Source organism: Dreissena polymorpha, chromosome 1, assembly GCF_020536995.1.
Source record: "Dreissena polymorpha isolate Duluth1 chromosome 1, UMN_Dpol_1.0, whole genome shotgun sequence".
Lineage (NCBI taxonomy): Eukaryota > Metazoa > Mollusca > Bivalvia > Myida > Dreissenidae > Dreissena > Dreissena polymorpha.
In genome coordinates, this window is record NC_068355.1 from 131,507,134 (window position 1) to 131,568,699 (window position 61,566).

The 61,566-nt window shown below is 35.1% G+C and overlaps 2 protein-coding genes across 2 annotated transcripts; both read right to left on the reverse strand.

The window, feature by feature from the left end:
- Positions 1 to 4,733: 4,733 nt before the first annotated feature.
- On the reverse strand, positions 4,734 to 29,330 carry LOC127851916 (solute carrier family 12 member 2-like). The gene is given in 12 exon segments (XM_052385934.1): positions 4,734 to 4,824; positions 4,951 to 5,065; positions 6,136 to 6,234; positions 7,412 to 7,549; positions 7,775 to 7,914; positions 8,713 to 8,819; positions 9,237 to 9,373; positions 9,598 to 9,807; positions 10,250 to 10,377; positions 10,983 to 11,112; positions 11,867 to 11,990; positions 29,289 to 29,330. Coding segments are annotated over 12 exon segments (1,461 nt in total).
- Positions 29,331 to 33,844: 4,514 nt separating this feature from the next.
- On the reverse strand, positions 33,845 to 39,048 carry LOC127850274 (neuronal acetylcholine receptor subunit alpha-7-like). Its single transcript, XM_052383173.1, has 2 exons — positions 38,982 to 39,048; positions 33,845 to 38,213 (listed from the first exon to the last, which is right to left on the reverse strand). The coding sequence occupies exons 1-2, from the start codon at positions 39,011 to 39,013 to the stop codon at positions 37,043 to 37,045; spliced, it is 1,203 nt and encodes a 400-aa protein (XP_052239133.1). The 5' UTR covers positions 39,014 to 39,048; the 3' UTR covers positions 33,845 to 37,042.
- Positions 39,049 to 61,566: the final 22,518 nt, after the last annotated feature.

Below are 61,566 nucleotides of genomic sequence, written 5' to 3' on the forward strand. Positions count from 1 at the left end.
GTTAAAAATCTTAACAAGATATGGTGCTAAAATGTCAAAAGTATATTTATAATATTCTGATGGGATGCCGTCTATACCACAGCTTTTGCCATTTTTCAGTTTTCTAATGGCATCTTCGACTTCTGATAAAATGATTGGTGAATTAAGGGATATTGTATTAGGTGCAGGATCTACAGCTATATCGTCCAATAAAACGGGTGGTGCGTTATTATCATATAGTAAATTAGAGAAATAATTTCGCCAATCATTTGGACTTATACTTATGTCAGTGCATATTTTTTGTTTTGCTTGTTAAATTTTTGTCCACAAATAATTTGGGTTATTGCGGTTATTAATAAGTTCCCTTCTGATTTCTGTTTGGAATTCCCGAATTTTGTTATTGCAGTAATTTTTAAATGTGTTTCTGCGATTTTTGTATTCCCTTAGATCTATTAATGAGTTGGAAAGCCGAAATTTCCGTAAATACTTATATTTCTGCATTTTAAGAAAGTAACAATTTTCGTCCCACCATTTCGGTTGTTCGTCTTTCTTCCTCGGAGACTGTGACATGACTTCGCCAGCTTCGTGATAAAATGACGTAATTTTATCAATAGCTCCGTTAATGTTTTCATTTATAATGTTAATCAATGCTTGGCTGTTTTTATCAAACAAACTTTTTAAGCGATCTAGAAAGACATGTTCAAATTTACTCCTCCATTTATACTTTTTAAAAAAACGATAATTTACCTTTGTTATTACTGACATTATTTATGTCACCAATATACGTCATATACATATGACATGTAATCGGAAAATGATCGGATTCGCCACGGTTAAGCACTTGAAAATCGTTAATATGATCGAACAATTCAGATGATACAATCATATAATCAACCACACTAGCTCCATCGTTAGAGATACACGTAAATTGACCATCTTTATCTCCTGGGAATCGTCCGTTTAAAATATGAGTATCAAAAACACAGCACATATTTACTAGAGATCTGCCAAAATTGTTTATCCGAAATTTATCTTTGTTTGCTCGTGGTATGTCGAATAAACTACCTTCGTAATCGACTTCTCCAAAAATGTAATCTAAATTGTCATATTTTATATAATCTATAAAATCTCTCGTTCTTGCATTAAAATCACTTGCTAAAAATATCGATGCGTTTGGGTATAGAAGTTTTAACTCTTCTAAATTAGAGAATACAATCGATATACCATTTTTATCATTTTGTGAGTCATATATAGGGGACGCTTCTGGTGAAACGTATGCAAAATACATGATAATATCATTTGATTTAAATAAAGATGAACATTTGAGATATAATACAATACAGTCAGAAAACGAGTTCATAATACGGGTCACAATATTAAGTTTCATTAAATGGCTTCTGACAAAAACACACACCCCGCCACTATTTCGAATACTATTTAAAGTTAAATTTCTCACATGATCGAAACAAATATACGAGTCCAAAATTGTATTAAATTCCCCGATGCTTTTACCCCATGTTTCACATAAATGAACAAAATCAAATGACCTTAAAAATGATTTAAATTTTGCATTATCTACATGTTTACTTAAACAAGCAATATTCCAACTAACAAAACTAAAATTAAACTGGTTTTCATAGCTATTTATAACATGTGCATGACCTCGGCCGTTTCCTAGTCCATGACAGATTCGTCAGAAAATATGTCATCTTCGCCTAGGTCCGTGTTGTGAGCGATTGGTCGGTTTTTGTTCGGTGTTACGCGTCGTGCTTCTACGTCATCAGTCACGTGGTTGGTATCCAATCCCTGCTCTGAGTTAATGTTATTGGTGGGTTCGTCATTTGGCAGATCACGTGGAAATGCACGTGGACGAAACCCTGATCTCCGTTTACCGACAGTTATAATTGATTGTGTTGAGGCGCTGTATTTGTATACCGTGTCATTGATTATCAATTTGTCGTAACTAATGACTGCGTAGTTACCCTTCGACCGTTCGGACATCATGCGTTCTCCAAGGTGTTTTCTTTGTTGACGGATTATTTCACTGTAATCCTGTTGAACAGAGAATGTACGATTTTTCTGAAGTAGTGTATTGGCCCGGTTTAAGATTTGTCCACAGTCCTCGTATTTCACGAATTTTACTAGTATTGTACATTTATTTGGGTCACGTGATTTAATTCGATGAGCTCTTTCAATTTCAAAAACGTCAGCTTGTTCCCCAAAATTAAGCGTTTCCTTTAAAAACGATCGTATTTTAGATTCTGAAATGTCCCATTGTTCCTACGTGACTGGTTTTCAATGCGGTCTAATTTTTGTTACATAAAGTGCATTTCTTCCCGAAGATGTTCGTTATCTTGCCGTAATCGTTCATTATCATGTTTTAAATTGTTGACAGAAGTAAATAGCTGATCAATCTTTGAGTTTATTCCTTCGATATTGTTTATTAAACGTTCATTTTGATTACCTATGTCAATTTTCATGTTTCTTAGGAATGCAAACATATCAGATTCATTATTCGACTTACTTTGATCTGGCTTTCGTTGATTTTGTTGTAAATTATCGTTATTTGTTTGTGTGGAACTACCGGGCGATTGCTGTGGTGTACATGTAGCGTGAGAAGATAGTGTCCGCTGTCTTGTAGCAACACCTTCTTGCATCGTGCGTCGTGGTGTTGGCCCCTCCCCATTTTGACCGCCTAGATCTTGGGTCCCTGCAGCCCTTTTGTATTGGCTTTTGTTGCGTGTTCCATCTTGTTTAGGGGGTCCTGGGTTTGTCTCTACATCGCCGCACAAAAGGATCAAAACCGCCATGCACGTGATCACCATCAAAATCAAGAACATTGATTTTCTTGTATGATTGTTCAAAGTTATGACTTTAAAATGTTTAATACGTTTGCTTCTACATATGAAACATCCAATTCGCGCACGCCACACTGTAATATCCACACCCATGATGTTTAAAATCCAAAATTTTTTTGAAAAATTACACGTGCAAATTTTCCGCCATGCTATCCATGGGAGGCAACTTGATCAATGCATGTTATCCGTTCCAAAGAAGACTGCATTTGCCTTACCTCCAATTTATCCTAATGCCATTCAACCTGCACATAAATAATTATACCTAACAATTACCGATTGGACAAAAGACAATTTAAATCACTGCTGAATGTAAAGTCGCGATTAATTTTGAATGAATTAAATAATGCTTTTTAATATAATAATCATAAATAGAATCATGTAACGGAATACGTTGCTAATCAGTCGCCGTGTTCATACGAAAATACCTTGAAGAGTGAATTTGTAATTAAAACACAACCAATCATCGTGAAATTATGCATTCTTTAATACTATAGAAACATGGACAATACGCCTGACAGTGCTTTAGGTTTTATAAGTTGCTATAATCTGTCAGACTGAAACAATAGCTATGATTTAAAAGCTGTTATTGTTTCTTTGTTTCTGTTTTCGCTATGGTTGTATTGTCTTGTAAGGTAACTTTAACTATGGTTACTTTCTGTTTGTACTCTACGAGGTCGGCGTCGGATATCTTTCACGGATATTCCTCACTTAACTCGTCCGACTTCAGCCGCCATTTTTGGATCAACGTCTTAAACTGTCTGTAACTGGAAATTACGTAACGTACCGATGACGTCGGGCGTAAGCCGTAATGTAACGTCATTGGATGAGACGATGTTTAGAGTAATTTCATAAAAAATATTATGTAAGCGCATATAAAAAGGATCTTTATCAAAGTAATATTTTGCAGTTCAGGTTCTTTATTTTAACTTTAATTTAACTTAATTCATACCCAGTATGTATCTATTTAAGTATTTGATTAAAAATATCAACGCAAGAAAAAACTTTGAAAATAAGGTTTTGCCGATGAAAAACTGTTAAATTACTCTAAATGATAAGTTTATGATTGCAATTTATTTGGGTCGTGCTCTGTGGAAAGGGGGTTTAATGCATATGAGTTAACGGTCGTCCCGGATTAGGCTGTGCAGTCCGGGACGACACTGTCCGCATAAACTTAATTTTTGCTATGAAGAGACTTTCTTGAAACGAAAAATACAATAAAAGCGGATAGTATCGTCCCTGATTAGCCTGTGCGGACTTCACACGCTGATCTGAGGACGACACTTTCCTAATATTAATTTAACCTACTTTTCACAGAGCACGGCTCATTTGTATATATCAAGAGGGGCTAATCATGTGATTGTGAAGATGGTGACGAGGCAGGTATTTTTCGTCGTTGTATAGCCTTTATTTCTTGTAATACTTTTTAAAATGACGCTCGCTTTCCAGACATATGAGCAAGAAAGTTACTGGCGTTAATATCGTATTAATATTCGCTCTAAATCTCGACTTAAATCGCTGTCACATTTCTCTTTGAGATGACGTTATTACAGCTTAACTTAGAAAATGTGTGGGGAGTAAATTCGAGAAATAGAAGAGATTTTAATACGAAATAAACGCTGATCACCCTTTCTCTGATATGGCTGAAAAGTGAGAGTCATTTACAAATTGAACATAAAGGCTATAACACGGCGAAAGATAACGTACCTGCATGGACATCGCCATCTTGACTATCACGTAATTACCCCCTCTGATACCATACGTTAAGACAATCCACTTCACTTAAACATATATATTCTATGTTCTTTTTTATATGTTTATAATAACAATTGAATACAACGCGATACGCGTCACGGACACCGTGAATCAATGTCATTCGATTTATTTATGGCTCTGTGCTCACGATGTTTGCTGTGGTTTTGTGTTCATCTCCGTGAGAATTGTCAGTTCCGAGAAGTTGATGCGGAACTTTGCCAGCAGCAATTCCATTCTGAAATATGACTTTGTGGTTTATTTTAAATTAACAGTTTCTCATCGTTTTCATGTTATTTTATTAAAATGCCGGTTTAACGTTTAAACATCTGCTTAAACGGGAGGTATCTCTAATAGCACATACCTCTTCTTGTCCTCGGTTACTTCCTTGTTGTTGGTTCCAAGGCAGAACACCCTAAGCTTGGCGTTTTTCCACTGTTTGCGTCTATTGAGAATGTAGGGAACCAGTAACGTCATACCTTGATAAGATTGCACATTTGTAATAAGTATTATATTTTATTTATCACATCTTGGATATTCAGTTTTTATACACACACACACACACACACACACACACACACACACACACACACACACACACACACACACACACACACACACACACACCACACACACACACACACACACACACACACACACACACACACACACACACACACACACACACACACACACACACACACACACACACACACACACACACACACACACACACACACACACACACACACACACCACACACACACACACACACACACACACACACACACACACACACACACACACACCACACACACACACACACACACACACACACACACACACACACACACACACACACACACACACACACACACACACACACACCACACACACACACACACACACACACACACACACACACACACACACACACACACACACACACACACACACACACACACACAAACAAACAAATATATAGAGCAACATTATGAAATCTTAGATTTACTTAATATTAACAGAACAGCAATACAAACACAGCTGCTACTCCCCAACCCAAACAATAAACGTTTTCTTGTTGTTGCGACTTTTCTCGATCAAGCAATCCTCTTTTAAGATGTCAGAAAGCACCACAATATGCACGTTGTAGGTACTAGACAATCTTCATATACGACGTTATCTTTCCGCTTATATTACCAGATTTCAAATACTATGTCACATTTCCCGATTACGCAACCAGACGCCAAATACGAAGTCATGTTTATGTTATCTGACGTTTGATACGATGCCACCTGTTCCGTTTACGTTTTCAGACGTAATATACTTTGCCATCCGTAACGTTTACGTATCCACCTGTCACTATATAATATTTAAAGACGTCAAATGCAACGCTTTTTTGTTGCGCTAACGTTTCCAGACTTCAAGTACGAGGCCAAAGTCCCGCCGATGTTACTTAACGTCAAGTACGACCATTGGTCTCGGAGCCGTTACGAATAAATCATGGATACGACGTCCCCTGCCTTCACCTCGTAAGCAAACCTCTTACCTCCATCATCATAGAGCCACCAGACGTCAACCGTGCCGGACTGGCTCTCCCGGAATACAGGCGCCGTCCGCTCAACTCGGTCAGGCTTTGCATCGTCACCTATGTGGAAATATAAAAAGCTCATAAAGGGTTATTATAATACTCGAGAGTTTGTTTGCTGTTGGTAAAATAACAGACATATGGTATGTTTATGTACAAACTTGTTGTACAGCATTGCTTATCGCGGACAGCGTGGCGAAATTTCTTATTTTATATATTTTTTATATACACACATATAATTGACTTTCCCAAACTCAGCTGACTCATTTGATATCTGGTAAACAAGCTCCCAATTCCTTAATAACTGTTTCTATAGATAAGAATCAAGCAGAGGTCAGTGGTAATTTATAAGAGCAACATCAAACACAAAACATAATTCCTAAAAACACTAAATCATATTTTGATATAATTAACTTGAGTTTTATATTTCATTACAATAACATGTGAATAACTTTCATTGTAAATCATCTCAAGCTTTAAATGATATTACATGTTTACTGCAAAAATAAATGAGCCGCGCTCTTTGAAAATGTTGTCCGCACAGGCTAATCAGGGACTACAATTTCCGCCTAAACTTAATTTTTGAAAGAAGAGACTTTATTGAAACAAAAAAATATCATAAAAGCGAAAAGTGTCGTCCCTTATTAACCTTTGCGACTGCACAGGATAATATGGGACGACACTTAACGCACATTCATTAAACCCCTTTTTCATAGAAAACGGCCCAAATACATGTTGGTTTTACTTTTCAATCATCATTCAATGAAATAAGAGACTTAAGCCTGAACCATTTTTTAAAACATACTCAGACATTTTGGTAAACTTGCGGCTTTCAGCTTAGGCTGAGGTTTTAAATCATTAAAGATGAAACTTCTTGAAATATTTGAACTTGTATTTGCACTGGTCAAATGCTTTACTGCTTGAACATTTGCTGTGGTCGTAAGGTAGGGCCCGTATTCACAAAGATACGTACGAAAATGCCTTAGATGCACTCGCAGTTCAGTGGAAATTTCTGATCCCGTGATCAATGTTAAATCCAGCACTTGGATGGTACGAAGCAATTACAACTGAACCATCTTATATTTTGTTGTTTGCTACAGTTTAACGTTTAACTAACTTTATAACAAACACTTAAAGACTTCTCAAATGCCAATAGTTTCAGGAATTTCTGTGCTTGCTATTTGGGAATTTTGCAAATACGAACCAAGATAGTAACTTTGCACATTCTGTGTGTTACCTTCAAAGGCCGCGTTTTCGATTCCCTCGTCCAGCGTGTTGAGCCGAATAAGGACTATTTGAGGCTTTCCGTTCATATGAATGTTCGTCTTAATGTCGACTGGTTTCGCAATGACGTTTTTATTTTGTGGCTCGTCATCTACAATTTTTTTTTTAAGTTTTGTTTATACTATACTCATTTGTTTTTAGGGAGGCGATCATAATCAATTTGTCTGGGAACATGGAGCTTACTGGCAGTTTCTCTATTCAAGATGCAGCTCTACAGAATGCAAGATGCAGCTCTACAGAATGCATCCATACATTGGAAATAACAATACGAAACTAAAACGATTAAAATAAAGATATATTCAAATGTAGTGCATACCGTCCTCCTCCTCCACGCTATCGTCCGACTCGTACACACTCGTGTTATCGAGATTGATGACGTAATCGGACCCCTTGTTCCGGTCGAAGCCGCCCGCCACGCGAAGGACTCCCACACTGTATCGCAGGTCAAACGCGTCCATGGAAACAAATCATGTATAGCAACACTAATGGCTCCAGGCGCACAACAAATCATGTATTACAACACTAATGGCTCCAGGCGCACAACAAATCATGTATAACAACACTTATGGCTCCAGGCGCACAAACAAATTAGGTATAACAACACTAATGGCTCAAGGCGCACAAACAAATCATGTATAACAACACTAATGGCTCCAGGCGTACAACAAATCATGTATAACAACACTAATGGCTCCAGGCGCACAAAAACTTTTTCCCCTGACCAGACTGACAATACTTTTACGTTGGTATTCAATATTTTTTTATTATGTTTAATATATGAAAAGTTTATGATCCTTTACTCTAAACTGGATCACATCTTTTAATAATTTCAATTATAGAACTATTCAAACACTTTTAAATGTAACTTTGGAAGAGTCTGTTTGTTATTTTCTTACTAAATTGGGAACCGTAAAAAAAGAAGGTGAAAAACCTAACCTACCTTACCTATTTGTTACCGATCTTAGTTGAACTATATGATTATTTGTTTGAATTATTCGATTTTATTTATCAGAAATTGGAAGATAATTGACAGTTAAAACAAAGTTTGTATTAGCCAAATCTACTTACAATCCTTCAATTTCGTCGTTAGCATTTTTAATGAGAACAAGATGATATCCCTTAAACAGCAACACATTATATATGTTAATGGCAAATTATCAGGCATCAACGTAACGATATTACACCCTTTTTGATATTTTGTTGTATTAAGAAACGAATCAATATTCCGTAAGCAACATGGTGTCTGCCACTGACTGTATGGCGTTGAAGTAGTCGAGGACTTCGCGTGGGTCCGCGTTCTGCCAATCATTCTTATATCCTAGCAACAGTGTGTTTGGGCGGAGCCTTCCAACTCCAAGCGCCTGTCAAAGGATACATTCATCAATACACAATTCTTGCGCGAGCAAAACTTGTACTTGGTTAATGCTGATCGTACCAATTTGAAGTCATGACCAATAAATAATAATTGTTGTTTTCTTAACGTTAAAACATATATGTGTAAAGCTGCAACATGTTTACCCTACGTGTCATACTTCACTTGACGAAACAAACAAACAAATTATGTTTTTGTCAAAGGCTTATAAATAGTAGTTACTTTCCGATCTTTAGTGACAACATTTGCACAGTAACTGGATATTAAGTAAAATGTATGTATCATCAGACATTACTATGGTAGTTCAGTCCGGAATTAGTCAAACAGTTAATGCTATAAAAACCCATGTATGTTCTGTACATATTTTTGCAAAACGGATGTATTTGTAGGTTATATGAACGCTCACCTGCAGAAAAACGTGTACTCCAATGCGGAAGGTCGGTGCACACACACTGATGTAGAAGGTCTTGACCTTGCGAGCACCAAACCATCGGTACGCGGACATTGACCTCGTTCTGGTCAGATGCTCCTCCCGATCACCTTATGTGTCAATTAAGAGTGCAATACTAAGTGCAATAGAATTAAATAATATAAGTATGTTATTATTACAGGGGTGTCAAGTATTGTTGAATCCTTATATGAAATTAAGAACCATATTTTGGAATTTTGCAATTGTTGAGATACCACAAAGTGAATTAAGTATTTATCAACATTTTACATGAAAATGCAAAAGTGGCATTTGATAAATATAATTGAATCATCCACCTTGAAAACATGGCCGGAAATTAGAAGAGCTTGCTTCTTAGTGATGGTCGCTGCGAAGTCGAGCAGGTTTGGTCTGTGTCGAGGATATCCGGTGAGCACGAGGATCTGGGACCGGAAGTTCTTGACGTGGTCATCGACGTCGATTAACTTTAACGTCGTCGTCAATGATCTGTGATAAGCATGTGCTTGGGTGGAGGAACCCCAGTTTACATCTGAAAGGAAGGGAGAGCATGAATGTTATAAAAAAGAGAAAACATAACAAAACGGAAAGAAATAACAAACAAAAAAGCCAGAAGGGAGAGGGAGCAGCCGCCTGAAAACAGAACAAAAAACAGGACAAACAATAAGTTCAAAAAACATGAACTAGAACAAGATGGAAACACAAATCACTAAAATACAGAACTGGATAAATAAGGATAGCATAATCAAGTGGAAACAAATTTGATAAATAACATGGCGGCAATTGCACACATTACTTAGTTACAAATGAAGATAAATTATTCTCAAATAATATAAATACTACTAGGAGCATTAGTTCCGTCGTTGTTGCTGTTTGTTGTTAAGATAACAATTGTAACTACAATTCTGGCATTCGATTATTTAATATGTAATACATAAGATGTATCGTGATGGCGCGTCTCGCACCTGCCGTACCTGGTTTCGATCTATTTACGAAGAAGTAAAGGCCGGCTACGTTGACGAATGTGACAAGCGCCGCCCACCAGTTGATGAGGAACATGGCAGCAACGCAGTGCCCCGACCCCAGCAGACAATGCCACTTGCTGTCCATGAAGACAATGGTCACGTGACTATTACAGTTTGCATATACATGTACCATTAGATGTAAGTGATAATATTATATACTATAAGATTCCTCCCAATAATTTAGAGTCAATGGAGGGAAAATGAATAACCTTTGTAATTGAGTTGTGACCCATTATCAGGTAATAACGAGTAATAATCGAAAGTAATATGAACATCACCAGCGACATTAAAGAATAGTTATTCAAAATCTTTGACTTTGCATTGTTACATTGACATATCATGGAAGAGCATGGAAATATCACGCTGCACATTGTCTGTAATGGGGAATACAATTCCGAAATCATATAACTTGATATTTTTTATCATATTATCATATCACCAACCCCACATTCAGTTTTTATCGTGTTATACTAAGAATCGTCTGTCTTTTTTATGGTTGGTAAATTTTACTTAATATGATAATAAATATGTACTGATCACTTTATAATGTTTTTGTTCCCAAACATTTGACAATAAAATCAATTATGATTTAAAACGTTTAAGACTTACATTTGATTGTAACAGTGTTCAATTCTTAACGCCCATCGGATCGCAAATGACGATAGACCGTGCCGCGACTTACTTGTAGTACTTGAAGCCGGGCCGGAAGCTAGGGGTTTTCGCAATGGTTCCTTAGAAGCAGGAAAAGTTGACATTAGCGTACCCCATGAGGTAAAAGTTGGAGATAATGGGAGAGATTATGTCCAGGGAGCCTGTGGTGGAAACGAGACCCCGTTAGTTTAATTGAAATTTATTTGTTGAAGCTCGACCGCTCTAAAAGCCTAATGAATATTGAGACACTTTATGTGTCTGTATTCAAGAAAGAAGCAGACATTGGTGTGTTTGTGCTGATTTCGAACACGTTCTTCGAGTTATCATTGTACCCGGGAAGTCGAGTAATTGCCAGCTATTGACAATAGACATCCATGAATATATTTTAAAATGTTGAACGCCTGGTTTGAGTAAAATGTTAGCAGCAAAACTATTTGGTGTCGAGCACAACGTAGATCTAACATTATATCACTTACAGAAAAGCATCACTGCGTCACTTACTTACACCAACTGTGAAGCCATTATCTGCAGCAGAACATAATGCCACAAACTGACTCATGTTATCATTATTGACGAAGACAATAAAGCCGCGTTCCAATCTACTAAGGCTACTTACTTTCGAGCAGAAAATGTCCCTGACTAGACTGACCTGTAAACCAATGCAATCACATACAAACACAGAATCTTCGCTCATGTTGTCACATACCGTCAAGAATTATGACGTCAATTTCTACCATGATGCCACATTCTGACAGCTACAACGACCTCTCATACAGAACCCAAGCTTGAAGAAACGTATACGTCACTAACAGAAGCAAAGAATGCAGTAACCTTCATATATATAATGTATATTATCGTCATTTTCTTACACAATTCATAATGTCATTTACCGACTTAGAAACTGACATCACTTACCGACGCAGACCATTACGACAGCGATTAAGAAACATAGAATATAGGCGCACCTTGGCTCACCGCTTGCTCCGTATTCCTTTTCAAACACGTGGATGAAAGGGAACAGTCGGTCCTTGCACTGAGCCTGGAATGGGAAAAAGATGGTGGAGGCGTTGGTTGTGGTGATGGTGGTGGTTATGATGTTGTTGAAGAGCTGGTGATTTTGTTGTTGACGCAGATGATGTTGACAATTATGTTGTTGACGCCGTTGATGTTGACAATTTTGTTGTTGGCGTTTGTATTGTTTTGTGATGATCATGGTATTTTTCAATGAAGTTTTTCGGCGTAGCTGTATTAAGCCAGCTTTTCACCTAAACTGACCTTTGTGTCCTATAAAATTCAAATAAAATTTCCCGCGGCTAGGTACGAATGAATACACTTCATTTATTCCATTGGCTGATTTGAGTATACAACCAGAACATTAGGAACATATCCGCGTCTTTGTAACACTGTTTTACTGCATGAAACAATTTTATCTCTAATGAAAAGGCTTAATAGATAGAACAGTTTGGCACGAGAAAGTCTATCTGGTGGTACTAGCAGTGTGAGAGAAGAGAGAGAAACTCCTATGGAGATTAATCATAATCGAGGTCTCCGGTGTTACAAATGCAAACGGATCGGACACAAGTCTTCCGAATGCAAAAATGTTAATGTTGCCTCCGGCGAAAGGGAGTCCAAGAGAATTATGTGTTAGGGTTGTGGTATGGAAGAGCACGTGTTGCGTGATTGCTCTTATTTAAAACATGGATCGAGAGATAATAAAACATATATCGAGATATAGAAAAAACTAAAACATTCTCAATATGTCGAGATCGATGTTGAGAAATATAATAATAAGTCAGAAATTAATCAACCATTTCAAGTTAATATTTCTGGACACCCGAATTCTACTTTATTACATATTGGTAAGCAAAAATTTTGACAGATACAGGTGCTGAGATTTCTTTGATGCATAGACGAGTCTATGATAGTTTGATTGAAAAGCCAAAATTACAAAAGAAGGTGGTTAGTGTACAATAAGCAAACGGTAGTCCGTTGATGATTGATGGGCTCAGCAGTATTAAAATCTGCGTTGGGAAATCAGAAATGATTCAAACTTTGTATGTTGTCAGAAATTTAAATAGAAATTTAATTTTGGGTTTAGATTGGTTAAAGAATAATCACGTTAGACTCTATTTTGATTTGAAATGTATGAGAATAAATGGAAAACATTATGTCAGCTTAAAAGAAGATATTCATATTGCATCAACGATCAGATTGAAAAATACATGCATTTTAAAACCACAAACAGCGAAGATATGTTATGGTAAAATTAGAGACAATCCAAATATACCAACTGGTTACAGTTATTCTGTTTCGGAATTTGACATAGGTTTTATAACAGATCAAACAGGTCTTCGAATTGTTAACTCAGTTACTTATTTGGCTAAAGATAGATGTCTGCCAATTTTAACTGTTAATAATTCGAACAAAACATACAAACTTAAAAGACATTGTCTGGTTGCAAGATTGAACAGAATTGATGAGGAAAACATAAATAATGTGAATTCAGTTTTCACTGGAAACCATACATATGAGGAAATACAATTAAGTGATATCAATGTGCCAGAATGCCATAAAAAAGTAGAAAATTTAAAAAGGCGAAACATTGATTTGTTTGCAGACAAAGACTCTCAATTGGGTCACACTGAACAGTTAAGATGAGTATAGACACTGGTAAACATTCACCTATTAAATTAAGGCCATACAGAACTCCTTTAAATAACAGAGAAATAATTGATAAAGCAATTGATGAAATGTTAGATGCTGATGTCATTAGGAGATCTCGATCTCGATCGCCTTGGTCATTTCCTGTTGTAATAGTTGATAAGAAAGATGGCACTAAGAGATTCTGTGTAGATTTTAGACAGTTGAACAAAATAACTGTAAAAAATGCTTTTCCGTTACCAGTAATTGATGATATTTTAGCATTGTTGAATCATGCTAAATTCGTCACATCCTTAGATTTAAACAGTGGCTATTGGCAAGTTTTAATGGACGAAAATGATAAAGAGAAAACTGCTTTTTGTACACACAGAGGCTTGTTTGAGTTTAACAAAATGCCTTTTGGACTCTCAAATGCTCCTGCTATATTTCAAGAACTCACGTCTATCTTTTTAAAAGATTGTCAAAGATTTGCTATTGCATAATTAAATGATATCCTTATTTTCAGTCCAGATAAGGAATCCCACCTAAGAGACATTGAAACTGTTTATTCACGACTTCGTGAACATGGGTTAAAATTGAAATTGAAGAAATGTAGTTTTCTAAAATCTGAGACTAATTATTTAGGATTTATCGTTAGTTCTGAAGGTGTAAAACCTGATCCTCAGAAAATAAGTGCAATTAGATCATTTCCAGTTGCAACACGTGTTCGAGAAGTAAGGTCTTTCATGGGATTGTCATCTTACTATTGAAGATTTATTCCAAATTTTTCAGAAATCGCTGAATCGATAATAAATCTGACAAGGAAATATGCCCATTTTAAATGGACTGAAACATGTCAAAATTATTTTGATTTGATCAAAGAAAGTCTGATGGTTGTTCCTTTACTGACATACCCTGATTTGAATAAGCCATATATACTGTATACTGATGCTAGTGACACTGTTTAGGAGCCTGCCTTACACAAGAAAGTGAGGGTGATGAGAAACCAATTTATTATCTGTCTCACAAATTGTCTAGAACACAAAGAAAATGGTCAACCGTTGAAAAAGAAGCATATGCTATTTATTTTGCTCTTAAAATTAGATCATTTTTTGCATAATGCTCAATTTACAATTAAAACAGATCACTAACCCTTAAAATATCTTTTTGAATCTCCAATGCTAAATAAGACAATTCAGAGATTTGCTTTAAGTATGGCTGGTTATAATTTTAAAGTAGAATATATCCCAGGTACAGTTAATACATGTGCTGATTTATTCTCACGACACCCTGATAAGGTGCAAATGAGTTGTGATAAGGATAAATAAGAGTGTTCGGGAAATGAATCTGAGCCTGATATTGATGTGAATGACAATTTATATGAGGTCAATGTTTTGAATTCAAGCCAGTTTAATCCAAAAGAGTTTTTTACTTATAGGTTGTCCGATAACGTTGATTCGTTTGAATTGCCAGATTATTTGAAATTGAATGTAGATAATGTTTATATGAAGAATGAACAATCAAAAGATAAAGAATTGATGAAGATAAAGAACTTAATTACCAATGGTAATGCCACAGACAATATTCAAAATCAGCATTTAATTCTATTCTTGATAACGTATTGTATTACTTATCGGATATTGATGGTGACCCGAAATTAAGATTGTTTGTGCCACAGCAATTTAAATCATTGGTATTGCAACAATGGCGTGATTTAAATGGTCACATGGGTGTTCAGAAAACATTTGACTCCATAAAGTCAAAATATTACTGGATGAACCTGTTCAAAGATGTTCTAGAATATGTTACTAAATGTGTAATATGTCAAACCAGATCTTTACGTCAAATAAAGCAACCTTTGAAAGAAACAGATATGCCCCATATGCCATGGCAAAATTAAGTGTAGATCTTAGTGGTCCATATCCTACTTCGATATCTGGAAATAAGTACATTATTGGTTTTGTGGATTGGTTTAGTGGTTGGCCCGAAGCATTTGCTGTTTCTGATAAGACAGCTGACACAATGGCTTATTTGATATTGGCAAAGCTTTTTCCTAGGTTTGGTTGTCCTTTTCAGATTGTAACAGATCGAGGATCTGAAAATGTAAATAAAACAGTGTAAGAAACATTGAAAATATTTAAAATAGATCATATTCTCACAAGCGTTAGTCATCCACAGAGTAATGCAAAAGTGGAAAGATTTCATAGAACATTGCATGACATATTATCAAAGAAAGTCCAGGAAAATGTTAGAACATGGGATCAATTTTTGAATCAGACACTAGCTGCTATAAGATTTAGTGTTTCTGAGTCTACCAAATTCAGTCCATTCTATCTGCTGTATACAAGAGAACCTGTATTACAAGTTGATCATTTACTTAAGCCAGGACAAACCTATTTTGGAGAAGAAATGCATAAAATAGCATTGCAAGAGCAACACAGATCCTTTCTTTTGGTTAAGAATAATCTAAAGCAATCAAAACAGAGACAAGCAAAATATGCAAATGAAGGAACACAGCAAATTGAATTTGAGATAGGAGATCCTGTATATTATAAATATTCAAGAAGGGTAGGAAAATTAGACTTAAAATGGAAACCTTATTACAGAATCATTGAAAGAACAGGTCCCGTATCATACATCATTTAAAATCAATTAACAGGTGATACAGTTAAGGTTCATGCTGAAGTTTTAAGATTAGCCAACATTGATTGGAATGTCACTGACCAGAACAATGAAAGAGTAATGAGAAAATCTACTTACGTGGTTACTCCGGCATCGAGTGATAGTGAGGGTTCCAGTAAAAATACTGTTTCTGATTCAGACGATAATGTACCTTTGGCAGAATTAGCAAATAGATATCGTCATGAAAGGGAACATGCAGATAATGAGGATAATATTCCTTTATGGGAAATGTATAAACGATTAAAGTTAGGAGAAATGAATCAAACATATAGTACTAATGACAATTCTGATGTTTCAAATCCCTCAAAAGAAGTAAACAGTAGTACTGATGGCTATATGTCAGTTGATGAAATTTCCGTCCCAAAGTGTCTCCGATCAAAAGGTTAAACGGAGACGTACAGAAAAGTCACAAAAATCAAATAATGTCAAGAAATTATTAAAGTTAATTTCTGATATGTAGAGAATACTAGGTTAGCGTTGAATACAGAGAAGTTTATGTTGTGAGGCTTAGAACGCCGGGAGCGCGAATCTTGGCGAGCGCTTTCGGTGTTCGAGCCGAGCAACATAAACTTCTCAGTATTCAACGATAATCCTAGTATTCTATTTATCCCATTTGATTTTTTTCAACGTGACATTTAACATAATTAGATATAATTACCTTAACAATAATTTTAATTCAGTCTTAAAAGCGCTTAAAATCTAACGAATGTAACCATGCGTAGTGATATAAATGTATTTGTTCTGGTACGCAAAATAATCTTTAAAAAATTCACACACAAACTGTAAAACAAGTAAAAATATCACTATATGCCTCGATTCAATTTTACGCAGTATCCGAATTGTAACACATTACGACCGCAAAAAGAAGATTTTAATTTACTATGGTTCATTTTATTTTCGAAAGAAAATGATCAAAATCCAATATGGCGGCGATTGCTTCCTGACAAAATGATGTTGATGTCAATATACATGTACACCGTCGACGACCTTGACAATTTCGACGAGTAAACAGACAATTGCAGCGACTGACACTTTATTTGACCTAATATACAGGGCAATACGTTTTCCTATTTCGGACGACGAATTTAAGTACGCGCAGAACGTGTTTTTATATAATGTTATGGGTATGCCGTGTGTGATCAGATGCATCAATGGCGTCAATGTTAAAATCATTTTCCCGAGAACAGGGAACGACAAAAGTACAAAAAAAGCAAAACACGTTCGAACTAGTATCTTACCTTAAATTATCCTTTAAAATCCATCTAATAATCCATTTAACTCAATAATTGACGATTTTGCATCTAGGGTCTTTAATAATTATTTTAGCATAGTTAAATAAAGACCCTTATGCCATCCTATCACTTCAAATGAGTTTACGAACTCAATAAACTTTCTTCTTCGTTACACGCTTCGTCATGTACTCTACATTACTGCTGTTAAAATGAACCGGAGCAGTTTATCAAATAATAGCCGTTGGTAAACTCGGTTGCATTTGCAGATTTCTGCATACAAACATAATTATGTTTAAAACTTGCACACTTTTTTATTTGTCTATGGTAAATGCGTTTATTGTACAAGAAAATAATTTAATATATAAATACACAAAGAATGAAAACATTCCATTACACAACAAATAAATGAGTAGATAATACCCGTGTACAAAATGGGACGTTCCGAATTGCAGTGTGGTGCTATTTTTACCATCTTATACTTCACACAGCTCTATGCCTAACGTGAATTAAATCGGAAAGCAAATATTGCAGATTATTTATGAATTGTGCGATATTTGTATGGCTTGTTGTACATTCTTTAATCTCAAAAGTATATGCATGGGTTATAAACAATGCACATTACACGAAATAAGGAAAATGTGATAAATTGACAATTCAAATATGTCGATATACAGTACATGTACATGTGAAATAAGTTGCGTTTATAATAAATCGTCAATTTTTTTTTTGGGGGGGGGGAAATGATGCAATAAGTGTCATTCTTAGCTGATTCCTCATTATACGGATGGCGAAAAATTATGTCATATGACTAGATTTAAAGGTTGAAGGTTGTATAATTTTGAAGCTAAAGTTTTCTCGACTTTATTTCTTATGAAAAATCATTCAGTGGTAAAGTAAAAAATAGTCCGTGCACGCGACAGGTATATCCCACAGTGTTGAATACAGGCTAGTATATTTCATAAGGTGTTATACCGTCAATGTCGCGTTGAAAATAGGATAAATTGTAAATAGACCTCATCGTTTATTGTACATATTTATATGCTGATGTTTTGAACGTGGTCTTATGCTGATCATTATTTTGTTCCAGTAAAACGGGGATTTTACAGAGAACAGAAAACACTTGCAGAGAAAGAGTTTAAAACAATATGGCGAATTGTGTGGTAGCGTTGTGTTGTGTTTTTTCCCTCATGTTCATTAGTAGTTCTAATGGATTATTGATAAGAGAAAATGTTGTGTATGATAAGACTAATGAGGTTTATGTGAATAATGGACGCTGGCTTGTTGTTTTTGTGCATGACGTAAAGCCTTATCTATCATTTATTGATAAAGTGAAACAGGATAATACTTTCATAAACGGTATTATGCAAGGTGAACTTTCATTTTATCAACGGTCTAATTTAACAGGATATTGGGAAACAATGAAAAGCTTACAAATAGAATTCAACATGGTCAATGACACATTCAAGAGCATACATGATAACTTAATCGACTATCGTTCGGTTAAAATATTGAGAGAATCTAGACATAGGCGTTCCTTAATTCCTATTATAGGGCAAGCTATGAGTTTTCTTTTTGGAACCGTATCTGAAGGTGATATAGAAAATATAAATCGTAATGTTGAAATAATAGCTAGAAATCAGCAGAAAATGGTGCATAACTTAGAAATTGGATTGTCCATTTTAAATCTAACTAGAACTGAAGTTGCACAGAATAGGAAAAGTATAATGGATTTGGTCAAATATATCATGGAGCTAGATAAGAAAATAGGTGAATTGTCATAGCAATCAGAACAACGATATATCGATTAGAACAGTTTTTACATTCATTTTTACAATTTCAAATAATTGTTAATGAAATTAAAATGATGTGTACTGATGCTTCAATTTATTTAGAAAATTTAAAAATCGAGCTTAATAGTTTGTCAAAGCATCATCTGTCCATGAATACTATTTCTCCACAAAACTTACGTGCTATGTTAATGGATGTGAAGTCAAAATTCAGTTACTTGAAGATCCCCAGTGGAATATCTGGTACTATTATCGATCTTTGGATTGTATTACTTATTTTCAAAATAATAGAATAGAGATAGTGTTAGATAAACCTCTTTTAAATACAAAGGAAAGTTTTGACATTTCCAGAGTATATTCTTTTCCTCTTCCTTTATTTCCCATATTTGAAAGCAAAACTAAAGGTTCACAGTTTACCGCTTATTTTCGATTAGAGTCAGAAGCAATTATGATAAGCCAAGATAGGACACAATATTCGTTGTTATCAGAGCATGAATATAAAGTGTGTGCTAATCAGGAAATTAAACAGTGTTTAATAACAAGTGCCCGTTACAAAAGAATTTGGAATAAACATTGGGTTGTGGCTATGTTTGTTAATGAGCAAGATAGAATGAAAGAAAGTTGTACGAAAGTTGTTTCTCAAAATCAAGGGTTAACGTTAGTTCAGTACATTTCTTCAGTATGGGTCATAGTGACAAATGAGAGATTGAAATTAGTTATTGTGTGTAGAGAACGAGAGTCTTAGAATAGAATTGAGATAACACCACCAGTCGGAATTGTGCGCTTGAATAATTCTTGTAGAGCAAGCTCCAAATACTTTGATTTACCTTTATGAAAAAACCACTTCATACAGAAATAGAGACATATATTCTGGTTTACTTAAGTTTACCAATGTGTCCCAATTCCATATTTGGGATGAGTTTCATAATGAATTTCCAAACATAACGTTCAGGGATTACTGTATAATTTAACGTCTTTAAACGAAATACCAATGAGCTATTTCATACACCAGATCCAGAAATTAAGGTCAAATTCGAACATATCTGGTACACAACATTCAAGCCGAATTACATAGATTATTTTAATGTCTGGTCTGATTATCGGATTTATGGTAATACTTTCTCTGTTGTTAAAGAAATTGTGCGCATACATTATGTCAGACAGAACTACAAATGAGCATGGAGGTAGGGAAATAACAATAGAGCTTCCTAACATATTGACTGGTAATGAATCCATTCCGTTGACAAGAAATGAAAAACGGCCAAGAACAGCTTCAAATGTTCGAAACAAAAATGATGTGGTGTCGCCCCAAGAGGCGGATGACAATGTTGTCATTGAAGAAGGTCGCTCTCCTTCAACGCCCAGAGTATAATGGTTTAGGAAATGAAGAACAGTTGTATATGTTCGTATACAAGAATTTAGATATAGTTCATTGACTATTGATATTTGAAGTCCTGTTTATCATCCTAAAGATGTTAGATAGGTGAAGATTAGTATTGTTTGTTTTACAACATTGTACAAAAGTCCATATGTCTATTCTCAAAGTAGCAGTTGGTGAAGATGTACAAATAGATTTTGAAATTTAAGTCCAGCTATCTATTCTCAAAATAATAGTTGGTGAAGATGTTTTATCAATAAAGAAGTTCATTTGCTTCCAGATGTTACATTAATGTGTATGCATGTAAAACAATATACATGTAACAGTCAACAAGATATCGGATTGCACCAGGCTTCCAAATGTTACATTCATGGTATAACCGATAACGATTCGTCGGATTACACCGGGGAGGATGACAGACGACACACGATGGTGGACACTCAAGTTCCAATATGACATCGATGAACTGTCATGGTGACTCGATGTTTGGGATCATCCGTGTTCACTTGTTACATTAAAAAAATACATGTTTTACATTTTCTTATATTGACTTTATTACAATATATTTGGTTCTGTTTAGCAACTAAAGTAGCAATGCTGTGTATTTTCGTATTTCTTATGATGTGTTTTGTTTTGAAACTATTTGGTAAATATATGTTTGCAGTGTGTTTGTTTAATAATTATATGTTTACAGTAATTTTCTTTAAAGTGAAATCGTTGATTTTTTTGTAAATTAGTTGATTTACAAGAAATGCTGTCAGTAAGCAATTATATTAATTTATTAAAATACCATATTTAAATTAATTATCTTGTTAGGGGAGGTATATAACATAGTACACCCTATTGAAATACGTTTGCTTGTTTAAAGTGTACATTTCCTACATGTTGAAAAAGACCAATATTCAGAAATTAATTGCGTATTGATAAAAACTGATTTCCTTAACAGTTTATAAGTAGTTCTTTATCAACTCAATTAATGAAAGTTGATAGTGACAAATGTTTTGTATAAATACAAGATTTTGTATTAGAGAGAGTCGAGTTTGGTTAGCCGTCACGACTGGACGGAGGTGCTCGGCTCATAGATATTTTACAATGCGAACTATACGATCACTATAATAAAGAATGTTTTAACCATGAATTGGGTTGTCATTCTTTCGACTATGTGATATTAGTGTTTTGGTTGTGTGGAAGATGTTTTGTCTCTTATTTCGTTTCGAGCAATACTGATCTGTTGGATACTACCTCATAGTACAATAAGTGAAATATACATTTTTTAACTTTCGTGCTGTTTATTCATATCACATTCGTACATTATTATAATATAAAGCAGACGGCCCTTTATAAACATTTTTGTAGCGTGATTTTCTTTCCAATACATTTATTTAAAAATAGCAAATGAACTGAATTTCGATAGTTATCCAATAACAGTTTGAATTGCAACGGACATCATTTGCGTTTGGCCCGATCTAAAAGAATTGGAGATTTGTTTTTATGAAACTAGAAACAGTTTTCGAAAAAACATTTACTAATATGAATAATTTATATGAAAATGTCATCGAATAGATGCATTTATTTGTCCCTTAATGGATTAGCCATATATTTACGCATACATGTACACGCTAAAATAATTACATGAAATTGTGACCTTGACGTGGTACCTATGTGCATGTTTATAGGCGCTCGACATTTCGTCCAATTATTATAATAATAACTGACAACATGTTCCATAAAAGCATCATTGATAACAAAATCATCCGTGTTAGGGGTTGCATTTCTTATATTTTACTTTAAACATTGATCTAGGAACCTGGTTCACGGGACACACCGTTTCATCTTTTTTATATATTACTTTCGACATGTTATTTAAAATCTAATCATGCCTGAGAAAGAAATGACCCTTTACAGGACTCAGAGGCACATATAACGTAACACTTATATAATTATAGTTATACAAAACTTGATATATCGCCTTGAAATTCTGAACATTGTTGTTTAAGAAAATATTCTTCAAAGTTGCTTTGAAATCATTTATCGATCATGCTGTCACGATTCTAGCCCTTGTGGGGGTCATATGTATCGTCATATGGACGTATTCGAAAAATTAAGATTGTCTTTGTATATTATCTTTTCTTAGGACAAAAGGCATGATTAGAGAAAAAAATGCTTCCAATATTTGCTGTACAAAAAAGTTTATTGAACACATGCCGTTCGTAACAGAAGCTATTTAGGTGAAAATTACCTCTTAACGCAAAAGCAACTCACTTTTACACAAGCAGCAAATCTAACATAACGAACGTTTTCTCTGTCCTCAAGCATATCCCTACCTAAATGTGTAAAACATTGTGTGACGAATTGAACATGGGTGTAAAGACACGACCTTTAATACTTCGCAGCTTACGGGAACTTTAATCGACACGTATTCTGGAAAAGATATCATTATATCGCAATTCAGCTGTGTGAAAACTGTATTGGACTCTTCCTTAAATATGTGTCTTTATCATCCTGATCCATACCGTCTACATATTATCAGCTAGTAGCATTAACAATTTTGAAAAAAAACATTGTCAGGATTATAAATCGCAGATATATGAAAACATTCTCGAAAATATATAAAAACAATCGTATTGCAAATTTGCAGACTTTTCTTAAACGCTAGATTGGTTCGAATTTTACTAAAACGTTTTGCATACCATTTAATCCAAACATATTTTTTAATTAATCATGTTTTCACTGCAAATGTCAAGAAACATGACCTGACCAGTAGGCGACCGAAACGCACACACAGCTGTTGCTAAGACTAACATTTCTGACACAACATTACATATAGACTTATATGAGACAGGTTGGCAGACATGCAGGCGGGAGTAAGGGAAAGTATCGTTCGAACGCCAAAGGTTGACCAGACGCCAACCAAGATAGATAGATTTTGCATAGAAGAGTTAAATCGTTGATTTATCTTGAGTGTGCCAGATGCCATCAACTCAATCGGGTAAAAACAAAAATTGCACCCACACAAAACTTCCAAAACCAGCAACCTGGCATGACACAAACGAGCAAGTACTACATAAGATGGAGTTTATACTGGAATTCAAAAGTTAAGGTCTAGCATCAACAAGAAGAACACAATACGTTTCGGCAGTGGCAATGCATAATCAATAAACATCGCACAATATTTGACTTGGAGAAACGAAAAAATCCAGATATAGCAGAGGCATTTCATGAACAATTGAAGAATGTTGAGGTTGGGAGGCACTGATCGGCGGAAGAAGTTCATTGGATAGACAACAGGACGAACAAGCCATTGGTGCCGACCGAGATCATGAACCTGTGCAACAAGAGAAGAGAGCTGAGATATGAGAAGTGCACCAGCCAGAACTTAGGACAGAATACCAGAAAGTTAACAGGTCAGTGAGGAAGAAGATTAATTTGCAACGTTAAAGTGGAGGGAGGAGCCGTGTATCAACATTGACAAAAAGATTACCTTGGGTACCAGTAAATAAGAATACATTACCCTCAATACCCTTACGAACCCCAATAAGTCCAAAACGAATATTATGGCAGATAATTACGGTCACCTATATCAAAGACCACAATGGAAATAAGTTAACATCATTTTTCTCATTTGTGTGTTATCCTTGGTATTGTGTGTGCATTGCATGGTTTACTATGTATATTCCTGTGATAATATATTTTATGTTGTCTGCATTATGTAGTACTATGTAATGTTCATATTTTTACCAAATAAAATCAATCAATAACATCCTGACCAAAATGCCGCAGTCCTGAACAAGAGCGAGAGGTATACGTTTACAATACACTAGCACTATTTAATGACTTTCGTGTCTAAATACATGTACATTTTATATATGAATTCATATCAGATAAACTGTAACAGCCTATGAGTGCTGTGCTTGTTCTTTGCTTTCTATAGTCATTCAATTGAATTGAAAAACTAAATTCTTACTAACGTGTCTTCCTTTTCTTTCAGATCCAAAATGACGCGATCAAACCTGCCAATCAAAAAGACGGCTTGTTACAGTTGTTATCAGATTGAAGTAAGCATACATAGGAAGCACAGTGATAGCTACATTTGAACATATGCTAGTATTAAAGTCCCTGATTTGGCTGCGTTGAATTATCCGTTGTGAACACTTGCGATGGTAATTCTCATATTGAAATTACGGACAGGTAAACATTGATTATAGTAAAATGATGGATTGGCAATAAACACAAAAGTAATAGATCCAGCCAAGTTTTGAGGCCAGCCATTTTTTTGTGATGAAACAGTCGCGTTTTGTGCAAAGAAAATCTATATTTCATATCTTATGGGATTAAGAAATTTGTCAGTTATTTACTGATCAAGTTTGTTTCTAAATATATTAAAATATTTAAATATAATTTGGTAAAGTTTACTAGCAGTATTATTTTAAGAGCCTACTGTATCTATATTCTGAAATTTAACAAAAGATTCACCCTGACTATAGTAAAAATAAAAATAAGGTGAATAAAAGATTACGAACGATTTTTTCAAACGTTGATTTTTAGCTTTTGCAAAACTGTGTAAATAAATGCTGGACCTTTCCATTTATAAAGACCAGTTTTTGCTTTGAGTTGTGATAGGATTGTTTTAAGCCCGGGTTCTTTTACTATTCACCTCAAAGAAGATAGCAATAAATAAGAAACTGTAAATGATCGTTTTTAACTCGTGTATTGCGACTCAGATAAGTATATTAAATAGCAGAGTAAATAATCATGAAAAATATAGCTGTACTATGTGAACAGAACAATACTCAGGATCAACCTGTTACAGATTTATTACGACGTTAGATATGCAAGGTAAACTAAGTGATTAGAAAATAGTAGCATTGTTATGCTTCTATTTGAATATGTCTGTCTTTCGGTCTGTATACACTTGTCATCAGATTGCTCATTGAAGTCAGAATTGTATCGAGAATTGAATGTTGTAATCTAATTAATGTTATATAAACAAATTAAATTGTATATAAATTGCCATTTTTTTATTGACGACCGTACTTTATGTTATATTGCAAATTTGTCAGCATGTTGTATACAAATTGTGATGATTTCACAATATGCTGATAACTGAAACAAAAGTTGTTGAAAACTATTAATAAAAACTGAAATCTTACTTTGACATCATACAGTTATTTTAATGATGCGAATATGTCTCTTTCATTACTAAACGAACGGTATTTATTCTTCTTCAATTTAAAAACAAATTATTCAGAATAAGTTACATAATGATCAATAGCAACAGTAATGATTTCTGATTATTCTTGGATCATAAACTTACGTGCTAACCATTTGTATTTACATTGGTTTTCGGTGATAATACTTCAATTTGCATTATGCGTTTGTATATAAGCATTGAGATGACTAGATTTCATGCGCTTAAATAAATGAGAAACTTACCAAGGATTTCTTGCTCACCGTATGTATGTAATGTTGCCATTTGTTTAAAGAGCAATCCAATCTTTATCCTGTTATTTAGTACATGTATTCATTAAGTATTGCGGTTTGCAATAGATAACAAGCAGTGCAGTGGGTGAATGCTCATAATAAAATGTAAGGATAAAACATTTGGCAGAATAACATACAATGAACATATTATTAACATAATATATGCTTTAGCAATTAGGAAAATCGTTTATATGTCATAATTTTAAGTAACTAAAATTAAACAACTAGTATGTGGAAATGAGTGAAGTGCAATTTAAGGGAGAGCAATGTGATATGCTAAAAAATGAGAGTAAGTTTGTCTACCTTGTTTAAGAATAATTGGGTGTACCTCTAAACTTAGAAAGTTATTTCATACAATATTTCAATTACATCACACTGTATACTCCGTTACTTACCTATAAGCATTGTATTATCAAAAAGAAGTATTATATAATTATATATTGATATTTAGATTTGCAAATACCCTACCAGTCATCGGAAATATTGCACCAGACTTGAAGTTCACCGATTCTGACTCCACGCCCTTATTAAAACCTTTGTCCGACACTTTTTCAGCCCAAAGGCAGACGATCGGTGATTAGACTGAACTAGGTTTCTACCCGGTAATTTAGGGATTTCCGTTCAAATTTTCCATAAAAATAAATCTCCACCAACTCACTGGAAATAACGCATTCGACATATTTGTTCACTCCATGGACCCCGGCCTAGTTTTAATCTTGGTCCGAAACTATGTTAGCTTCACAAGTAGACGACGGTTGCTCAATTTGCACGAGGGCGTTACTGGGAAAAAACCAAACTTGTTAAGAAAAGGGCTTTTAAAGGGGCCTTTTCATGTTTTGGTAAATTGACAAAATAAAACAAAATTATGTTTCAGATTCACAAATTTTCGTTGAAGTTATTATATATGTGAGGAAACAGTTATACTATACATTAACAATGCTCTAATTATCCATTATATGCCTATTTTGACGTTTTGAAAGTTGACATTAAAGCGTTGCAACACGAAGCGATTTAATAATTTTGAGAGTTCTGTTGGTGTCGTTATCTTATTGTTATACTACGATGAAACTTATATAAAGTATCAAACACATCACAAAGTGTATGAGCACGGATGGCCGAGTGGTCTAAGCGATTGACTTTATTTCAGGGATCAGTGGTTCGAGCTCAGTTGAGAGTTACTTTTTTTCTTTCTTTAATTTTATTCTTGTTTTGTTACTGGAGGCTTTTAGATCAAATGTTTACATTTATATATTTAAAGCATTTAATGACAAACTTCAATAAATTCCAAAATATGTGAAAAGGTCCCTTTAAAGTTGCCCACAAATTAACTGAACAAACAGTTGGTCCGTTACTATTCTTTGTTGGAGAATATTTTCTAAAATAAGCATACTCGATTTAACTTTGTTTATTTATAACAAGGAGCTTGTACAATAGACAATTAACCGTATATTTGCATTTATTTTGGTACCCATCTTTCGCCTTGTCGATCCCATTTCAATCACACGAAAGTCATGTGCGGGTATAATTAAAAACGTATATTTATATTATCACCGGCATTATAAGCAGGAGCTTCAGCATCATCAACATGCCATGTCCATATTTTGGTATGCTTAACAATCATCAAATCTACATATTCCTCTGTTGACATATAAGCAGTTTGTAGATAGATTATCAGGGAGCAATCGATCATTATTTATTAATACATTTTGTTATAGCAAAATATGCGCTATTTCAAATGGTATTTGCATGCTGCTTCAAAACTATGGAGTCCATCTGACTTTGACGATGAGAAGCACATAATTAAAATAATTGTAAGATCACTTGAATGATTAAACATTGCACATATTCTTTGCCTGGATCAATTAAAAAATGTTTCCAATTTTTGTAGTAGAAATTTTGAGGTTCAAAAACAATGCTACAATAATGATAGATTTATATGATTTTACATTTAGTCAGTGATATTTTATGCACTTTTGGTGGTGATTTTCTAGCGATTACATGATACCGTTCGTTAGCCGGTTCGTCCCGCAGATTACACCATACTCTTAAAAATTTAGATACTTGAACCGTTTTTGCCCATGACCATTCCTAATAAGTTCATGTTTCCCTATCAAATTTCGTGACTGACCTGGTGGGTATGTGGGAATTGTTAAACTGTGTCGAGCGATAGACTTACACGGACTTTCAAACATTTTATAAGTTACCATGTGTTTAAAATAAATGTGTTTTCGGCAAAATTCTAAATGACCAACTGACAACCATGGTATAATTGAGTATTTTTGATATTTCATTCAATTCATATTATATTAACATTCAAATACGGTACAATGTGTTTGCAGGTTTCAAAGATTTCAGTAAGAAGAAAATGTAGTTAAATAAAATCATAAAGCTAAACATTGTAAAATAAACAATACATTTAGTTGCATATATTGCGTAGTTTTTTTTTTAAACAACACTTTAAATAATTAACATTTACCCTCCTTATATGTATGGAGGGCGGTTTGTATATCAAGTATTTCAATTCAGGGAAATGTCTCAGCAATCGAGGAAAGCTGTGAGTGTTCTCGTTAAAAAGGAAGATTTTAGGCGGTTGTCCTATTCATAATCTTAGGTCTAGTGCAACTAAATGATGTCTGAAGCACATACTCGACTTAACAATACCATCATATAATTAATTTACAAGAACATGTGTTACTTTGTTGAACCGATTGTTTAGTTAAAGAGGGCTCTCGGAAGATTTAAGTTGTACATTATTATTATATTAGTAATTATCGAAACGCAGTTTGGAACTCTCAACAAAATACAATCGATGTTAAAAAGAATACCGATCAAAGTACCAAAGTTTTAACATCAATACAGCCACTTACAACGCTTTAGTAATAGGATCGGTGTTCAAAAAAAAAAAAAAAAAATAATAATACTTGGCTTCATTTTCACCCAGATTATGACCTTATTAAGATATTAAGGAGGCGTACTGTGAGTTACCTGTCATTTTATTTGTTCATTATAATGTTCATCCGAGTTTAACCCGAATCGATGAATTATACAACAAAATAATGCTCGCAATGAAGCTTTTTTCGCGCAAGTAATTGTTTTTGATATCTTATTAGACCAACAACTTCCGACCTTATTTTTACCTTGACATTAAACTTGTACTCCACACATGTCTTGTGGGCCATTTTGTGATGTCACGGACCAAGTGACACTTGTCTTATTTTTTTATAATGATGCATAACAAGGAGAGTGTGACAACCGTTTCGGAGACATTTTCAACGATTTGTGACAAACATTCAGTTGGCTGAATTTTTACAATACTACAATAGTACTACATAACGAAGTGAAAATATACTTTAATTGGATATAAAACATTCAACGTACCATTTTACTATAATAAACATGTATATTTCAATAAATAAGATGAAACCACTACATTTATAAACGCAGCGAAAATCCAAGAAGGCAAACAGATGCGAAACACTTACAATTATATAGGTTACCATTCAGTCATGCTTTAACAGCAATGCAATAGTTCAACATTCTGATTTGACAATCAAGACTATTTGTGGAAAAGTTGTTCACGCATATAATACCTTTTGTGAAGACGGACCTTTTTAATTTATTTTATCCAGTTAAAAAAATTAAAAGGCTAACAACACAGTATTGTCTACTGTTTGTGAGTAACCTTTGTTGGGCCAAGAATTAAAGGCATCAAAAGTGAAACTCTAAATAGTGTATAATCCTAAGTGATATAATTTTGGAACATTTTCAACCAAATTTTTCATTTGTAACCAAATATTTACAAAAATGGTCGTTGGTAATCTGAAAGCATTTCTTAATGTTGAACTGGTGTGCATAATAACGTATAATTAACGGTTGTTTCTATGTTTCAAATTCATCAGCAATATCATCGTCGTATTTTTCCGTCGTCATTGTTGTCTGCACAATAATTATGAAAATAGTGATAATGATTATGATAGTGAAATTTGAGATGATTACGATGATGATGATGATAATGATGATGATGATGATGATGATGATGATGATGATATCACTCTGAAGCGTAGTTAAAGGAAAGCATGGTTCCTTCACGAGGTATTCACCTGAGAGTCCACTTCACTGGCTTATAATAATAATATACCGTAATTTGTCTTATCTGACTTAGAAATAGTTTATTGTAATTATGGATTTTTGCATCTCTGGGCCGGTGTTAAAGGCATTACTTACACAACTTTCCCACTGTTTAGAAGTGCATATCATGTACGGTTGTTCCGGTCCATTGATCTGCGGTACAATTATTTCCTTATGTTCGTGTGTATATGCGTAAAGGGGACTTTTCACGTTTGGGTAAATTGACAAAATTAAAAACGGTTTCATATTCGCAAATTTTCGTTATAGTTATGATCTTTGTGAGAAAACAGTAAAACTGAACAATTACCGTGCTCTAAGTTGGCAATTAAATGCATCTTTTGACGATTTAAAAACCTGAAAATTATAAAGCTTAACAACGCGAAACGATTAAATAATTTGGAGGGGATTCCAGTGGTTTGAGCCCTGTTGAGGGTTGCTTTTTTTATTTTTTATTTTTACTGGAACTTTTAGATCAATGATTACACTAATCAATGTGTAATAATAAATATTAATGACAAACTTCAAAACATGCCAAAATCTGTGAAAATGCCCCTTTAAAGTGAGTATGCACGATTTTGTCAAATATTTATGAATTTATATAAAATTTGTAAAAAATATTATGCATATATTTCAATATAAATAAATATAAAATTTAAGAAGAACATGTGTCGAAAAATTCAAAATAAGCCAGATATTTAATTCTGAAATCGAAAATGTCTGCACGGTCGAATTCGCCAGTATGTATATCATGCGTGTATGATGTGAATCTAAATTTAGTTTTACGGATCATTTTAATTTCCTGAAACGATATCTATTCATACGACACACATACAATAACTCCGATCCAAATAAAAAGGCGAATGCTTCGGTTATTGTAGGAAAATATGTACGAAATATCTTAGTCACAATCGGCTCGGTGCGCTTGTTTGTCTTTGCTGCATTTTATTAAATTCGTCTTCAATGTATAATTTTCCTTGCATATTTTGTGTTATTGTAACATATTTTTATCAATATATTACAATTTAACACATATCAAAATCGTGCCTACCCACTTTAAAATACACCCATTCATTAACAAAGCGCTAATCGGGGAGCATCCTTCAGTTCTATCGTTTCTCTAATGATATTGACTTTTAGCAACACGTACTTAGGTGTATTGTAGAATGGATTAGGTGTTTCCTTACTTGCATTTCATGTCTTCCTTTTTGTGGGCGAAACTTTGGAAAAACGCAATTGTCAATCAATGATATGTGTTTCAGCTTATTTAACGTTTTGATCGATATTCAATGCATCAAAAACATTCTTGGGAGATTGTGGAATAACTTTATGATTGCGTCTGTTAACCGGTTCGTCTATTACTGACGTCATGGACTACATCTGTTAGATACTTGAGCAGGTTTCCTTATGACAATTCTAAATCAATTCAATATCCCAATCACTCTTTGATATTTACATGGTGGATTTGTTAAAATTATTTATGCAGAAGACTTGATTTTCCAGTCCTTATTAATGCTGTATAAGAAGTGCACTTATTTGAGAGAATGATTTCTGTAATAAATTTCAAATGAGCCGACACATTGTTGTTGTTTTTTTAATCTTTATGAAAAGAAATACTTCATTAGCATTTTTGTGATAGTGGCACAGATTTCTGGGAGAAAACCATGCTTTAAGGATGGAAGTTCGTGCTTGATTATTACTAAATTTATAAAAACTTAAAGCTGAGTATGCTAGTGTTGTCTCTTTAAAATACCACCATCGATAAGCATACGTGTTCTTCGAATCGCATAAGGAAGTTTTCTATGTTCCTTAATACAAAGAAATGAATTTGCATTTCATGACCTGTTTTAGAAATGTGATTGTTCTTCTTAACAAAGAATCGTTTTTGACGACGTTTCTATTGTAAATGAGAATTGTTCACTTATAACTAAGTGCTGTCGTAAGCAGGTACGCAACTAAACAATACCATCAATTTGAGTATGTACTTAAAATATTTTTTTACCAAGAAATCCGTTCCTGCTTAAGAGTTTGTTTAAGAAGATCCAGTGATTACACTTCTATTTAAGTATTGGAACACACTTTTGAACAATTCGAAACAATCGCCGCAAGATTCTAAGAAAAGTTATTACAGCTGACCTGGGGTGGTATTCCAGAAGCATCTTAGGTTAAATTATATTCTTATCCTTATTCTTAAATCGGGAGAATTTCTCAAGTGTTTCAGTTCATGCTGAAATAGTTTGGCATCATTTATATAAAAATAACATCATAATGACAAAGTTATTTGAGAAAAATCAACAACACGTGTGTTTGCTTGTGTGACAAAAAATATAAAACATTGTAATTTTAAGCTTAAGTGAAAATATTTAAGAAATTACTTAAGATGTTTCTGGAAAACCACCCCAGGACATTTGTTATAATATATTTATACTGTCATATCCTACCAAACGTAAATAATCAAAATGTTACTGTTTTTTTAAGGGTATTACCTTAGAATTTTGATTTTTAATCACTCTAAAACGTTATATAATCTTCATAATCATGTTTGAGTACCAACATCGGTTAGCTCACCCAATCACAAAGTTATATGGGAATATTCGTCGTATGTCTGTCTGCACATGCGCTTGTGCTTCCGTTGTTTTCTTCCAACGACCTCTCCTCCTGTACCGGTTGACAATTAACTTTGGGTGACCCTCTTTCAGTGTTAAAATCGTAACGTTCTATTGCAAATGCATGTCACTGGAATTTAATGAAATTCTAAGTACTGAAATCTTTAAACTCTTTTACCGACAACTTGCCACACACCGGGAATCAAAATATTTTTTAAAGGCAAGTGTAGTAAATATCATTAAGGTTCAACATTCGTCTTCTCGGAAGCAGCAAAAGTTCGGGTTTGATATTTGTTGTATACATAACAAATTCATTTTTCCTCTTCTATGGTTTGTTATAATCATGCGCATTTAGTCAAAACCAATCCTGCCCATGCGTTACATGAGCAATATAGATTTATATTTTAAACAACGTTTAAATATTATTCTGTCTGCCTGCCTGCACACCCGCCCGCCCGCCCACCTTGTCTGTCTGTCTGTCTGTCTGTCTGTCTGATTGTCTGTCCGTCCGTCCGTCCGTCCGTCTCTCTGTCTGTCTCTCTGTCTGTCTCTCTATCTGAAAGTTTGGAGGTCAGAAATTATGTAAGTCTGTCTGTCTAGAAGTATGTCTGTCTAGAAGTCTGTTTGTCTGGAAGTCTGTCTGGAAGTCTGTTTGGGCGTCAATGTATACACATACACGTTTAAATTAAATTAAATTATACGGTTCAAGTGCATCCCTGTGTTATGTGAATTACACGTTTTGGTGTCATACTATTTGGTTATTTGGGTACTAGTTGACACAATAGTACAATAATACGATGAACATACATGTATTGTGACTGCATGGGAGCAGACATCCCTGAACTTATAAAACCTTTTCACCAAACATCGAAAAACAGTGAAAGAAAAACAACGTAAGTTTCGTTAGTGGGGAAGGTAAACTAGGACTATACGCAGCTTATGAAATGATTCAAACTATCATACAGGTTTTGAGAAGTTTATTCAAGATCTAGAACGTCAAAAGTCAAAGTATAAAGAGTAAACGTACATTGTTTACAAAGTAAATAATTATGGCTAAACAAAGTAATAATACGTTTAATTGCAGCAATATATACATTGAATATTATATATTGGATTAAAATAATGATAATTGTCTATAGTTCATCTATACTGAGATATGTGTAATTGCGTCTAGTTGTTATAACGCTCATAAAGTACAGAAATGTATATATTTATTTAACCCATGGTATGTCTAAATATTTAGATATTGTCAAATGCATTAATAATAATAAATTAATTAATAATAATAATTATAATAATAATAATTATAATATTATTATTATTATTTTTAATTATTATTATTATTATTATTATTATTATTTTTATTAATATTATTATTTGTATTATTATTATTATTATTATTATTATTATTATTATTATTATTATAATTATACTTGAACTAAATCAAAGCAACGAAATTCGTGTAATGATGCACATGCTTAAGATAGCACTATACAAAGCAGTATATACATGTTTATAACTATATAACAATACTATAATATAACTCACGCATGTTACAACAACAATATCATCAGCCCATGCGTGCTATCTATAGGAAACAAATTTATATACAGCCCAAAGACAGATTTATATTCGAACATGGTATCCGTACATAAACAAACACGATACGAACAAATACTGCAAAAAATATTGAAGCAATATTTTCGTAGAAGACATTTATCTTTCACCTCACCACGTGATCTTTGCGTAACCGATTATTTGATAATACACCACGATACATTCCATTAAAATAATATTCATCAATTTGAAATTCTTGAATTGACCGAATTCTTCTCTTGCCATGAAGAGCTTTATTTTAGTGTTCTCACATTAAATACTATAAGCTTTTAAAGCAATAAAACAGGAAACACAACAAATAGAACTAAAACAATATTTTGAAAAGAACAATTAACAAGATTATAATATGATAAAATATGAAAATATACCTGTATTAAATACAATTTTTACCGAAATTAATGTTTATAATCATATTGATGCATATAGCAATATTTACACTAAAATATAATTCAGATATTTGGAATGTACAATTAATAACAATAAACACTCGCATCAAAAAGCGCCGGAAAGCTTTGATCATACTTATGAAACTGCCAAATACCATTTCCGAATGACAAAAAAAAACTAATAGGAATACGTCCAATTTAAATAGACACTAATTTGTACATTATAGAACAAAATATAACGCTATTCGTAGACAAGCAAAATATAGAAATAAAATGAATAAACGCATATGTTAAAGTAACATTGCACAAACACAGCCAAAACGTTTTTGGAAAAAAAACTTGCGATAAATCATATAGTACAAATACAGGTCATGTAAAAAAAGACCAATCATTGTAACTTCTTAATCGGAAACGATTCCTGTGATAATATAGATAATGAAATAAAAGAAGAATAAAAGTACACCGCAAACCGAGAATGAACGGCTCAATTACAGAGTAGGCAATATATAAAGTAGTTTGCAAGCAAACCAATGGCAAATCTAGTGGGCCTGAAAATATTTCAGCTGAAATAATTAGCAGGGTATTATTCTCTTAACCTGTACCTTACAACTATATTCAATAAAATGTGTGATACTTCACAATTTCATAAAAGCTGGGTTTACATCACACCAATATTAAACGGCGGAGATCCGAATGATGCGACAATTACCAACAACCTTTTAAAAGACTTATGAAATGGTGTTATGAAAGAAATATTATATATGACTTTATTTTTTGGTTACCAAAAAGAAAAGAGTACAATCTTTCTACTGAACATTATAATCAACACGGTATTACAATATGGTAAAAGTATTATTGCATTTGTATTGATTATGATAAAGGGTATTATTAATCTATCTGTACTATGGTAAAGTTGATAACCGAACAAATTGGCTCTAAAATGGTTTCCGCACTCAAATCAATCTATTCGTATGATAAATCAGCCATCAGCTTAAACAATGAAACATCCGAATACAACAATACATACTCTGGTGTAAAACTCAAGCATCCTGATCATGATATTCGTTTGAAATAAAGCTTTAAAAAATATCATGTACAAATAAAAGTCTCCTAAAAAATAACATATGCACGACCTCTCAATGACTCAGAACAAAACATAACATACAGCAATAGAAAATTGGCTTATACAATAAAATCAATGGCAGTTAGGTTTAACGTGTGTATGAACTGAACAAGAAGCCCTGACACAAACATCTGAACAAACAAACACATACAATTCAATAAAACAATAATTATTTGATCATTACGAATAACACTGGAACAGTGAAATCAATAATTCATCAAGACTAAATATATATTGCTGCATCAACAATACATGTTATACAAAATTACATCGGGATATCATTACAAATGACACCATTTAAATAACACTTACTTAATTCCGCCTTTGATAACATAAATTAGAAATAGGAAGTGGTCGATACCACAAGAGTGTCGTAATTAGGTTGACGTTTACCTGTAAGTATAGTGCGAGCGAGTTGTCTGGAGCACATGCATTAACATTAAGGCCTTTTCACTCAAAAGAGGAATTGAGTTTAAATCTTCGTAAATGAGAATACTAAATCTTCTATATATGATATTGTGCAACAGCTTAATGTCGAAATATGATTGCAACTGATGAAATTTTACTTGACACATGGCAAAAATGAAAAAAAAAACTGATACTCGAGGATATTTTACAATGAGCACACACTACAGCAGCAACATCAGTTGTTAAATGGAATTTCGGACATTTACATCGGCTTATGTTTATTGTATAGAACAAGTGTATTTCTGAATTAGCGTCTCGCCACCTTTCAATCAAACTCGTATCTAAAGATCAATCAAAAAAGCAGAGGGCGATAAATCTGGGAGCTGGTTGCTATCGTTATTTTCTCAATTTTCTCGACAAGCTGACTGTCACTGTTAAAATTATTTTCCAACGAGTTTCTTTAATTATCTTCGAAACAAACATAACTCAAAAACAAAAATGTCGATGGGATTTATCTTGCTCAGACAGTCGGTATAATTATAATTATCAGATTTAGGTGTTGAATTTGTACCGTTCCAAATACCGAAAAGTGATCTAAACATGTGCGCGATAAAGCACGTGGGTTTTTATCGATTACGACTGACATAAACATACATGGCTATTCCAGAACCCGAAACCCACGCAAAACAACCCACCCCGCAAATAATGTCAATAACCACACTGGCTTTCTTCCAATTATTCCAATTTTTCCAATTTTTCCAAATTTTCCAATTATTGTTCAACACTTTTTCCCCATCGCCTTCAGACAATTTAGAGATTCGGAGGTTGATGATCGTCATTATCGCGATTAAAGCGCTCAACAAAAGATAACACATAATGACCGTGCATATTCTTGGTGTTGGATCGGACACTTTCGGAAGAGTGTCGTGAACAACTGTCATGAAAAACGCCATTGCTAGTAGAACTGTCATAGCACATGTGACGCGTTCTTCGGAAGAAGCAGGAATGACAAATACCATTGCGTTTAGAATGACCAAAAAGTACATTGGCACAATGATGTTCGTTGTTACAAAAGCTGACCGTCGTATCAGATAAAGGACTACTCGATAACAGAAAATGTTATCAAACATGACGCCCGTAGATGTTTCATTTCTGTCCAAAATCCATTCGGGATCTTCACTGAATATTGATATATTCAATAACTGAGTTGTATTTGTATTTAATACTATCTCTTGTTTGTTCATTCCCCATGGAAAAAGATTGATTACACATTCGTGCTCATCGAATGGGTATAAATATACCGAAATGTTACACACCGACGAAATTACTCCAGCAGGAGCAAAAATAGCTTTACCATCGTATAAGTACCGGACGGTTACCCAGCTTTGCATATGTCCAAATGCATGTCCAAATGCTATAGCATTGTCGATAGGCTCCGTCAAAACAAGATCGGGTTTCCACGTGGCGGATGATGGGACAGTTATGGTGTTCACTCCGCCGTAATCAATAGGATTCCAACTCATGCGATGATCATACCACTCCATAATTAATTGTCCTGATATTGATAGTTTACCCATGGCCTCGTCCACGTCCACTAATTGGAAAAGTGAAAACGAGACGTTTACTTCTGTAGGAAAGGAGTGGTTAACAGCCGGGCGTGTATTCTTTTTATGACCGTTCACTAAAGTTTTGTAAAGTGCGTCAACTTGGTCTTGTGTCTGGCCTTGAACTCGTCTAGGCAATAACCAGACTATTGCCAGAAAGAAGACAGTTGTCTTCATACCAAATGTTCTGAAACTAAAACGTTACAGTAAAATAATACATGTACATCAACAGTAGAACAACCATACGACCGTATATTGCCAAAATACACCTTTGATAAAGATTCATCACTTTGCATCCAGCTTTGATGTTGTCGTATGTTATATTTTCAGTATAAATTTCTATATACGCATGACTCGAAAACTAATGTTTATGTTTTTATGGACTTGCATTCGCTTTGAAAGTATCTAATATGTAATATAGTCCAAGCCTTATTTTTAAAGAATTGTGTGAGTAAAGATACATACAACTCGAATAATTGTCTTAATCGGCTTCCATCGAAAATGTTATTTATAATATCAAATGTCACATGTCGTAGGTAAATACATGTTTACACATTTAAACCTCAATCATATAAAAAGAATATGTGTATGTTTCGTGTTCATAAAATAAAACTTCTTTACAAATGAAAAGTATAGTAATGCGCAACCGGCAAAACGTAATCAAGATAGTAAAAAATTAAGTTTATAATGCAAACAAGAATCTTTGCTCTGAAAAAGGAATTGTCCAAATGCTTATTTCTTAACCTATTTAAATAATATTTTTGTTATTTTTTGTGTTAAAAAAAGTATGTTACCGATAAAAGAAGGAAAAATTGAAAATTGTATTAAGTTAAATTAAAAAAAGAGTATTTAAAGTTTCAATAAATCTTCATACTTTAACAATTGCATATATTCCTGTGAAAGCAAACTACATCATGATATTAATCTTATAACTTTAATCACAAAACGTTATTACTCTTACCACTTTATGCTGTCCGAGTCCTCCCGGTACATCTTGCTAAGGCGAATGCTTTCAAGATTCTGGCTTGTTAACGGAAACCTCAACATGAAAACTTCCTGCTTCTATTTTCGAGAATTCGAGCACATATTCGCTTTACGTACTTTTCGTTTGCGACACAGACATTGTTTGATCATAAATATACATATAATGGAAGTAAATATCTGGCCCCATAAATATTAATACAAAAATATATATGATACATCAGAAGTTTATCAGCGTCTCCAGTTGATGAGTTTTTTGTGCCCAGTCTATTTTTGTTTATTGAACTAGATCATATGGAATCTTGGTAAAATAGACAATTTGATTTTAAGATACAGACAAGAAAGTAATATATATTAGACCGATTTAAACTCGAAAATTTAATGAAAACGCTAAGCTTTACAGAAAACAAATATTACACCATCGACTAGTGGGTTCTGCACTCACATGTGTTAATGCAACGTGTAATATATTGACTGGCAAAACAGGCATGTTCCTGTAAAGACCTTGTAATCGGTTTGCACTACATAACAAACCTATATGTTCTATTTACTAAAATTAAATAACATGAAACAATTGCAGTTATCGTATCGGGAGATAAACAGCGTGTCAATTATTATTATTATTGTTTTATTGTAAGTTAGTGAAATTAAATATTATAATTCAAATATTTTTTTAAAATATGCAACATAATTTTCAGATATATATAAAAAAACTGTAGTTTGACCCCCCCCCCCCCCTCCATTTCCGTCCAAAATCGTCTAAGGTAAATGTTTGCCGTCACAAAGTTTAACGATACTACAACCCTATAAAAACCACACCGTTCGATCGCCTCTAGCGACGACTGTGGATCATGCGACGACTGAGATACTGTATACATGTCAATGGAAAGCGGAGTGTAAGTATTTCCTTATTCTTATATTTTACGTATCGGATTGAGCAGGTTTTAGTGTGTTCTTTGAGAGCCTAAATAAGAAAAACTTTGTGAACGTAATCCCGACTTTTCTAGTTGCTTACTTTTCAAAACAATCTGTTAGAATGTGGTACTACGATAATTTAATAAAAATCTCGTATGCATCCACGTTTTCATTGGAATTGCTAACAAAATCTGTAATATTTTTAAATAGACTGAAATATTTTATAAAGTAAGAAAATAAGTTGAAACCAAAACCGTGACGTCGCCGGTATTCAAACCCGTGTCGTCTTTATCTGTAAGAGGATGCGCTTCCATTTCGCCACGCAAACATTTAGTTACGAAGCGAAACATAATACCAATGGCAGAGGGGGTAATCACGTGATAGTCAATATTGCAACGTCCATGCCAAGACAGTTTCTTTCGCCGTTTTATATCCTTTATAACGTTTGTTAATTTTTAAATGACACTCAATTTCCAGCCAATTCAGTAAAAAGGTTATTAACGCTTATTCGGTATTAAAATACGTTTAATATCTTGACTTTACTCTCCGCAATTTGTCTTAGTAAAACTGTAATAAGGTCATCCCACTAAGAAATTTAGCAGCGAGAAAAGTCGAGATAAAGAGCGAATATTAACACGAAATAAACGCTAGTAACTTTCTTGCTGATATGGCTGGAAAGTGGGCGGCATTTACAAATTCAAAACAGGTAATAAAGGATATAGAAAGGAGAAAAATACCTGCACCGGCATAGACGTCGCCATCTTGTCTATCACGTTATTACCTCCCTCCCCTTTATATTAAACGTTATAAACTTTTGCCAAAAATTGAATTATTTGACGAGAGAAATTTGTTTTTTATTTTCGAAGAGCGTTGTTTAACTAAAAATGGTCTTAAATATATTCACTGAAAATGGTGCTAGAAAACATTCTAAGAAGAAAATCTTTCAAAAAAGTTTCTTAGTAAAAATTGTAAGAATTATTAAGTTCAATGTCAATAACCTTATATATTTCGTCTGTCAACTTCCTATTTCATCCGCATTTTTACAATCGACCGGCGTCTTTTCGATGTATGGTTATTTAGTCCATTGATAAAAGCCGATAGACAAAATGACCTAGGATTGGAACAGGTACGCTTTTGTTGAGAATATCCTTTATTTATTATGATGTCAATATAGTGTATATCCTCGAGTGCCCTCTTTTTGGCGCCTCTAAGCAGTTTCTTGAAGTTGTGTTGCTCTTACCAGGGCTATATGTCATAAATGTGTTATTACAATACGCAATTATCATATTGCTTTTGATTTCCGTTTTCTTTTACTGGACAAATATATTACACAATTTAAAATAACATAAAAAAACACTCCAAATATAATTATAATTATTTTACGATAATTTATAATATCATTTCGGCAGATAATACTTTATTGTATGCACTTTTTTGTTAACATTTTGAGCAGATCCGCGCGACGTACGTCGAAAAATATGTACTTAAGGTTTTAGCACGACATTTTGATTTTTCTGAATTTCTTCGCATATTCCCTTTTGCCATGGTATTCTGCATTTTATGCAAATATTATATGAAAATTATTGTTTGGATTTTGACCACATTATCGTAGTTTAACGCACATACCCGAAGACCGATCGGGGTAATGGGAATGTTCGAAATAGGGCGTTATTACACAAAGTTCATTTGAGGTCTAAAACCTTAAAAAATTATACACTCCTAACAGCTCGGAGAAAATTAAGCAATCAAGATATGTCTGTTTTTTGGGTTGTGGGTGACAACAATAAGAAAAATGTGTTATATTGTTTTGAGTATTTTGTATTGTATATAATTTTGTGATCCTTCTGATGTATTTTTATTCGAGAAAAGCAGTTTTACTATGCATATATTTCTATTGTATTGATATTTTCCTCTTCCGAAAAGATGTTAGGATCACATTTACCAAATGTCTGCCTTTATATGGAAATACTTATGTAATTGCGTATCAAAAATTTGTAAAATGTATAAATTAAAGACACCTATAAGAAAATATTTGAAAAAAGTGTATACATGAAATATATATCTTTACCGTTATACGTGTGATAAACAATAATAATTAGTACTCGAGTTGTCATTCTTTGTTTATTACCGATTGAATGTCTTACATGTATATTTTGCGTGACTTGACAATACCCTTAAGTTTGCATAACATATCAACACGTACATAAACCTAACAGGACATACTAATTTACCGTTATATCAGATGACTGCACCTGTCGTTATACGTTCAAAGAAGACTTAATGACTTACTCATTATATAAAAGGAAGGCTTAAAATTTTCAGTATATAACTCACCACTTAACGTTGCGAATGTGATATTACACGTGCGTCTATAACCTTGTATTTGCGATGGTGAAAATATTTAGAAATTTATCCTTCTAAAAATATGCCGTTACCATACAACAATGGCTTAAGCAGGGAACAAAATCCACACAGTGGAAATCACAATCTAAATTGAGTCTAGAGCCTAACTGACTTCCTTCCAATTAACAACCCTCAACTCAGCTTCATCTCCTTTATCACAAGCCGGTTCCTCATCAGCGCGTCCATTGTTGGACGCTTGTCGAACCCTGGATATTTTTATGACATCTTCATCAGGCACTCTTCCATTCGTTATTTCATTTCCTTTCGACAATCGTATTCTATAACGGCATCGTCTTTTATGCACATACTTATGCATCAAAGAGATCTGGGTCTGAATCTCCTAACAAAGAAACCCATGACTCGATTCATGTAGGACAAAGGTTTGTCCTTAGGTCGCTGATATATTGAAGATCGTAATCGCCATAATGAAAGTGCTCAAAACTGTGTTACCTAGAAGGAGGTAGCATATGGTTGGTATTGGCTTTGCAAAAATGGAAGATTGTCATTAACGATTGTTATTAAATTGCAATATTGCTAGTATCGCTGTTATAGCAAATAAGATTCGTTAACCTGAAGATGCGGAAAGGGAAAAATATCAGCACGCTCAGAATGCTCATGAAGAAAATTGGCAAAACGACGTAAACAATTACATAAGTTGGTCGTCATTTCAGATAAAGAACTACTCGACAGTAATAAAAGTTATCAAAGATGACGCCCTTTAATGTTTCCGTTTTGTCTAACATCCACTCGGCATCTTCAGAGAATATTGATTTCCATACTTAAGTTATATGTGTATTTAATACAATCTCTTGTAAATTCCCATTGATATAGATGTATTTCACATCTCTGCGCATCAAATGGGTAATACATTACAATTATGTCACAAGCCGACAAAACAGCGGGGGAGAAATAACTTTACCATCGTATAAGAACCGGGCATTAACCCAGTTCTGCATATATCCAAACGCTATAGCATTGTCGATACGCTCCGTCAAAAGTAGATCGGGTTTGCACGTGGCGGATTATGGAATATTTATGGTGAATACTCCGTCGTGAGAGGATTCCAACTCATGCGGTGATCATACCACTCCATTTTTATCAGACCTGATATTGTTAGTTTACCCATTACCTCGTCTACGTCCAATACCTGGAAAAACACAATCTAGACGTTTTCTTCTGATGGATAGGAGTGTTCAACAGCTAGTGTGTTTAAAATGTCGGCCAGTTACGGAATCCGGATAGGGCCAAGTTGAGTGTCGCGTGTCGACCTTCGAGGTCGACACACGACATTCTCGCGACATTCTCTCGACGCGCAATACAACGCGCGACAATCATGCGACAATCAATATTTGAGTGTCGCTTATCGCGCTGGGTTTTAGACAAAAAAATACGCAGAAAATCTTGACTGTCGACTGAATTGTCGCGCGTCGTATTGAGCGTCGAGAGAATGTCGCGAGAATGTCGTGTGTCGACCTTCGAGCGCGACACTCGACATTCTCGCGACATTCTTTCGACGCACGACAAATCAGTCGACAGTCAATATGATACATCGCGAGAATGTCGCCTGTCGACCTAAAAATCACACGACATTCTCTCGACGCACGACATTCTCTCGACGCTCAATACGATATATCGAGCCAATATCGCGCAATTGTCGCTTGTCGACCTAAAACCCCTAGGTCGACACACGACATTCTCTCGACGCACTCTCGACGCGCGACAAATCAGTCGACAGTCAATATTTTAGTGTCGCATATAGCGCTGGGTTTTAGAAAAAAAATCGCAGAAAATCTTGACAGTCGACTGATTTGTCGCGCGTCGTATTGAGCGTCGAGAGAATGTCGCGAGAATGTCGCGTGTCGACCTTTGAGCGCGACACTCGACATTCTCGCGACATTCTCTCGACGCACGACAAATCAGTCGACAGTCAATATGATATATCGCGAGAATGTCTTCTGTCGACCTAAAATCACTAGGTCGACACACGACAATCTCTCGACGCTCAATACAACGCGCGACAAATCAGTCGACAGTCAAGATTGACTGTCGGCTGATTTGTCGCGCGTCGAGAGCGCGTCGAGAGAGCGTCGAGAGAATGTCGCTTGAATGTCGTGTGTCGACCGGTGTGGAAGTAATTTTTTCATCTGCAAGCAAGGTGCTATAGTTACTTTTTCAGCTTAAGTAAACATAGCGGCATCTAGTAGCAGCAATAACAGCAGCAGCGGCAGCAACAGTAGCAGCAGCAGCAGTAACAGCAGCAGCAGCAGCAGCAATAGCAGCAGCAGCAGGAGTAGCAGCAGCAGTAGCAGAAGTAGTAGAAGTAGCAGGAGAAGAAGTATAAGTAGTAGCAGTAGTAGTAGTAGTAGTAGTAGTAGTAGTAGTAGTAGTAGTAGTAGTAGTAGTAGTAGTAGAAGTAATAGTAGTAGTAGTAGGAGAAGTAGTAGTTATAGTAGTAGTAGTAGTAGAAGTAGTAGTAGTAGTAGCAGCAGCAGTAGTAGTTGTAGTAGTAGTAGTAGCAGTAGTAGTAGTAGTAGAAGAAGTAGTAGTTGTAGTAGTAGCAGAATCAGGAGTAGTTATAGTTGCAGTAGCAGTGTAGTAGCAGTTGCAGCACCACCAACAGTAGCAGTTGTAGTAGTTGTTGTAGTAGTAGAAGTATCTGCCGTAGAAGCAGTAGCAGCAGCAGCAGCAGCAATAGCAGTATCAGCAGTAGCGGCAGTAGCAGCAGCAGTAGCAGTATAAGTTGTTGTTGTAATAGAATCAGTAGCAGCAGCATCAGTAGCAGCAGCATCAGTAGCAGCAGCAGCAGTAGCAGTAGTAGTAGTTGTTGTAGTAGTAGTAGAAGCTGCAGTAGAAGTAGAAGCAGCATTAAAAGCAGCATCAGTATCAGCAGCAAGAGTAGAAGCAGCAGCAGCAGTAGCATCAGTAGCAGCAGCATCAGTAGCAGCAGCAGCAGTAGCAGTATAAGTAGTTGTTGTAGTAGTAGAAGTAGCTGTTGTAGATGCAGTAGCAGCATAAGCATCATCATCAGTATCAGCAGCAGGGATAGCAGCAGCAACAGCAGTAGCAGCAGCAGCAGCAGTAGCAGCAGCAGCAGCAGTAGCAGCAGCAGCAGCAGTAGCAGCAGTAGCAGCAGTAGAAGGAGTAGCAGTAGTAACAGTATTAGTAGTTGTTGTAGTAGTAGTAGTAGTAGCTGCAGTAGAAGCAGTAACAGCAGCATCAGTAGCAACAGTAGCAGCAGTAGCAGAAGCAGTATCAGCAGTAGCGGCAGTAGCAGCAGCAGAATCAGTATTAGTAGTTGTTGTAGTAGTAGTAGTAGCTGCAGTATAACCAGGAGCAGCAGTAGCAGCAGCATCAGTAGCAGCAGCATCAGGAGCAGCAGTAGCAGTAGTAGTAGTTGTTGTAGTAGTAGTAGCTGCTGTAGAAACAGTAGCAGCATAAGCAGCAGCAGCAGTATCAGCAGCAAGAGTAGCAGCAACAGCAGCAGTAGCATCAGTAGCAGCAGCATCAGTAGAAGCAACAGCAGTAGCAGTAGTATTAGTTGTTTTAGTAGTAGTAGCAGCTGTAGTAGAAGCAGAAGAAGCATTAGCAGCAGCATCAGTATCAGCGGCAGGAGTAGCAGCAGCAGTAGAAGCAGAAGCAGCAGCAGCAGCAGCAGTAGCAGCAGTAGTAGCAGTAGAAGTAGTAGTAGTAGTAGTAGTAGTGGTAGCAGTAGTAGTAGTAGTAGTAGTAGTAGTAGTAGTAGTAGTAGTAGTAGTAGTAGTAGTAGTAGTAGTAGTAGTAGTAGTAATAGTAGTAGTAGTAGTAGTAATAGTTGTTGTAGTAGTAGCAGCAGTAACAGCAGTAGCAGCAGTAGCAGAAGTAGAAGCAGTAGCAGCAGCAGTACCAGCAGTAGCAGCAGTAACAAAAGTAGCAGAAGAAGTAGTAGTAGCGGTAGTGGTAGTGAGACTGGTAGTTGTGGTAGTGGGACTGGTGGTAGTGGTAGTAGCAGTTCTAGTAGTAGCAGAATCAGGAGTAGTAATAGTAGCAGTAGCAGTGTAGTAGCAGTTGCAGCACCACCAACAGTAGCAGTAGCAGTGTATTTGTTGTAATAGTAGTAGTAGCTGCAGTAGAAGCTGTACCAGCAGCAGCAGTAGCAGTAGCAGCAGTAGCGGCAGCAGGAGTAACAGCAGCAGCAGCAGTAGCAGCAGAAGCAGCATCAGTAGCAGCAGTTGAAGCAGCAGCAGTAGCAGCAGAGCAGTAGCAGCAACAGAAGCAGCAGCAATAGCAGCAGTAGTAGTAGTAGTAGCAGTACTAGTAGTAGCAGTAGTAGTTGTAGTAGTAGCTACTACTGCAACTACAGCTTCTGCTGTTACTGCTGCTACTTCTGGTACTGCTGCTGCTACTGCTGCTACTGCTGCTACTACTACAACAACTATTACTTCTACTACTACTACTACTACTACTACTACTACTACTACTACTACTACTACTACAACTACTACTACTACTACTACTACTACTTCTACTACTACTACTACTACTACTACAACTACAACTACTTCTACTACTACTACTACTACTTCTACTACTACTACTACTACTACTACTACTACTACTACTACTATTGCTACTACTGCTGCTTTTGCTGCTGCTGCTGCTACTGCTGCTACTGCCTCTACTACAGCTACTACTACTACTACAACACATACTACTACTGCTACTGCTACTAATGCTGCTGCTACTGATGCTACTGCTGCTGCTGCTGCTGCTGCTGCTACTCATGCTGCTGATACTGATGCTGCTGCTAATTCTGCTACTGCTTCGACTGCAGCTACTTCTACTACTACAACAACTACTCCTACTGCTACTGCTGCTGCTGCTTCTGATGCTGCTGCTACTGCTGCTACTGCTGCTGTTGCTACTCCTGCTGCTGATACTGATTCTGCGCTAATGCTGCTATTGCTTCTACTGCAGCTACTACTTCTTCTACAACATCTACTACTGCTGCTACTGCTGCTGCTACTGATGCTGCTGCTACTGCTGCTTCTGCTTCTACTGCAGCTACTTCTACTACTACAACAACTACTAATACTGCTTCTGCTGCTGCTACTGCCGCTACTGCTGATACTGCTGCTGCTGCTGCTACTGCTTCTACTGCAGCTACTACTGCTACTACAACAACTACTACTACTGCTACTGTTTGTGGTGCTGCAACTGTTACTACACTGCTTCTGCTACTATTACTACTCCTGATTCTGCTACTACTACAACTACTACTACCAAAACCACTTGTCCCACTACCACTACCACTGCTATTACTACTACTACTACTACTACTACTACTACAACTACTACTACTACTACTACTACTACTACTACTACTACTACTACTACTACTACTACTACTACTACTACTACTGCTACTACGACTACTGCTACTCCTGCTACTCCTGCTACTTCTGCTTCTGCTGCTACTGCTGCTACTGCTGCTACTGCTGCTACTGCTGCTACTGCTGCTACTGCTGCTACTGCTACTGCTGCTCCTGCTGCTGCTGCTGCTACTGCTGCTGCTACTGATGCTGCTACTGATGCTGCCACTACTACTGATGCTGCCACTACTACTACTACTACTACTACTACTACTACTACTGCTACTACGACTACTGCTACTCCTGCTACTTCTGCTACTGCTGCTACTGCTGCTACTGCTGCTACTGCTGCTACTGCTGCTACTGCAACTGCTGCTCCTGCTGCTGCTGCTGCTGCTACTGCTGCTGCTACTGATGCTGCTACTGCTGCTGCCACTGCTGCTGCTGCTACTGTTGCTGCTGCTACTGCTGTTATTGCTGCTACTAGATGCCCCTATATTTACTGATGTGTCGTGCGTCGAGAGAATGTCGCGAGAATGTCGAATGTCGCGCTCAAGGGTCGACACGCGACATTCTCGCGACATTCTTGCGACATTCTTTCAACGCTCAATACGACGTGCGACAAATCAGTCGACAGTCAAGATTTTCGCGATTTTTTTTTTCTTAAACCCAGCGCGATATGCGACACTCAAATATTGACTGTCGACTGATTTGTCGCGCGTCGAGAGAGCGTCGAAAGAATGTCGTGTGTCGACCTAGGGGTTTTTAGGTCGACAAGCGACAATTGCGCGATATTGGCTCGATATATCGTATTGAGCGTCGAGAGAATGTCGTGCGTCGAGAGAATGTCGTGTGCTTTTTAGGTCGACAAGCGACATTCTCGCGATATATCACATTGACTGTCGACTGATTTGTTGTGCGTCGAGAGAATGTCGCGAGAATGTCGAGTGTGCCGCGCGATGGTCGACACACGACATTCTCGCGACATTCTCTCGACGCTCAATACGACGTGCGACAAATCAGTCGACTGTCAAGATTTTCTGCGATTTTTTTTTCTAAAACCCAGGGCGATATGCGACTCTCAAATATTGACTGTCGACTGATTTGTCGCGCGTCAAGAGAGCGTCGAGAGAATGTCGTGTGTCGACCTAGGGGTTTTTAGGTCGACAAGCGACAATTGTGCGATATTGGCTCGATATATTGTATTGAGCGTCGAGATGTCGTGCGTCGAGAGAATGTCGTGTGATTTTTAGGTCGACAGGCGACATTCTCGCGATATATCATATTGACTGTCGACTGATTTATCGTGCGTCGAGAGAATGTCGCGAGAATGTCGAGTGTCGCGCTCGAAGGTCGACACACGACATTCTCGCGACATTCTCGCGACATTCTCTCGACGCTCAATACGACGCGCGAAAATTCAGTCGACAGTCAAGATTTTCTGCGAATTTTTTTATCTAAAACCCAGCGCGATATGAGACAATTCGTTTGATTGAATTATGGTATCGTGGTCCGTGAACTTTGCAAGGAAAATACCGTTTATTCCGTGAAGATTTCAGTCTTAGATCGGGTCTGATCGATGACGAGGAGGTTACGCGTGTTGTGTATCGTGTTATTTTTTAAAATTTGACCCAACATTCGTAAAAACGTTGCAAGATATGTACATTTCCAGAAAGGAAAGTCATTTCTGCTTTGAACAAGAACAAGTTCGTGAAAATCTCTGCAAAATGTATAATGTAATGGCTGTTCAACGCGATGCACATTGTTTTCGGGTCATTTCTAGTTGAATACCTTGCTGTTATTATATATTTTATAGTGAAACAAATTTTTTCAGAGAAGTTGATTTTTCGCTATAATTTGATTATTTTTCATTTAGAATGATGTTTTCAATAATTAATATCATAGCCACACGCTAACCACCTGTGATTTAATCAATATAATAGTACATTGCGATGGGTTGTTTGCTTTTGTTCAACGTAAAATGTTTTTAAGAAAATAGTGGTTTGTTGGAAATTGAACGGAATTTTATCAGTTGTTTTCTCTCTTCTTATTATAATTTAAAAATTGAATATGGAATACATATACATATTCCTTAAAACGAACGTAAATGTAGTATAAGTAGATCAAATGATATCAAAGACGAGTATCATTTTGAAATTGTATGTCCTCTTTTATGTCAATATTAGAAAATTGTATATCGACAAATTCTACTATAACCGACCTAGTAAGCATAATTGTAAACTTTTGTTAAGGTCAAGGTCCCTGTTTCTAAAACTAGGAAAACAGCAGACAGGTAGTTTCCGATCGATAACTTTAGTTTGACCAATCTTGATGAAGGTTTAATTTAGACCTTGTCGGGGTGTACCATCTAAAGGTCAAAGTCACTGTATTTTGGAAGCTTACATACAGTCGAAGCTTGGGATAGGAGGTGAGACCAGTTGGATCAATGTCAAAGGTCACTTTTACTTAAAATAGAAAAACAAGCTTTTAAATATGAACTTTGCCATGTTTCTCGTTTCAAATATGTGTCCTCTGCTTTTTGTATTGATTAATCTATTCATAGCATTCCGTCACTTATGCAAAGTATTATACAATCCTGCCATGGACACAGTATACACTAAAAACATCGGTGTATTTGAATGTTTCAACAGCAAACTATAGTTGCACATAGATATAAAAAACAAAATAATTTAACTGTGCGCCAAGCATGTGAGTATGAACGAACCGAATTGCGAACACGAAATAATTTTATAGTGAGCACGACCTTTTTAGTACCTTATACATTACATGCATCACTGGCAAATAAAATCAATTTGCATATATGTCTTGTGCATGTAAATGAGCAACTACTAATATTCAGTTATATTTGAGGCAAATAAAATCAATTTGCATATATGTCTTGTGCATGTAAATGAGCAACTACTAATATTCATTTATATTTGACGCAGTTTTACGTTGAGTGATTGCTGGCTGAGGCCTATCATTTTTCCCTATCTAAGGATGATAGAACATAATCTAATAAAGCAGGTTTTTCAATGCATTTATGGGTAAGATATTCTTAAGGGGCATTCAAATGGCAGTGGTCTGATACGCGGCAAATATATGTTAAGTTGTTTTTTTCTTATACGAATAAACAAATATTCCTCTTTAGCCTTATAGCGAGTGTGTTGAAATCCCGGTCGGCTTTGCATTCCTTTGCTAGTGACAACAGTCAAATTTGACTGATGATATCAGAGCAATACTACGGTCGTAAAGTGTGATTAATTATGTGGTGTAATTTTGCTGTAAATCAAGTGTTTCTTTTCGAACAACATATACATAAATATTTGCCCTAGAACGACCATGTGTATTGATCTCATTCCCTAAAATGGACTACGAAGTTCTTAAAATTGATGGACAATTATTATCATCTTGCAATATAATTAAGATTAATTAAGTCCTGTCACTACACAATTTATTTCGAAATGTAATCCCTTAACGTGATTGTTTTGTAATGTCAATTTCTGTTTTTATATTGATCATCTTATAGACAATATATTTATTTATTTTGTTAGGTACTACTATACTTGAGACGTTGCTCAAACAATTCTATCATCGCCATCATTTGGAAATATTGGTCTTGAAATTCTTGGTAAAAGTGCAAAAAAAACATGCTCATAACCAGTGTACTTTCCCAAAAGACTGCCCAAACAGGGCAACATGTTGTAAGAAGTTGTGTTTAAACATCAACTCCTCACCGAAAATCTGATGGAAGGTCTCTTGATTGCTCAATAATTGGTTACATTGTTAACTTACAGAACCTTCTCCTGTGGTTTCTACATAAAATTGCATTCGTATAAAACAAAGATACAAGGAGCAATCGCTAGTGCAGCAGGTTAATGCCCTGCCTTGAACAGTGAAAAGAAACCGAGTTGTATTGTGTTCTTTTTTTCTTAAAATAAAACTTAAACAGTTAGAGTGACCTAATCATTTCCAATCACATTGTATATGAGTTTAGAAATCAGGAATGGTAAAGTACGTTTTTTCAAATGTAATGAACTAAGCTTGTTAAATATTTTTAAATTTTAAATCACGAAAAGCGTTTATTGTTTTGAGAATTACATTATTGCTTGGCGAACTATAAGTTATCGGGACATAAAGAAATGATATTACAACTAACATGAAAGTGCAACATGTGTATAGTATGGAAAGGTATGTTTTATAACCTTATTTCTACTTCTAAATCAGCTTTAAAATATATACAAAACACCAACACTGGCCTAGAAACAATCAAGCTTGTTTGTTGCTTTGGATTTTAGACAAGGCATAATTAAGTTGGTTGTTTTCAAACTTTAAGTACCTGTTGTCTTCCAGAGTGTTTGTTTTCAAATACAAAAATGTAAAATATATGAGCTAGTCATTGTGTCGGTTCTGGCTCTTTACTTATTCCAGTTGCTCAGTTGATGATTTGCTAGAGGCAAAGAAAGCTCTCGATCGAATTGGTATATTATTTTGACTAGTTGGGGAACAGCACATATGGCGTCAGAACAAATTGTGATTAATTCTTTCATGGGCATGGTTTAAAATTCATGCTTTAACGCAAACACAAACTTTGTTCCTACTTACATCATAGAAATTAACATGACATTATGAAGTTAATTATCGTCTAGTTGCATAAACGATTATAAAATGTAAGTTAATAATATATGTACAGCTACGATTATGTCTTATATTGCTTTAATCGTATCGCAATATAAACTGCTAAATGGCGCACCTTTGATGCTTTGCATCAATGCCTTTGTTGTACTCTAACTGACTCTCAGAACGGAAAAATGGTAATTCGCTCGTAGGTCATACACCATGTTCACAAAATATTATATGGATTATCGCTCAAAAGCTAACTAATATAGTTTTGTATTAATTGTTTGTTTCTATTTTTATCTAGTAAGATTCCGCAGTTATTTGCTTTATTCCTTCGTCTTGGATCTATCATTCTAGTATGGACTCGATCCCTGCCCTTCTTCGCCCTCGATATTTGTATTACAGGTTCGCGAATCCTATGTTTTTATTTTTGTGGAAAATTGTATGCCTGTTTTTACAAAACTTACATGTAGGTTCATCACTGCAGCTTTTCATATCATATGTAGAACGATGTTCAGTATTTATTTACTTTGAAACCTTTGAAACCTATGGGATTGATTTTTTGACAAGATAACAGAGATAGAAGATTTGTAGGATTGCATTATTTTATTAGTTTGATATATTAGAATCGTGAGTAATGACGCTCAATGTAAGATGGTAAGATAATAAAGCAAATGGGAACACTGTAAAATAGACTATTCAATTATTAGAACATACACGAAAGTAAACGCGAATGTGTGAAAACATCACAGTTTCGCTATATATACGAATATAATAAACTCAATAGCGTTATGATAAATGAAAGCACTACTGGGAACGAATTAGTGCACTTTCGGCATGTGGGTTATGCACTAACGTGCCCTGGTTGAAGACATGAGCAATCCACAGAGTAATAACCCGACTGCCGAAAGCAACATGTTCCAGAGTTGGTCTTCTTATCAGTCTACACTAATTAACATGCCTCTAGGTTCAAGTTACAATTGACATGACGCCGCCTGTCAATCAAGTTCTTATTTAAGAACTGATCTACCAATCAGCGATCGATTAATCGGGCGCGTTAGTTAGCAACGAATTGTCCGCCATTTTCTAGACAAGCTATGTATAGGTTCACTTTTACTTTAGCGAGTTTCTTTTGGTTTTCCTCTTAAAAAAAAAAAAGTTAATTAAAAATGGTTAAACGGTGTCGATGGGGACTATGTAACTCGGGCAATCGATATCCTGAAAGATTAGTTGGTGACATTTAATTTATATCGTTCCCAAAGCCGAAAAGAGATCTTGAGAAGTGTAAGAGATGAATAAATGCATGCGGTCGTCACCACGAACAACTGAACGTCAACACTGTCAAAGGCAATTATAATATATTTTTATCAGATATATTAGCAGATTTAAATAGTTTATGTTATCGATCTGATTATCACATAATATTTCACGTTTTTTAAATAGTTTTATCAGTTACTAGGTCATTAATATACAGAAGCGAGGTTCATCTGCATTACTTAAGTATAGCCCTCACATAATTGAAACCAGACATCTACATATAGGCTGGAGTAGATTCAATTTATAATTAAACATGATGAATAGCAATGTATGGTTCATATACTGAATACCACTACCAAATATCTGGAATAGATTTTTGTGAGAATTACGATATCACATTGTGATCATCAGGCTACAGTATAGCCCTCACAAAATCGAAACCAGTTATATACATATTAGCTGAAATAAATTCAAATGAGAATTAAGAATCTCAGTACAACATCAACAACACACAATGCTAAAACGACGGAAGGGTACGCTTTCCCTAATACGCAGGTTACTCAGCCTCTTTACAACGGGAGGTTACGCCAATTTTTCTGATTTACGCGAAGTACATATCTGGCGTAAATTTACGACATAATTTACGCACTGCGTTAATTTACGCTGTTCAGTGAAACGCGTTTTTGAGAAAAAGATTTGCGTACGCAAATATTATCGGAAATTATTTGCGTATGCAGCTTAGTGAAACGCACTCTAAAATGGTACCATGTTAAAACCATAATAAAAAACGAGCATTTTGTATCCACAAACATCTATTTTACCAGACCACATCTGGCGTTGAAATTTCGACAATGGCCATAAGGAACAATGATTTTTAATTGTTAAGCTTTATTTTACGAAATATTGTGAGAAATTTTCGTTGATTTTGAGTAGTAATGTTACTTTAAATGAACTAACAAGATGGTGATGTTTTAAATATGCCAGGTTCTGGTCCAATGAGTCTATTATAGAAACACTATGCACGTCGAAACAACAGAGTATAATTGTATAAAATCGGTGATAGCACTTTAGATAAAGTCCCTAATTATTATTTGCTGGTTCATATATTTGTATCTACAAACCAAGTTTTAGGTGTCACATGACTATACAAAAATGTGTTATGAAAGTTCCGGTATACCTTTTTGAGACTTCGGATACACTTGTATTCAAATGCCTGTACCATGAGCTCTTTGTCCGCGTGAAATGTCCAGATCTCATAGCCGAACAAAATAAATAAAACTACAAAAATGAGCATAAAATAAAAGTAACATTTGTTGGTTTCGGTAGCATATCAAATACAATTCACTCGTGATCATATATAAAAAATATATATTTCTATGATCACTCGTGAATTAAATTCAATATGCTACCGATAAATATCCTTTAATTAACGTTTTCTGAAATATATTACTTTTTTTTCATTTTCTAATGTCTCAATTGATTTTAGGGAGCGATTTAATGTGGCGATATGAAAATAAGCACACAACCGTTTACCTCCCAAATAAAGTCCTCGCGAGAATTCGTGAATTGGCCAAAGTTGGGTCCTGTTGGCGCGTGGAATGACGTTTCTCAATTCTTCCCTCGCATTGACCGCTTGGGAATGCTTGTACAGCAGGAATATGTAGGGATTCTGTAGATTAAAGCCCATTCTTGGACCGCTGATCTCTTGAACAGCCTGAAATGTTCTTTTACGTGTTCTGTTTGACTTAAATATTATATCTATGGAATCTCTCGCGTGGGTATTGGTGTTATTACATATAATTATACCTTACATCTTATAGCGGGGATATTTAAGAGGGTGATTTAATTTGTGCTTGTGATTCTAAAAAAAATAGTTACTAGGAAATATATTTGGATGAAATTTGTAAGAAATTTGGACCAAACGTAACATTGCCACTTATAACGAATATAATTTCAAAGACGAATAGCGGAATTTAAAGACAACTGAAAACGTATACTTCACGATTCCATACAAACTACTAATATAGGATAATGCAAAAATGTGATTTACTTTACTATGGACACACTGAAGCAATGTATTGGATTTAATTTCAATGGCTAATAAGTCTAGCTTACCTGGCTGCTGCTGAGATCGTTTACCCTGACGTTAATGTAAACGGCATGAGCTAACAAATTCCGGCGTCATAAACAATCAACGTAAAGAAGGTCTGCATGAAAAAGAGCACTTCGATAAACATGGTCGAATCGCAATCGACAAGAAGCCAACGCATTTATCGCATAGATCGCAGAACCTTTTTTAACGTTTAGGAGTCTGTGCGAAGATTTGTAATTAGATTGTAAAACTTTCCGATTATCTTACGTACACTTATTTTACCTGTCGAACAGATGTACAGATTGACGAGAATAACTACAATTGTCTGGGAGACTATTATATGTGTTTTAACTTGGATATTGCATGTATTTTTAACCCCGGCGCCACTATTGTGTTGAGATGCAGCCTTTAAGAGCCAGTAGTAGTAGTAGTAGTAGTAGTAGTAGTAGTCGTAGTCGTAGTCGTAGTCGCAGTCGTAGTCGTAGTAGTAGTCGTAGTAGTAGTAGTAGTAGTAGTGGTAGTAGTAGTAGTAGTAGTAGTAGTAGTAGTAGTAGTAGTAGTAGTTGTAGTAGTAGTAGTAGTAGTAGTAGTAGTAGTAGTAGTAGTAGTAGTAGTAGTAGTAGTAGTAGTAGAAGTAGTAGTAGTAGTAGTAGTAGTAGTAGTAGTAGTAGTAGTAGTAGTAGTAGTAGTAGTAGTAGTAGTAGTAGTAGTAGTAGTAGTAGTAGTAGTAGTTAAATGGGGGTCCCTAAGTTTAACGATCGAGTTTGCCCGATAAGTCTCACCGCACTCCAGTGACGGTCGGCCTCAAGTTATAAAGGGCAAATGACCGTGTCATTTGTTTAGGTCTTTTCATTTATTAAAGTCTAGATATTATAAAAAGACGCGTTCATGTGTTGTTGCGTTATAAAATTTTCTTACTTCGGCATTGCATTTAACACTCGGCAGTGAAAATGATTGTATGTTTAAGGAAGCATAGGGTCGATATCATTTTAATCTGCCTCTGTTGCAAAAATTGACTTACAGGGATCTTTTCACGTTTTGGTAAATTGACAAAATTGAAAAAAGTTGTTTCAGATTCGCAAATTTTCGTTTTAGTTATGATACTTGTGAGGAAACTGTAATACTGAACATTTACCATGGTCTAATATAGCCATTATATGCATCTTTTGACAATTTAATTACCTGAACATTATAAAGCCTTGCAACGCGAAACGATTGAATAATTTGGAGAGTTCTGTTGTTGTCGTTTAATTTTGTGAAACTACGAAGATTGCTTATATAAAGTATAAAAAGTCTCTTGCAGATACTTGGCAGGATGGCCGAGCGGTCTATTTGGTTTTAACTCCAGGACTCCGGGGGTCACAGGTTCGAGCCCTGCTGCGGGCTACTTTTTTTTCCTTTTGTAAATTTTATTCTTGATTTTTTACTGGAGCTTTTTAGATCCAATGTTTACATTTATCAATATAGAGCATTTAATGACAAACTTCAAAACATGCAAAAATCTGTGAAAAGGCCCCTTTAATAAAGCAGAGTCGGATTAACTAGTTGATCTCCGGCAGTACCTCACGTGAACGCGACCTAACCGTAAGTACGTATTCCTACGCTCCGATTAACACATAATAATATTTGACCTTTTACAACATGTACATGCAAAGTTCTTGCGAATTGTTTTGTAATAACAAAATGATCTTAAAAGTAATAAATGTGTTAAATTTAAGAAAACATAATTATGGCAATGAAGTAATCGATTATGCCTTTAAATTTATTTACACATAACCTTTAATACACGGCGTTTCTTTATATAAATAGAAAGGTTACACTCCACTTATACACACTTATTTTCGGTCGTCTGCAATTCAATTTTGTTTTCAGTGAAATATCATTAAATTGAATAAAATAACACCATATTTGAATGAAAAATGTCGGACTATATTGATCAAATTTTGTTTGATGTAATTTGGGAAGATTTAATGGCTGAAAGTGAAGAAAATAACTATGTAACTTTTAAAGATAAGGAACAAGATGTTGATAATAACAGGAAGGATGAATTCAATAAGGAAAACTCTACAGGCATGTTGAGCATTGAAAATTTAGGTCTTAAAAATGTTGAAAACTTGAAAACAAGTGTCACTGAAATAAGTCTCACTTTCAAACTATGTATGGCATTGATTTGAATGACTTTGACTGCCATGAGCCGTCCGAAATTGATCAGATAAGTACCTCTCCAGTTAACAAGCCATCAATCCTATATGTGAAGGACTGTTTAAACTAATAAATGAAGAAGTAAAACAACAAATATGTCAAGCGGAAAACAAGAATACTCTAAAGAAAACAATGATTGATGTAAGCAAGTTCAAAAGATTCTTGTTGACAAAACAAGAAAAAAGAAAATACATGACATAGGTCCGGATATATTAATTGAATACTTTGCAAATTATGTGCTTTCAGTTAAAAAATGTGATGGATCTTAATATGAACCAAGCACAATAAGGAATATGATATCAAGCATCGACCGAAAACTCAAACTCAACAAATATCCTGTACAAATTATGCAAGAAAACTATGCAAATCACTTTCAGCTTACAAAGGATGCTTTAAAGGCAACACAGAGAACTCTAAAAAATGGGAAAGGGCAACAAACCAAAAGTCACAGATCCCATAAGTGACGAGGTAATAAATATACTGTATGACCGTGGAATGCTGGTTGGTACATCGCCAAAGGCCTTGTTGAACACATTGTGGTTTAACAATTGTGTGTCTCTTGGATTAAGAGGGACTACTGAGAATTATAATTTGAGGTAAGTTTGCCAAAACCAGACACTAATTAATCAAATATTATATTAAACTGTCATTTGTCAAAGTCAAGTGTCAAATTTCTGCTGAGACTTGAACTCAGATATCTCTATCTTTATGAAGACAGGTTGTTCTCAATTGAACTACAGAACTGCTTTTAACTCTAATATTTGTGCAATAATTATTAAATATACAAGCAATAACTATCAATTGTACCATGATCACAATATCCAGGAATTAAGCTATCCTTCTTTATAAATTACCAGAAAACGACACTTTCCTTAAAAAAGCTACAATTTTCCCAATTGCTGCCAGAAAAATCCGAATAAGTTATTTATTTTATTTTTTTTATTAATAAAATGTAACATTTAGATAGTTTCCCTATGCAGCACTTTGGCTTGAATCTAAGAAAATATAATATTGACAACTTGACAAAACTTATTTAACAATCTAGAAGTCTTTGGGATCAAAAATCAATTACACCAATTTCTCAATATGGAGGTTTTTTCCGATTCCAGCGTTTTTCACACATATTTTCCTGATTGGGCTGGTACCGGTACTTTTCCCAATTGGGCAAAAAAAACCATTAATATCTACTAAGTTACAATTAAAAAAGAAGAAAATAAATAAAACTCCCGGGGACAACATCTGTCATTTGATGCGTCACAATAAAATTCTCTATTAAGTATGAAAAATGAAAATAAAAATATTCAATTTTTCTTATAAAATAAAACTATCCATTAAAAAGCGAATGAAAAAAAGAAAATATCAAAAGTTTAATTTAAACGCTACTAAAAAAAATCTTTAAATATGTTTCCCTATTAAAGATGTCAAAACACACATATTATTATTTATTGCAAAATAGTTGCAGTGAAAACATGATTAAAATAACAAAGGTTGAACCATTATGAACATATTTTAAGGGATTGCATGTAATTTAACGCAGAAAACTAACAAGAGTCAACATACATAGATATTTTTTTAAAGTTATTTTTCAATGTAAAAGGTTTTAACATCAAGTTTAAGCGAAAGCCTACAAATACAACCTTAAAACAGATGCAAAGTTTGGTTTGGTCTGTGTTATCACAGGTTTTAAGTGTTTAGTCATACTGTTTGAAACTAAATTTTATACAAGGTTACCTTATTTGACACAAACAACTTTCACTTAAAGATGGGGTGATGTAACGCTTCAGAAAGATTCCAATGGGTTTGAATACGTTCAACTTAATGAAAGGCGGACATAAACACGTGTCAGAAATTGAATAGTTAATGAATTAATACTTTGTCTGATTAAAACAAAATACCTAATTGACGTGCTCTTACTTTATTTATAAATGTATACAGTTTATATAGCTTTCATACGTTTTGTCCGTTGCATTCAAATCCGTAAATACGTATTAAAACTTTGGGTTTTTAGATCATGCTGTCATTTTAACCAGCCATGAATCGTACACAAAATCGAAAGGTTAAAGTTTAATATTGATTGAACTGATAAAGCACGAGATCAATGACCAAATGTCCGAAACACTCGTACGCACACAGCCACAAATGCACAGATACACATCGCACTTACGCACACATGGACAGTTGCATACAGGCACATTTTGTGATAAATGCAATGGTAAGAGACAATCAATGATTACATTAATTATTTCGCCTCTTATTTCTGGTTGAAAATCAAAAGGGGGCATAAAGAGATTGGAACTTTTCACACGCAAAAATTGGCGCGGGTACAAGCGAAGATATGCTGAATGGTATGTTTTCGAAGAATATAGAGAAATCAAGATTTCAAGTATTTAAAAAAAAGTCATTACTTGTTGATAATTAGCGATACTACCAAAAATATTTGTAATAAAAATATTATAAAACTTTTCATATGAATATTTCAATTTAAGTATTTGTGTAAGTCAAACTTATTAATTTGTTAAAAACGCAACCGACACTGGATTCCAACCCCGTCACAAATAAAGGGTTGTTGAGCCCGGGAAATATCGACAGGCGGCAGTTGCGATCGGGCGTTTGAATTGTACTTTTAGACTGTTGGCACGATTAGGCTGGTGTACTGATTTTTGTGTGTGAGAACAACACTGTTTCAATGCCCAAAGTAAATCGGAAAATTGCCGACCGATGAGAACTGTTTAGTTTCAAACTTATTTATTTGAGCTCGATTTCATCGAAAGCCTCAGGCTTATAGAAACGCTCTCAGGTCCGTTTCCTGGGCCTATAACCAGTACTTGGTGTCAATGGGGGAGATCTAGCAAACGATCACCGAGTGGGGATCGAACCCATGACATCCCGACCGCTAGGCGGACACCTTATCCATTACGCCACGGCGAACTTAATCCGATGTGAACTCTTTGTCGTGGAATTGATGGGCGGTTATTCAGGCTAGGGGTCTTTGTTTTGATATGCGCGGCTCGGTAGATTTACAATACGTTGTTGCTTTTTTCTATGCAATTAACTTAATTTTCGTCTAATATTCTGCACGTTGATTGCATAGTTTTTTCAAGTGCGCCGTCCGGTGCTCCGGTTGCTTTTGTCACATGCTTTTAATCAGCAACAACCGGTGATCACTTTGAAAGTGATATATGGAATCTATATTCATGTATTTACTTTTACCCTGTATAATTGAAGCTATTCAGACTTCCGATAATGCTAAGTTACAAACATCGATATCGAAAAAAATCAGTTTTTATTGAACACCGAATGACTACTATTAAAAGGCGACAACACAAAAACTTTAAGATCGATCGGCACTCGTTGTAATCAGCACAAAGTCTTCTTCGTGTATATATGCGCTTATATGGCTACATCAATAAAATGTGAACACTTTCGCATAATTTGTTTTGGCTTAAAATAAACTATAACTGTATATATTGATTAAAAAAGAGAAATAAGAATACTAAATGGATATACCGTTTCTTCCACGTATAGCTGAATGTTGTTACACGTTCGTGATCGCCTTGTTAGAGTCGGTATTGAAACCAAAATGTAGGGATATGTCAAAAACCGTCAGACTCACATATCATTCATAGTTATTGACGCTCGATTGGTAATTGTCGGCTCGGGTACTACTAACATGTACCCCGGGTAAGGCAAATAAACTCACACGTACCCGGCCAATATAGACTGTACCC

Bases quoted from the DNA above. Each gene is read 5' to 3' on its own strand.
- LOC127850274 (XM_052383173.1), bottom strand. From the start codon at position 39,013: ATGTACCGGGAGGACTCGGACAGCATAAAGTG. The intron at 38,214-38,981 runs GTAAGAGTAATA...GTAACGTTTTAG, and splicing joins GACTCGGACAGCATAAAGTG to TTTCAGAACATTTGGTATGA.